General features: G+C 36.8%; 5 protein-coding genes and 3 pseudogenes across 5 annotated transcripts in view; 7 read left to right on the forward strand and 1 right to left on the reverse strand.

Annotated features, from left to right (window-relative positions):
* Nucleotides 810–3012, forward strand: LOC100153240 (olfactory receptor 10X1-like). The gene is made up of 2 exons (XM_001927244.1): nt 810–822; nt 2039–3012. Exons 1-2 carry the CDS (start codon nt 810–812, stop codon nt 3010–3012), a joined length of 987 nt encoding a protein of 328 aa, XP_001927279.1.
* On the forward strand, nt 9365–10351 carry LOC100626045 (annotated as a pseudogene).
* Nucleotides 16720–17706, forward strand: LOC110260464 (annotated as a pseudogene).
* Nucleotides 24073–25059, forward strand: LOC100625880 (annotated as a pseudogene).
* Nucleotides 33483–34442, forward strand: LOC100625789 (olfactory receptor 10X1-like). The gene has a single exon (XM_003355119.2). The coding sequence runs from the start codon at nt 33510–33512 to the stop codon at nt 34440–34442; it is 933 nt and encodes a 310-aa protein (XP_003355167.2). The 5' UTR covers nt 33483–33509.
* LOC100625691 (olfactory receptor 6P1) lies at nt 49389–50433 on the forward strand. Its single transcript, XM_003355118.2, has one exon. It carries the CDS (start codon nt 49389–49391, stop codon nt 50340–50342), a length of 954 nt encoding a protein of 317 aa, XP_003355166.1. The 3' UTR covers nt 50343–50433.
* LOC100625595 (olfactory receptor 6Y1) lies at nt 63255–64313 on the forward strand. Its single transcript, XM_021090814.1, has one exon. The coding sequence runs from the start codon at nt 63255–63257 to the stop codon at nt 64311–64313; it is 1059 nt and encodes a 352-aa protein (XP_020946473.1).
* LOC100625484 (olfactory receptor 10R2-like) overlaps nt 71083–72089 on the reverse strand; it is a 7961-nt gene continuing 6954 nt past the window's right edge. The window contains 1 exon segment of the mRNA XM_013996907.1: nt 71083–71114. Within this exon segment, the coding sequence (XP_013852361.1) occupies nt 71083–71114 (32 nt within the window).

A 72089-nucleotide genomic window follows, 5' to 3' on the forward strand; every position in this document is an offset into this window, starting at 1 on the left:
CGTGAATTTGCATCCTGAGGAAACTCACACAAAAGGTAGATACTAAGGATGCTTACCCAAAGGCATCATCAAGAAGGCCAGGATCATTTAGACACTGCTCCTCATAATATATCCTTAGGCAGGAAGGCAGAGAAATTCTCTAGTCTACTCCCCAGGAGATAATTCCTCAGAGATAAGAAGTTGTGGATATAGTAGAGAAAAATGGAAAGTTTCACAGGAAAGATTAGGTCATGTGACTCATGTGTCACTATGGAAGAATAAAGGCCTTCTCAGGTCTAAAAGGATAAAAGTATCGGAGTTCCCGTCGTGGCGCAGTGGTTAACGAATCCGACTAGGAACCATGAGGTTGCGGGTTCGGTCCCTGCCCTTGCTCAGTGGGTTAAGAATCCGGCGTTGCCGTGAGCTGTGGTGTAGGTTGCAGACGCGGCTCGGATCCCACGTTGCTGTGGCCCTGGCGTAGGCCGGTGGCTACAGCTCCGATTAGACCCCTAGCCTGGGAACCTCCATATGCCGCGGGAGCGGCCCAAGAAATAGCAACAACAACAACAACAGCAGCAAAAAGACAAAAAAAAAAAAAAAAAAAAAAAAAGGGATAAAAGTATCTATGGGATTTCAGTGGGACCTATAAGGTAGAATCCATAGGTTGTGCAATTTCTAGAACTATTTATAATTTAGATGCTTTTCTTGCTGCCTCTTCTGACTCTCAGTGACCCGCAAGATTCTACACTGAGAATGCTTAATTTTAGTGTGAACTAAATTTGAGGACAGTAAAATGTGTGTCCATTACCATGCCCAAAATCACATGCTATATGTTGCTGAATAGTAACACAGAACAGAGATTGCTTATAGATTTAGCATTTTTTGAATTATCCAACCCATTGAAGGTTTATTGGAAATGATCTTTTAAATACTCCACCTTGAGAGCCACAGACTTATATGACTCATAATCTCTTTCCTCAAAGAGAAAGCATTGAGAAATGGAAAGAATATACCATTCAATTAAAGCAGCTTGATTCCTGTTACAAATATAATGCTTCATAGATACTGTAATCTTATTTCTAAAATAAGTTAAATAATCACAGCTTCCCTACACATTTCATGATTTTCCTATGCATTTCATCTATATGGTGAGAAGAGTAAACACAGTAAACATATGAACAAATCTGGCAAAATATAGGCTTTATAAATGGGTTCTTATGTATGTTGACATATAGTTAAGGAAAAAATATAGTTCAATATCCTACAAAGTTGAGGGAATATTTTGAATATGAGGGGAAAATATGTGCAATTTCAAGGAAGGTAAGATAAAATCAGATAATAGAATTATCAAGGAATATATAGAATCATTAGCATTTATCTTTTTTTGTATCTTTAGCTTGACATTAATGAAATGGGCAAAATGTCTCATCATCTGAACCACTACATATACATTCAAATTAATTATGATTTAGCATAATTGTCCTTGAGTGTTTTATCTTCCCTCCCTCTCTTCTGTATAGTGGGAAGGAAGGTTTTTCTTTAATATTTCTGGACCTAACTCTCTTCTCCAAGAAGAGAAAATAACTTTGGGCTTCTCTTATTATTGTAAATCATTGTCTAAATATGGTCCCCACATTCCTAAAAAGTCAAATACCAAACTTCACTCATTAGTTATTTAAAGACAATGTCATAAGTAGAAGTTGCAAAGTCAGACCCTGACTTTGTCAATGAACAACTTCATGTAACTTCAGGGTTCAGAATCTGATCCAAATCTGAATCATTTTATGCACTTTTATTCCCTTCATCTGTGCATGAATTAGAGTGTTTCCTGTTCTTTTTGTATTACCAGCCAATAATACTTAAATAAAAAAGGGGGCAGAAAAAAACATACTAAGTAATTAGTAACTGGTTGCTTAATAAAAATGGCAAATGAATGAAAATTAGGAAAATACATCTTCTCCATTCACATTGTTCTTTCCCAAATTTTATAGTTGTAACTGTCACTTTGATCATTTGTTTTATTCACACTAAAATTTTCAAGGAATGATGGAGACTTGAGTATTTATTTCTTGTTTTTTTCCAATTCCAGATATTCAAATAATGAAGACCAACCAGACAATCCTGAAAGAATTCGTCCTTGTTGGCTTCTCTGTTTACCCACATGCACAGACATTCCTCTTTGTGGTTTTCTTCTGCCTCTACCTTCTCACCCTCACAGGGAACCTGGCCATCATGTATCTAACATGGGTAGACAGATGTCTCCACACTCCTATGTACCTCTTCCTTAGTGCACTCTCTTTCTCTGAGACCTGCTACACATTGACCATTATCCCCAAGATGCTCGCAGATCTCCTGGCCAAGAACAGAAGCATTACAATCATAGGATGTGGCTTGCAAATGTGTTTCTTCTTGGGGCTTGGTGGCACTAATTGTGTCATTCTCACTTTGATGGGTTTTGATCGCTTCCTTGCCATCTGCAACCCTCTCAGATATCCACTGCTTATGACCAACATGGTATGTGGACAACTTGTGGCCTCTGCTTGTGCTACTGGTTTCTTCCTCTCTGTAATAGAGACTGCACTGATATTCAGGGGCTCTTTCTGTGGCCCCAACCTTGTCAAACACTTCTGCTGTCACATGCGGGCAGTGGTGAGGCTGTCCTGTTTAGACAGTGAACTCACAGAATTCATTGTAATGGTGATCTCAGCAACAGCCTTGATGGGCACCTTCCTGCTCATCATCCTCACTTATGTTTTCATTCTCTCCACTGTCCTCAGGATCCCTTCAGCTGAGGGCAAGCAGAAGGCGTTTTCTACCTGTGCCTCCCACCTCACTGTGGTCATCATCCACTTTGGGTTTGCATCTATTCCTTATCTGAAGCCAGGAGCGTCAGGGGGAGATGACACAGTCATAGCAGTCCCTTACACTGTCGTTACTCCTTTCCTCAGCCCTCTCATTTTCAGCCTCAGGAATAAGGACATGAAGAATGCTTTCAGAAAGGTGCTTGGAAGGACAAGTTCCTTGAATAAATAATCTTGGCTTATTGCTACATGATTGAGTGCCCACAAATATCAGTGAGGTATTTACTCTGTGACATCTGGGAGAGCCTATGCCACTTTCTTTTTTCCAGAGGGTATCATATGTGGGTCAAGTGACTGAGTCTTGGACCTAAGCCATAACAAGCATTTACTTAGCTTACTGAGGAAGTTGCCCAACTACTCTATCTGTCCATCCAGACTCTAGGTTATTGTCAATCAACCATTACATGACCTACGTATTTGAAGAAGTGGAAACTCAAGAACGTGGAAGGAAAAAAAAAATACCTCTGACCACTATACTAAGAGATGTTTTAAAATATCTAGAGATGTTTTAAAATATCACTGAAGAAATTTTCTCCACATCGTTGTGAGGTACTAAATTGTGTCTCCCATGAGACAAGCCATTTCTGATAAGAGATATACTGTGGAGTAATCATCAACTGTGTATTTGTGTATATATTAATAGATACCTGTATTTTTAAGTTCCAAGATGCTCTATTGAATGTTTTAATAACTCTCTTCATGATGCTGTTCTTCAATGACTGTCAGATGCTAACTTCTGAATATACAGGATATTTTGGAACATTGATTTGAATAAACAAACGGGATAGTAGAGCTTACATGTTCCATGACTGGGGAAATCTGTGAGGAGGGCTAGAAATAATATCCATTTTCTATAAGATGAAGATATTAAACAGCAAATGTTTTAAAACAAATACTGTCATGATATTGATGGATGTGACAATTGTTTTTTTATTTTGACAGAAATACAATGTGCAATGAAGTAAAACAGACAAATGCAAAATCGATTATTTGTATTACCTAAAGAAAATAAGAAATACTTTGGATTTTTATATCTCAAATATATAGCAATTGTCTGTGAATTCCAACACATAAGCCTAGGGATTTTCCCAAATCCTTTTCTCAGTTCTGATGCTAACATGTCCTTTCTTGAAGGACACAACTACTCTACTGATACTTGTTCATAGAAGCAATAGTTGTGATAGACCAGAGATAAGAAATATTCAAATATTCAATAATAGTAGCATAGATAGATACTTGTTAATATGCTTATACAGAGGATTGGCATGTAGCAATAAAAGTGAATAACTATAGTTACATACTTCGATATATATGTGAAACACCCCTTTTCACTTTTAGACTATGTGTTACTTCAACAACATAAGAGCTAGGTTAAATTAAAAGAGTTTGGCTCTGGAACAATTTCTATTAGATTTTTTTTTAAATTTTCTTACCAGAAAAGTCCCTTAGTTTGAAGCAGTTAGGTATTTACTCAAATCAATAAGATATTAAAATAAGGGATAAATGAAGGTATAAAATAGGAGATAAGTGACTTCCGTTTTCCACTTAAGTGTAAAAAGAGTCCATTTATTTACATATGGCATTAACTCTGCCCAAGAAACTGCACTACCATAGTGAAAACAAAAACACAAGAAACTCACATTCTTCTTGGGAAGAAACGTAATTATAACCTACATTAAGGTTGTCACTTATTTATGGGAGTGATCAAAAGACAACAGACACATAAAAAGTCGCTAAAGGGTTCAGTCATATCGTTGGTCAATGTCCCCAGATAAGGATGCTCTACCTCAACGTATGAGACTCATCTAAGAAGCTCCCTAGATAGAAGAAAGACACAGCCAGGAAGAGGGCTGCCTGGGTCATAACAAATCTTAAACACTGATATCAGGAACTATTTTCCCAAAGAGGGCAGAATTTTGCTTTATTATTCTATGGAACAATTTATATTATAGGGTAGAGTTGAAAAATATAGAGCAATTAGGAGATTTGTAAGGGGATATGGTTAGAAAAGGGGCATTTAAACTGAGTCTTATCAAAACCATTGTCATTCTAGGATGATTGTGAGCATAACAAGCTGTTCCTGTGAGGCGCAATATCAGGGATCTATTACTGTAAGAGGATGGTGAAGAATAGAATTTGCTAATCAAGCCAGTCTCTAAACAAACGTGAACGCAAATAACAAGAAGAACAAAACGAACATGTGGGTGTTTGAAGGGGGAGGACCAAGAACCAGGGTTTCTTTAATATATTATCTAAAGCATTTAATTTTCACAACCAACAAAAAATATGAGACATGTAAATAAACATGATATTACCCAATACCAGAAAAAATATCAGACAGAAGGAACTGCCCGTTAGTATAACTACATTTAAATAACAAAAACGTCAAAGTAGCTATTGTATATTCAAATAACTAAAAAAAAATGATTAAACTAGTAAAATATCATGACAATTTTGATCAAATATAGAATATCAATAAAGAAATAGGAATAACAAAAAAGAACCCAACAGAAACAATGGACTTGGAATTACAATAACTGAAAAAAATTTTTTAAAAAGTCATTTAGATATTCTTGACAGCAGAACTGCTTGGAGAAAGAATAAGTGAACATAAAATTAGATTCATAGATGGAGTTTCCTTTGCGGCACAGCAGAAACGCATCCAACTAGTAACCATGAGGTTGCCGGTTCAAACCCTGGCCTCACTCAGTGGGTTAAGGATCCGGCATTGCTGTGAGCTGTGGTGTAGGTCACAGACATGGCTCAGATCTGGTATTGCTGTGGCTGTGGTGTAGGCTGGCAGCTACAGCTCTGATTCCACCCCTAGCAGGGAATTTCCATATGCCATGGGCATGGCTCTAAAGAGACAAAATATATAGACAGATGATAGATGATAGATAGATAGATAGATAGATAGATAGATAGATACCTAGAACAGAGTAGTGGTTACCTGAGGTTAATCACTTAAGGAGCCAGGTATGACTTAGAATACCAACCCTCGCTATTTTAGAAGTCTTCCCAAAACTTCTCCTCCATGGCACCTTCTCTGACCACTGGTCCATTTTCTCTTATTTTGTCGGATCTCTATTTGACTCCATAGCACCCTACAGCATAATTCACTTAAATGGCCACTATATTTAAAAAAAAAAAAAAAGGCTAAAGCAAAGTTTCTCTGCCAAGTTTATGGTTACCTCTCAATCCATAACTTTATTATCTTTCTTGTCCTGCACACGTTCATCCTCAAGATTGAAGAATATCAAAGTGACAATGCAGGACCCTATGTGGCCTTCCCCTCAATTACTCTGCCTATCTCTTGTTTGCAGAAAAGCTTTAGTCTCCCAGACCACCCTTGAGTCACAAGGGGCTGAATCTAGTGTTAATGATGGGAAGACTATGAATATGTAGTAACAAAAATACCAGTTGGGCCAGGAGAACTGGTGACAATTTAAACAATAGTTCAGCTACATAGCAGAGTTAGAGAATCTTTGGTTACTCCCTGAAAGACATAGATAACAGTGCCTGACATACATTCCTGAGTTGTTTTGCAGATATTAAGACTTAGAAGGAGCTAATTGCATGACGACCATGAGCATGTAGCTCCCAGAATGACTGGCACCTGAGGATTGATGACACTAATCCCTGTGACATCAGCCACCCACCATCAAAAAAATCAGAGAATGGTTCATGAGCTAGTCACACACCCTATGACTCTCTCCTCACCTTGCCTTTAAATATTCTTTCCTAAAATCCATTGAGGAATTCAGGTTTTTTGAGCAACTAGCCACCCTTACTCCTTGCCTGGCTTTGCAATACATGTTCCACTTTCCTTCATCATACCCAGTCAGCACATTGACTTTATTGAGAGTGATCTAGCAGACCATAGTTTGGGGCCATAATATGTCTTCCACCAAGATATAAATCCCTGTAAGAAGATACTATTCCTTACACTTTTCTGGGTTTTCCTGTAGTAAAGTCTTTAAACAGTGCAATCCCTTTGACAATACCCAGGGAAAAAGTCAGTGATTAACAGAAAGTGCTTTATGGTGAGTGGAATTGTGAATTGAATGAGCATTAGGGATGAAATTCACTCCCCTCCCTGCCAAAACAAAACTTACAAAGCAGCAGAAAGCCTTGGTTTGGGGCAGAATATGAACTCCCCAGAGATTTCCAGTAGAGTTTTACAAGTCACATGTTACACAAAACTCTGGAACTAATGAGAGCAAATTACAAAGTAGAGCGAGAAAGTTCTCTTGCTCCTTCTGATGAAAGAAGAGAGAAATCCCTGAGAGTCTCTTAACCAGAAGAAAACCGCTGGAGCTGAGGAACCTCAAGCCCTGATGATAATCAGACCATGTCTCTAAAGGGTTAGAAGGAAAGACTCTATAAACAGTTGCAATTTAGTGAGTATGGGGAACTAATCATAGTGCTTTGGGCTAGCCTCACAACTCATAGCAGAAAACCTCAAAGCCATGGAAAGCTGAAGTGCACAAAATCAGGGCCTCTCCTTCTTTCCCAGCTGGGGGAAACTTCTACCCAGAAATTACAATGTCACAAAACTAGTAGTAATAAAGTTAAGAATGCAGACTCTCTGACCAATGACTTTCATACTAAGTCAGTCAATCTTTGTCTCTTTTTTTGTGAAGAACAAAGCATGCTTCCAACAATTTGAAGACTATCTTGGATGAATATAACTGTAATCCTGAATTAGCTCTAGAGTGCTGATAAAATACACAAGGTAGGAAACTGTTCTTGATGATTTGACTCTCTTTTCATTATAATTAATTGTCACTACATTTTCACCAAATTATCATTTCTCTTTGACTTTAGAAAGGGTGTGTATTCCTTTTGTCAGTAGATCCATATTTCAAATTATATTTGAGATGAATTGATGTAGCAACGCTTTCAGAGACAACTGAGGGTAGGATGGATATACATAACATAATATAAGAAGAAATATACTTATGTTTATATGTAATAAGTATAACGTATATTATTTATGTATTTTTTTCCACTTTGGATTACTTAGTAAATCTTTCAGTGCCACAATCCATGTAATTGCATTCTTATAGATTTACTGTGACGAGTTATAGGAATTTAAGAATTTTAATGTATAAGTTGCTCTACTGATAGAATTTTTCCACAGTGGCTTAGGATAAACAGAGGAGCATATTGGGATCTAATATTTCCTGACAGAGGGATAAAATCTTTTGGAGCAGTCCAGAATACTTCAGAAAGCTGTCTATAGGGAAAAGTGAAACAATAATCTACAGGTGTAGATTTGGATACCAAAGAGACACGACTAAGTTTTGATACTAGGGGGCTCACATAAAAGGTCTTATTGACGAAGCCCAGAATCAATTCCATGGTGTCCAATACAATATATGCTTAGGAGAAAAGTCAGAGAAATACTCTTCTCTTTGGGAGATAATTACTCATAGATAAGAAGGTGTAGGTATAGGGAGAAAAAAAAACAGGAAAGGAAAAAGATAAATAGAGGAAACTTCATAGAAAAGATCACTAAGTAGTGATCAGGGTTCAGATTCTCATCCAAATCTGACGTCAGTTACAGTATTTTCCATTCCTTTGAAAAAACTACCGGCCAATAAATTCTTTTCATAAATAGGCCAGAAAACGTCATAATAAGTTATCAGTAATTAGTTGCTCTATAAAAAGGAACAAATGAATGAAAAGTTAGAAAAAGCCATCATCTCCATACAAATGGTGATCTGCTAGGCTAAATACAGAAGAATCAATTGGTGTAGCTACTGTGGAGAACAGTTTGGATGTTCCTTAAAAAACTAAAAACACAATTACCATATGAGCTAGTGATTCTACTCCTGGGCATACATCTGGAAAAGAAGAAATTTATAATTTAAAAAGATACATGCACTCCAATGTTTATAGCAGCACTATTTACAATAGCCAAGACATAGAAGACATCTAAATGTTCATTGACATGTAGAATAAATAAAGAAAACGTGGTACATATATACCATGGAATATATTCCATTTTTAAGCCATATAAAGGAATTAATTAATGCCATTTGCAGCAACAAGGATGGATCTATCATATTAAGTGAAGTAAGTCAGATTAATACAAACGTCATTATATATCACTGATAGGTGGAATTGAAAAAAAAATCATGCAAATGTACTAAGTTACAAGATAGGAATAGACTCACAGACACAGAAAACAAATTTATGGCTACCAAAAGGGATAGTGGGAATGAGAGGAGAGATAAATTAAGAGCTTGAATTAACATATATGCACTCCTATATAAAAATAGGTAAGTAACTGGACCTACTGTATAACCCAGGGAACTATGCTCAATAACTTAAGTAACCTATAATAGAAAAGAGTGTGTGTGTGTGTGTGTGTGTGTGTGTGTGTGTAAGTAACTGAATCACTTTACTGTACCCTTGAAACTAATAAAACATGGCAAATTAACTACAATTTTAAAAGAGTCAATGGGCAATTGCAACATGGTTATTTTTCACATTCACACCAACATTTTCAAGAGATAATGAAAAATTCAATATTTATTTGTTACTTCTTTTAGATTTCAGGCATTCAAAGAATGAAGATCAACCGGACAATCCTGAAAGAATTCGTCCTTGTTGGCTTCTCTGTTTACCCATATGCACATACATTCCTCTCTGTGGTTTTCTTCTGCCTCTACCTTCTCACCCTCACAGGGAACCTGGCCATCATGTATCTAACATGGGTAGACAGATGTCTCCACACTCCTATGTACCTCTTCCTTAGTGCACTCTCTTTCTCTGAGACCTGCTACACATTGACCATTACCCCCAAGATGCTCGCAGATCTCCTGGCCAAGAACAGAAGCATTACAATCATAGGATGTGGCTTGCAGATGTGTTTCTTCTTGGGGCTTGGTGGCACTAATTGTGTCATTCTCACTTTGATGGGTTTTGATCGCTTCCTTGCCATCTGCAACCCTCTCAGATATCCACTGCTTATGACCAACGTGGTATGTGGGCAACTTGTGGTCTCTGCTTGGGTTGCTGGCTTCATTATCTCTGTTACTGAGACTACACTAATATTCAGGGGCTCTTTCTGTGGCCCCAACCTTGTCAAACACTTCTTCTGTCATATGCGGGCAGTGGTGAGGCTGTCCTGTCTAGACAGTGAACTCACTGAACTCATTGTAACAGCAATCTCAGTGTCGGGCTTGATGGGCACCTTCCTGCTCATCATCCTCACTTATGTTTTCATTCTCTCCACTGTCCTCAGGATCCCTTCAGCTGAGGGCAAGCAGAAGGCATTTTCTACCTGTGCCTCCCACCTCACGGTGGTCATCATCCACTTTGGGTTTGCATCTATTGTCTATCTGAAGCCAGGAGCATCAGGGGGAGATGACACAGTCATAGCAGTCCCTTACACTGTCATTACTCCTTTCCTCAGCCCTCTCATTTTCAGCCTCAGGAATAAGGACATGAAGAATGCTTTCAGAAAGGTGCTTGGAAAGACAAGTTCCTTGAATAAATAATCTTGGTTTATTGCTACATGATTGAGTGCCCACAAATATCGGTGAGATATTTACTCTGTGACATCTGGGAGAGCCTATGCCACTTTCTTTTTTCCAGAGGGTGTCATATGTGGGTCAAGTGACTGAGTCTTGGACCTAAGCCATAACAAGCATTTTCTTAGCTTACTGAGGAAGTTGCCCAACTACTTCTATCTGTCCATCCAGATTCTAGGCTATTGTCAATCAACCATTACATGACCTACGTATTTGAAGAAGTGGAAACTCAAGAACGTGGAAGGAAAAAAAAATACCTCTGACCACTATACTAAGAGATGTTTTAAAATATCTAGAGATGTTTTAAAATATCTAAGAGATGTTTTAAAATATCATTGAAGAAATTTTCTCCACATCGTTGTGAGGTACTAAATTGTGTCTCCCATGAGACAAGCCATTTCTGATAAGAGATATACTGTGGAGTAATCATCAACTGTGTATTTGTGTATATATTAATAGATACCTGTATTTTTAAGTTCCAAGATGCTCTATTGAATGTTTTAATAACTCTCTTCATGATGCCGTTCTTCAATGACTGTCAGATGCTAACTTCTGAATATACAGGATATTTTGGAACATTGATTTGAATAAACAAACGGGATAGTAGAGCTTACATGTTCCATGACTGGGGAAATCTGTGAGGAGGGCTAGAAATAATATCCATTTTCTATAAGATGAAGATATTAAACAGCAAATGTTTTAAAACAAATACTGTCATGATATTGATGGATGTGACAATTGTTTTTTTATTTTGACAGAAATACAATGTGCAATGAAGTAAAACAGACAAATGCAAAATCGATTATTTGTATTACCTAAAGAAAATAAGAAATACTTTGGATTTTTATATCTCAAATATATAGCAATTGTCTGTGAATTCCAACACATAAGCCTAGGGATTTTCCCAAATCCTTTTCTCAGTTCTGATGCTAACATGTCCTTTCTTGAAGGACACAACTACTCTACTGATACTTGTTCATAGAAGCAATAGTTGTGATAGACCAGAGATAAGAAATATTCAAGTATTCAATAATAGTAGCATAGATAGATACTTGTTAATATGCTTATACAGAGGATTGGCATGTAGCAATAAAAGTGAATAACTATAGTTACATACTTCGATATACATGTGAAACACCCCTTTTCACTTTTAGACTATGTGTTACTTCAACAACATAAGAGCTAGGTTAAATTAAAAGAGTTTGGCTCTGGAACAATTTCTATTAGATTTTTTTTTAAATTTTCTTACCAGAAAAGTCCCTTAGTTTGAAGCAGTTGGGTATTTACTCAAATCAATAAGATATTAAAATAAGGGATAAATGAAGGTATAAAATAGGAGATAAGTGACTTCCGTTTTCCACTTAAGTGTAAAAAGAGTCCATTTATTTACATATGGCATTAACTCTGCCCAAGAAACTGCACTACCATAGTGAAAACAAAAACACAAGAAACTCACATTCTTCTTGGGAAGAAACGTAATTATAACCTACATTAAGGTTGTCACTTATTTATGGGAGTGATCAAAAGACAACAGACACATAAAAAGTCGCTAAAGGGTTCAGTCATATCGTTGGTCAATGTCCCCAGATAAGGATGCTCTACCTCAACGTATGAGACTCATCTAAGAAGCTCCCTAGATAGAAGAAAGACACAGCCAGGAAGAGGGCTGCCTGGGTCATAACAAATCTTAAACACTGATATCAGGAACTATTTTCCCAAAGAGGGCAGAATTTTGCTTTATTATTCTATGGAACAATTTATATTATAGGGTAGAGTTGAAAAATATAGAGCAATTAGGAGATTTGTAAGGGGATATGGTTAGAAAAGGGGCATTTAAACTGAGTCTTATCAAAACCATTGTCATTCTAGGATGATTGTGAGCATAACAAGCTGTTCCTGTGAGGCGCAATATCAGGGATCTATTACTGTAAGAGGATGGTGAAGAATAGAATTTGCTAATCAAGCCAGTCTCTAAACAAACGTGAACGCAAATAACAAGAAGAACAAAACGAACATGTGGGTGTTTGAAGGGGGAGGACCAAGAACCAGGGTTTCTTTAATATATTATCTAAAGCATTTAATTTTCACAACCAACAAAAAATATGAGACATGTAAATAAACATGATATTACCCAATACCAGAAAAAATATCAGACAGAAGGAACTGCCCGTTAGTATAACTACATTTAAATAACAAAAACGTCAAAGTAGCTATTGTATATTCAAATAACTAAAAAAAAATGATTAAACTAGTAAAATATCATGACAATTTTGATCAAATATAGAATATCAATAAAGAAATAGGAATAACAAAAAAGAACCCAACAGAAACAATGGACTTGGAATTACAATAACTGAAAAAAATTTTTTAAAAAGTCATTTAGATATTCTTGACAGCAGAACTGCTTGGAGAAAGAATAAGTGAACATAAAATTAGATTCATAGATGGAGTTTCCTTTGCGGCACAGCAGAAACGCATCCAACTAGTAACCATGAGGTTGCCGGTTCAAACCCTGGCCTCACTCAGTGGGTTAAGGATCCGGCATTGCTGTGAGCTGTGGTGTAGGTCACAGACATGGCTCAGATCTGGTATTGCTGTGGCTGTGGTGTAGGCTGGCAGCTACAGCTCTGATTCCACCCCTAGCAGGGAATTTCCATATGCCATGGGCATGGCTCTAAAGAGACAAAATATATAGACAGATGATAGATGATAGATAGATAGATAGATAGATAGATAGATAGATACCTAGAACAGAGTAGTGGTTACCTGAGGTTAATCACTTAAGGAGCCAGGTATGACTTAGAATACCAACCCTCGCTATTTTAGAAGTCTTCCCAAAACTTCTCCTCCATGGCACCTTCTCTGACCACTGGTCCATTTTCTCTTATTTTGTCGGATCTCTATTTGACTCCATAGCACCCTACAGCATAATTCACTTAAATGGCCACTATATTTAAAAAAAAAAAAAAAGGCTAAAGCAAAGTTTCTCTGCCAAGTTTATGGTTACCTCTCAATCCATAACTTTATTATCTTTCTTGTCCTGCACACGTTCATCCTCAAGATTGAAGAATATCAAAGTGACAATGCAGGACCCTATGTGGCCTTCCCCTCAATTACTCTGCCTATCTCTTGTTTGCAGAAAAGCTTTAGTCTCCCAGACCACCCTTGAGTCACAAGGGGCTGAATCTAGTGTTAATGATGGGAAGACTATGAATATGTAGTAACAAAAATACCAGTTGGGCCAGGAGAACTGGTGACAATTTAAACAATAGTTCAGCTACATAGCAGAGTTAGAGAATCTTTGGTTACTCCCTGAAAGACATAGATAACAGTGCCTGACATACATTCCTGAGTTGTTTTGCAGATATTAAGACTTAGAAGGAGCTAATTGCATGACGACCATGAGCATGTAGCTCCCAGAATGACTGGCACCTGAGGATTGATGACACTAATCCCTGTGACATCAGCCACCCACCATCAAAAAAATCAGAGAATGGTTCATGAGCTAGTCACACACCCTATGACTCTCTCCTCACCTTGCCTTTAAATATTCTTTCCTAAAATCCATTGAGGAATTCAGGTTTTTTGAGCAACTAGCCACCCTTACTCCTTGCCTGGCTTTGCAATACATGTTCCACTTTCCTTCATCATACCCAGTCAGCACATTGACTTTATTGAGAGTGATCTAGCAGACCATAGTTTGGGGCCATAATATGTCTTCCACCAAGATATAAATCCCTGTAAGAAGATACTATTCCTTACACTTTTCTGGGTTTTCCTGTAGTAAAGTCTTTAAACAGTGCAATCCCTTTGACAATACCCAGGGAAAAAGTCAGTGATTAACAGAAAGTGCTTTATGGTGAGTGGAATTGTGAATTGAATGAGCATTAGGGATGAAATTCACTCCCCTCCCTGCCAAAACAAAACTTACAAAGCAGCAGAAAGCCTTGGTTTGGGGCAGAATATGAACTCCCCAGAGATTTCCAGTAGAGTTTTACAAGTCACATGTTACACAAAACTCTGGAACTAATGAGAGCAAATTACAAAGTAGAGCGAGAAAGTTCTCTTGCTCCTTCTGATGAAAGAAGAGAGAAATCCCTGAGAGTCTCTTAACCAGAAGAAAACCGCTGGAGCTGAGGAACCTCAAGCCCTGATGATAATCAGACCATGTCTCTAAAGGGTTAGAAGGAAAGACTCTATAAACAGTTGCAATTTAGTGAGTATGGGGAACTAATCATAGTGCTTTGGGCTAGCCTCACAACTCATAGCAGAAAACCTCAAAGCCATGGAAAGCTGAAGTGCACAAAATCAGGGCCTCTCCTTCTTTCCCAGCTGGGGGAAACTTCTACCCAGAAATTACAATGTCACAAAACTAGTAGTAATAAAGTTAAGAATGCAGACTCTCTGACCAATGACTTTCATACTAAGTCAGTCAATCTTTGTCTCTTTTTTTGTGAAGAACAAAGCATGCTTCCAACAATTTGAAGACTATCTTGGATGAATATAACTGTAATCCTGAATTAGCTCTAGAGTGCTGATAAAATACACAAGGTAGGAAACTGTTCTTGATGATTTGACTCTCTTTTCATTATAATTAATTGTCACTACATTTTCACCAAATTATCATTTCTCTTTGACTTTAGAAAGGGTGTGTATTCCTTTTGTCAGTAGATCCATATTTCAAATTATATTTGAGATGAATTGATGTAGCAACGCTTTCAGAGACAACTGAGGGTAGGATGGATATACATAACATAATATAAGAAGAAATATACTTATGTTTATATGTAATAAGTATAACGTATATTATTTATGTATTTTTTTCCACTTTGGATTACTTAGTAAATCTTTCAGTGCCACAATCCATGTAATTGCATTCTTATAGATTTACTGTGACGAGTTATAGGAATTTAAGAATTTTAATGTATAAGTTGCTCTACTGATAGAATTTTTCCACAGTGGCTTAGGATAAACAGAGGAGCATATTGGGATCTAATATTTCCTGACAGAGGGATAAAATCTTTTGGAGCAGTCCAGAATACTTCAGAAAGCTGTCTATAGGGAAAAGTGAAACAATAATCTACAGGTGTAGATTTGGATACCAAAGAGACACGACTAAGTTTTGATACTAGGGGGCTCACATAAAAGGTCTTATTGACGAAGCCCAGAATCAATTCCATGGTGTCCAATACAATATATGCTTAGGAGAAAAGTCAGAGAAATACTCTTCTCTTTGGGAGATAATTACTCATAGATAAGAAGGTGTAGGTATAGGGAGAAAAAAAAACAGGAAAGGAAAAAGATAAATAGAGGAAACTTCATAGAAAAGATCACTAAGTAGTGATCAGGGTTCAGATTCTCATCCAAATCTGACGTCAGTTACAGTATTTTCCATTCCTTTGAAAAAACTACCGGCCAATAAATTCTTTTCATAAATAGGCCAGAAAACGTCATAATAAGTTATCAGTAATTAGTTGCTCTATAAAAAGGAACAAATGAATGAAAAGTTAGAAAAAGCCATCATCTCCATACAAATGGTGATCTGCTAGGCTAAATACAGAAGAATCAATTGGTGTAGCTACTGTGGAGAACAGTTTGGATGTTCCTTAAAAAACTAAAAACACAATTACCATATGAGCTAGTGATTCTACTCCTGGGCATACATCTGGAAAAGAAGAAATTTATAATTTAAAAAGATACATGCACTCCAATGTTTATAGCAGCACTATTTACAATAGCCAAGACATAGAAGACATCTAAATGTTCATTGACATGTAGAATAAATAAAGAAAACGTGGTACATATATACCACGGAATATATTCCATTTTTAAGCCATATAAAGGAATTAATTAATGCCATTTGCAGCAACAAGGATGGATCTATCATATTAAGTGAAGTAAGTCAGATTAATACAAACATCATTATATATCACTGATAGGTGGAATTGAAAAAAAATCATGCAAATGTACTAAGTTACAAGATAGGAATAGACTCACAGACACAGAAAACAAATTTATGGCTACCAAAAGGGATAGTGGGAATGAGAGGAGAGATAAATTAAGAGCTTGAATTAACATATATGCACTCCTATATAAAAATAGGTAAGTAACTGGACCTACTGTATAACCCAGGGAACTATGCTCAATAACTTAAGTAACCTATAATAGAAAAGAGAGTGTGTGTGTGTGTGTGTGTGTGTGTGTAAGTAACTGAATCACTTTACTGTACCCTTGAAACTAATAAAACATGGCAAATTAACTACAATTTTAAAAGAGTCAATGGGCAATTGCAACATGGTTATTTTTCACATTCACACCAACATTTTCAAGAGATAATGAAAAATTCAATATTTATTTGTTACTTCTTTTAGATTTCAGGCATTCAAAGAATGAAGATCAACCGGACAATCCTGAAAGAATTCGTCCTTGTTGGCTTCTCTGTTTACCCATATGCACATACATTCCTCTCTGTGGTTTTCTTCTGCCTCTACCTTCTCACCCTCACAGGGAACCTGGCCATCATGTATCTAACATGGGTAGACAGATGTCTCCACACTCCTATGTACCTCTTCCTTAGTGCACTCTCTTTCTCTGAGACCTGCTACACATTGACCATTACCCCCAAGATGCTCGCAGATCTCCTGGCCAAGAACAGAAGCATTACAATCATAGGATGTGGCTTGCAGATGTGTTTCTTCTTGGGGCTTGGTGGCACTAATTGTGTCATTCTCACTTTGATGGGTTTTGATCGCTTCCTTGCCATCTGCAACCCTCTCAGATATCCACTGCTTATGACCAACGTGGTATGTGGGCAACTTGTGGTCTCTGCTTGGGTTGCTGGCTTCATTATCTCTGTTACTGAGACTACACTAATATTCAGGGGCTCTTTCTGTGGCCCCAACCTTGTCAAACACTTCTTCTGTCATATGCGGGCAGTGGTGAGGCTGTCCTGTTTAGACAGTGAACTCACTGAACTCATTGTAACAGCAATCTCAGTGTCGGGCTTGATGGGCACCTTCCTGCTCATCATCCTCACTTATGTTTTCATTCTCTCCACTGTCCTCAGGATCCCTTCAGCTGAGGGCAAGCAGAAGGCATTTTCTACCTGTGCCTCCCACCTCACGGTGGTCATCATCCACTTTGGGTTTGCATCTATTGTCTATCTGAAGCCAGGAGCATCAGGGGGAGATGACACAGTCATAGCAGTCCCTTACACTGTCATTACTCCTTTCCTCAGCCCTCTCATTTTCAGCCTCAGGAATAAGGACATGAAGGATGCTTTCAGAAAGGTGCTTGGAAAGACAAGTTCCTTGAATAAATAATCTTGGTTTATTGCTACATGATTGAGTGCCCACAAATATCGGTGAGATATTTACTCTGTGACATCTGGGAGAGCCTATGCCACTTTCTTTTTTCCAGAGGGTGTCATATGTGGGTCAAGTGACTGAGTCTTGGACCTAAGCCATAACAAGCATTTTCTTAGCTTACTGAGGAAGTTGCCCAACTACTTCTATCTGTCCATCCAGATTCTAGGCTATTGTCAATCAACCATTACATGACCTACGTATTTGAAGAAGTGGAAACTCAAGAACGTGGAAGGAAAAAAAAATACCTCTGACCACTATACTAAGAGATGTTTTAAAATATCTAGAGATGTTTTAAAATATCTAAGAGATGTTTTAAAATATCATTGAAGAAATTTTCTCCACATCGTTGTGAGGTACTAAATTGTGTCTCCCATGAGACAAGCCATTTCTGATAAGAGATATACTGTGGAGTAATCATCAACTGTGTATTTGTGTATATATTAATAGATACCTGTATTTTTAAGTTCCAAGATGCTCTATTGAATGTTTTAATAACTCTCTTCATGATGCCGTTCTTCAATGACTGTCAGATGCTAACTTCTGAATATACAGGATATTTTGGAACATTGATTTGAATAAACAAACGGGATAGTAGAGCTTACATGTTCCATGACTGGGGAAATCTGTGAGGAGGGCTAGAAATAATATCCATTTTCTATAAGATGAAGATATTAAACAGCAAATGTTTTAAAACAAATACTGTCATGATATTGATGGATGTGACAATTGTTTTTTTATTTTGACAGAAATACAATGTGCAATGAAGTAAAACAGACAAATGCAAAATCGATTATTTGTATTACCTAAAGAAAATAAGAAATACTTTGGATTTTTATATCTCAAATATATAGCAATTGTCTGTGAATTCCAACACATAAGCCTAGGGATTTTCCCAAATCCTTTTCTCAGTTCTGATGCTAACATGTCCTTTCTTGAAGGACACAACTACTCTACTGATACTTGTTCATAGAAGCAATAGTTGTGATAGACCAGAGATAAGAAATATTCAAGTATTCAATAATAGTAGCATAGATAGATACTTGTTAATATGCTTATACAGAGGATTGGCATGTAGCAATAAAAGTGAATAACTATAGTTACATACTTCGATATACATGTGAAACACCCCTTTTCACTTTTAGACTATGTGTTACTTCAACAACATAAGAGCTAGGTTAAATTAAAAGAGTTTGGCTCTGGAACAATTTCTATTAGATTTTTTTTTAAATTTTCTTACCAGAAAAGTCCCTTAGTTTGAAGCAGTTGGGTATTTACTCAAATCAATAAGATATTAAAATAAGGGATAAATGAAGGTATAAAATAGGAGATAAGTGACTTCCGTTTTCCACTTAAGTGTAAAAAGAGTCCATTTATTTACATATGGCATTAACTCTGCCCAAGAAACTGCACTACCATAGTGAAAACAAAAACACAAGAAACTCACATTCTTCTTGGGAAGAAACGTAATTATAACCTACATTAAGGTTGTCACTTATTTATGGGAGTGATCAAAAGACAACAGACACATAAAAAGTCGCTAAAGGGTTCAGTCATATCGTTGGTCAATGTCCCCAGATAAGGATGCTCTACCTCAACGTATGAGACTCATCTAAGAAGCTCCCTAGATAGAAGAAAGACACAGCCAGGAAGAGGGCTGCCTGGGTCATAACAAATCTTAAACACTGATATCAGGAACTATTTTCCCAAAGAGGGCAGAATTTTGCTTTATTATTCTATGGAACAATTTATATTATAGGGTAGAGTTGAAAAATATAGAGCAATTAGGAGATTTGTAAGGGGATATGGTTAGAAAAGGGGCATTTAAACTGAGTCTTATCAAAACCATTGTCATTCTAGGATGATTGTGAGCATAACAAGCTGTTCCTGTGAGGCGCAATATCAGGGATCTATTACTGTAAGAGGATGGTGAAGAATAGAATTTGCTAATCAAGCCAGTCTCTAAACAAACGTGAACGCAAATAACAAGAAGAACAAAACGAACATGTGGGTGTTTGAAGGGGGAGGACCAAGAACCAGGGTTTCTTTAATATATTATCTAAAGCATTTAATTTTCACAACCAACAAAAAATATGAGACATGTAAATAAACATGATATTACCCAATACCAGAAAAAATATCAGACAGAAGGAACTGCCCGTTAGTATAACTACATTTAAATAACAAAAACGTCAAAGTAGCTATTGTATATTCAAATAACTAAAAAAAAATGATTAAACTAGTAAAATATCATGACAATTTTGATCAAATATAGAATATCAATAAAGAAATAGGAATAACAAAAAAGAACCCAACAGAAACAATGGACTTGGAATTACAATAACTGAAAAAAATTTTTTAAAAAGTCATTTAGATATTCTTGACAGCAGAACTGCTTGGAGAAAGAATAAGTGAACATAAAATTAGATTCATAGATGGAGTTTCCTTTGCGGCACAGCAGAAACGCATCCAACTAGTAACCATGAGGTTGCCGGTTCAAACCCTGGCCTCACTCAGTGGGTTAAGGATCCGGCATTGCTGTGAGCTGTGGTGTAGGTCACAGACATGGCTCAGATCTGGTATTGCTGTGGCTGTGGTGTAGGCTGGCAGCTACAGCTCTGATTCCACCCCTAGCAGGGAATTTCCATATGCCATGGGCATGGCTCTAAAGAGACAAAATATATAGACAGATGATAGATGATAGATAGATAGATAGATAGATAGATAGATAGATACCTAGAACAGAGTAGTGGTTACCTGAGGTTAATCACTTAAGGAGCCAGGTATGACTTAGAATACCAACCCTCGCTATTTTAGAAGTCTTCCCAAAACTTCTCCTCCATGGCACCTTCTCTGACCACTGGTCCATTTTCTCTTATTTTGTCGGATCTCTATTTGACTCCATAGCACCCTACAGCATAATTCACTTAAATGGCCACTATATTTAAAAAAAAAAAAAAAGGCTAAAGCAAAGTTTCTCTGCCAAGTTTATGGTTACCTCTCAATCCATAACTTTATTATCTTTCTTGTCCTGCACACGTTCATCCTCAAGATTGAAGAATATCAAAGTGACAATGCAGGACCCTATGTGGCCTTCCCCTCAATTACTCTGCCTATCTCTTGTTTGCAGAAAAGCTTTAGTCTCCCAGACCACCCTTGAGTCACAAGGGGCTGAATCTAGTGTTAATGATGGGAAGACTATGAATATGTAGTAACAAAAATACCAGTTGGGCCAGGAGAACTGGTGACAATTTAAACAATAGTTCAGCTACATAGCAGAGTTAGAGAATCTTTGGTTACTCCCTGAAAGACATAGATAACAGTGCCTGACATACATTCCTGAGTTGTTTTGCAGATATTAAGACTTAGAAGGAGCTAATTGCATGACGACCATGAGCATGTAGCTCCCAGAATGACTGGCACCTGAGGATTGATGACACTAATCCCTGTGACATCAGCCACCCACCATCAAAAAAATCAGAGAATGGTTCATGAGCTAGTCACACACCCTATGACTCTCTCCTCACCTTGCCTTTAAATATTCTTTCCTAAAATCCATTGAGGAATTCAGGTTTTTTGAGCAACTAGCCACCCTTACTCCTTGCCTGGCTTTGCAATACATGTTCCACTTTCCTTCATCATACCCAGTCAGCACATTGACTTTATTGAGAGTGATCTAGCAGACCATAGTTTGGGGCCATAATATGTCTTCCACCAAGATATAAATCCCTGTAAGAAGATACTATTCCTTACACTTTTCTGGGTTTTCCTGTAGTAAAGTCTTTAAACAGTGCAATCCCTTTGACAATACCCAGGGAAAAAGTCAGTGATTAACAGAAAGTGCTTTATGGTGAGTGGAATTGTGAATTGAATGAGCATTAGGGATGAAATTCACTCCCCTCCCTGCCAAAACAAAACTTACAAAGCAGCAGAAAGCCTTGGTTTGGGGCAGAATATGAACTCCCCAGAGATTTCCAGTAGAGTTTTACAAGTCACATGTTACACAAAACTCTGGAACTAATGAGAGCAAATTACAAAGTAGAGCGAGAAAGTTCTCTTGCTCCTTCTGATGAAAGAAGAGAGAAATCCCTGAGAGTCTCTTAACCAGAAGAAAACCGCTGGAGCTGAGGAACCTCAAGCCCTGATGATAATCAGACCATGTCTCTAAAGGGTTAGAAGGAAAGACTCTATAAACAGTTGCAATTTAGTGAGTATGGGGAACTAATCATAGTGCTTTGGGCTAGCCTCACAACTCATAGCAGAAAACCTCAAAGCCATGGAAAGCTGAAGTGCACAAAATCAGGGCCTCTCCTTCTTTCCCAGCTGGGGGAAACTTCTACCCAGAAATTACAATGTCACAAAACTAGTAGTAATAAAGTTAAGAATGCAGACTCTCTGACCAATGACTTTCATACTAAGTCAGTCAATCTTTGTCTCTTTTTTTGTGAAGAACAAAGCATGCTTCCAACAATTTGAAGACTATCTTGGATGAATATAACTGTAATCCTGAATTAGCTCTAGAGTGCTGATAAAATACACAAGGTAGGAAACTGTTCTTGATGATTTGACTCTCTTTTCATTATAATTAATTGTCACTACATTTTCACCAAATTATCATTTCTCTTTGACTTTAGAAAGGGTGTGTATTCCTTTTGTCAGTAGATCCATATTTCAAATTATATTTGAGATGAATTGATGTAGCAACGCTTTCAGAGACAACTGAGGGTAGGATGGATATACATAACATAATATAAGAAGAAATATACTTATGTTTATATGTAATAAGTATAACGTATATTATTTATGTATTTTTTTCCACTTTGGATTACTTAGTAAATCTTTCAGTGCCACAATCCATGTAATTGCATTCTTATAGATTTACTGTGACGAGTTATAGGAATTTAAGAATTTTAATGTATAAGTTGCTCTACTGATAGAATTTTTCCACAGTGGCTTAGGATAAACAGAGGAGCATATTGGGATCTAATATTTCCTGACAGAGGGATAAAATCTTTTGGAGCAGTCCAGAATACTTCAGAAAGCTGTCTATAGGGAAAAGTGAAACAATAATCTACAGGTGTAGATTTGGATACCAAAGAGACACGACTAAGTTTTGATACTAGGGGGCTCACATAAAAGGTCTTATTGACGAAGCCCAGAATCAATTCCATGGTGTCCAATACAATATATGCTTAGGAGAAAAGTCAGAGAAATACTCTTCTCTTTGGGAGATAATTACTCATAGATAAGAAGGTGTAGGTATAGGGAGAAAAAAAAACAGGAAAGGAAAAAGATAAATAGAGGAAACTTCATAGAAAAGATCACTAAGTAGTGATCAGGGTTCAGATTCTCATCCAAATCTGACGTCAGTTACAGTATTTTCCATTCCTTTGAAAAAACTACCGGCCAATAAATTCTTTTCATAAATAGGCCAGAAAACGTCATAATAAGTTATCAGTAATTAGTTGCTCTATAAAAAGGAACAAATGAATGAAAAGTTAGAAAAAGCCATCATCTCCATACAAATGGTGATCTGCTAGGCTAAATACAGAAGAATCAATTGGTGTAGCTACTGTGGAGAACAGTTTGGATGTTCCTTAAAAAACTAAAAACACAATTACCATATGAGCTAGTGATTCTACTCCTGGGCATACATCTGGAAAAGAAGAAATTTATAATTTAAAAAGATACATGCACTCCAATGTTTATAGCAGCACTATTTACAATAGCCAAGACATAGAAGACATCTAAATGTTCATTGACATGTAGAATAAATAAAGAAAACGTGGTACATATATACCACGGAATATATTCCATTTTTAAGCCATATAAAGGAATTAATTAATGCCATTTGCAGCAACAAGGATGGATCTATCATATTAAGTGAAGTAAGTCAGATTAATACAAACATCATTATATATCACTGATAGGTGGAATTGAAAAAAAATCATGCAAATGTACTAAGTTACAAGATAGGAATAGACTCACAGACACAGAAAACAAATTTATGGCTACCAAAAGGGATAGTGGGAATGAGAGGAGAGATAAATTAAGAGCTTGAATTAACATATATGCACTCCTATATAAAAATAGGTAAGTAACTGGACCTACTGTATAACCCAGGGAACTATGCTCAATAACTTAAGTAACCTATAATAGAAAAGAGAGTGTGTGTGTGTGTGTGTGTGTGTGTAAGTAACTGAATCACTTTACTGTACCCTTGAAACTAATAAAACATGGCAAATTAACTACAATTTTAAAAGAGTCAATGGGCAATTGCAACATGGTTATTTTTCACATTCACACCAACATTTTCAAGAGATAATGAAAAATTCAGTATTTATTTGTTGCTTCTTTTAGATTTCAGGCCTATAAAGAATGAAGACCAACCAGACAATCCTGAAAGAATTCGTCCTTGTTGGCTTCTCTGTTTACCCATATGCACATACATTCCTCTCTGTGGTTTTCTTCTGCCTCTACCTTCTCACCCTCACAGGGAACCTGGCCATCATGTATCTAACATGGGTAGACAGATGTCTCCACACTCCTATGTACCTCTTCCTTAGTGCACTCTCTTTCTCTGAGACCTGCTACACATTGACCATTACCCCCAAGATGCTCGCAGATCTCCTGGCCAAGAACAGAAGCATTACAATCATAGGATGTGGCTTGCAGATGTGTTTCTTCTTGGGGCTTGGTGGCACTAATTGTGTCATTCTCACTTTGATGGGTTTTGATCGCTTCCTTGCCATCTGCAACCCTCTCAGATATCCACTGCTTATGACCAACGTGGTATGTGGGCAACTTGTGGTCTCTGCTTGGGTTGCTGGCTTCATTATCTCTGTTACTGAGACTGCACTGATATTCAGAGGCTCTTTCTGTGGCCCCAACCTTGTCAAACACTTCTGCTGTCATATGCGGGCAGTGGTGAGGCTGTCCTGTCTAGACAGTGAACTCACTGAACTCATTGTAACAGCAATCTCAGTGTCAGCCTTGATGGGCACCTTCCTGCTCATCATCCTCACTTATGTTTTCATTCTCTCCACTGTCCTCAGGATCCCTTCAGCTGAGGGCAAGCAGAAGGCATTTTCTACCTGTGCCTCCCACCTCACGGTGGTCATCATCCACTTTGGGTTTGCATCTATTGTCTATCTGAAGCCAGGAGCATCAGGGGGAGATGACACAGTCATAGCAGTCCCTTACACTGTCATTACGCCTTTCCTCAGCCCTCTCATTTTCAGCCTCAGGAATAAGGACATGAAGAATGCTTTCAGAAAGGTGCTTGGAAAGACAAGTTCCTTGAATAAATAATCTTGGCTTATTGCTCCATGATTGAATGTCCTCTGAAATCATTGAGGCATTTGCTCTGTTACAGCTGGAAAACAATGTACCATTTGCCTTTTTCCAGAGTTTGGCATATGACGATCAAGTCACTTATTCTGGGACCCAAACCATGACAGTCATTTACTTAGCTTGTTAAGGAATTTATCCATCTCTTCGAATTCTACCTCTACATGTACTACTATCAAACTCTACCTACTAGTACTGCCAGTTCTCCAGATACTTCTACTTTTATCTCCTTCTCTCCAGATATTAGGCTTCCACAAATCAGCCTCTGGGTTTCCTGCATCTTTGTTGAAGTAGGATAAATATTGTGGAAGAAAAAAACAACTGTGACTACTATACTAAGAAATGTTTTAAAATATCTAAAGATGTGAAGGTTTATTTATCTAGGCAAAGATGTGAGACACTTGTTTGTGTCTCCCAAGAGATGAACCGTTTTAACAGGAGCTTCATGATGCAGTAATCATCATCTCTCTATTTGTGAACATTTGGATTGATATGAGTTTTTTAAATCCCATGTCATACTGATTATTAAAGATTTTTAGTATCATTTTTCATGATGGTGTTCTTCAATGACTGCCAGATGCTAGCTTCTGAATAAACAGGATATTTTGGGACATTGATTCAAATAGGTCAACAGGACAGTAAAGCCTACAATTTCCATGACAGAGGGAATCCATGATGATAGCTGGAAATAACCTATTTTCTATAAGATGAAGGTATTAAACAACACATTTTTAAAAAGTCATGGTGTTAGGGTTTCCCTTGCCACACAGTGGGTGAAAGATCTGGCATTATTCCTGCAGTGGCTCAGGTCATAGCTATGGCTTGGGTTTGATCTCTGGCCCGGGGACTCCCACATGCCAAAAAAAAAAAAAGTCATGGTATTGATGGGTATAATAAATAAAAGTTGTTTTGGAATAATTTTAGCAGACATACAATATGTAATAAAGGAAACTAGGTAAACACTATATCAAATCTTCATATTACCCAAAAGAAAAAAAAAGAAATACTGTGGTGCCTATAGCTTATATATCACAGATAAATAGCAAGTGATCTTACTGCAAATTCCAACACACAAGCCTAGGAACTTTTTTGAATCATTTTTCAGTCCTGCTGCTAAGCAAATCCATGCCGTCTCATGTAGGACATAAATATTGTACTTGAGGTTTGTGTATATAAAATGTATGAGAAGTGCTGGAGAAAAATTCTGAACTTTGTTAATTATGGGGATATTATAAAGATAAGATAATGGATCAAATTTTTATGTACTTATACTGATTAAATTTACCTCTTGTCATGACTCTGTCATATTTCCTGGGGCCATTTTTGTGGCACATGTGCAGGCAGAATATTTACCCTCTACATCTGTTATCACTGCCTCAGTGACAAGAGTGTTTCTTCTATTTGTTTCCACCCCTCAGAATGTTTCATTTAAGCTATCTATGAAAGCTATAAAATATTGGATACTTGCTCATGGTGAGTGTAGAAGAAGTGATGTTAAGTCTAGGCTCAAATTCCTAAACTTGAATATGAGCTAATTCACTTTCATGTGTCTGATATGGTAACTGTGGCAGGGATTGTTGTTGCCACTGTTAAGCTAGAAATAAATATCTGGGAATATATGGGAGCTGGAAATACCTATATGTTTAGAAGTCAAGAAACATACTTCTGAATAAACAATGGATGAAATAAGAAACCCATGGATGGGAGAAAAATTACTTAAATTTGAGGAATTGTAAATACTACTGTTTGAAATTTTTGATACAGCTTTTCAGTATTTGGCTGGAAATATAGTCTTCAAAATAATTATTAGAAAATTCATATGCTGCAAGTTTATAAGCATTCATATCAAGAATTTAGTAAAGGAATAACTGAACATGTAAAGATTGTGAAGAAGGAAATTAAAATATAAAAAACATAAAATATGAGAACATAAATTAATGGAATAGTAGTAGAGTGGTTCAAAGAAGTCAAAGGTTGGAATATTGAAAATATTAATATTCATGACATCAATGAAGGAATAAAGACAGATGACAAAAATAAACAATCATAGAATGGAAATCTGGATGTTTTTAGGTCACACAGACATTAAAGATGAGAGAATGCTGTGACCGACTTCATGAACATAAATGTGAGAATTTACAAAAAGTGATAAATTTGAGATACATACCTAAACTGACATAAAGGAGAAACATTTAATTCTCAGGACAGAATTTTAATTAATATATGTCACATCCTAAAATTATTGATCTTTATGTCTCACTAGCACAATCTACTAAACTCTTAAAGATTAGGAATCATTCCATATCTGTATGAAATCTTCCATGGAATAGAAATGAGTAAACACCAAATCTTTTTCTTTTTCTTTTTTTGGCTAGTATAAACCAGATATTAAGTTTGAAATCTCTCCCAGGAACATAGATGTAAAACTCTCAAGTAAAATATCACCAAACTACATATCACCAAAGTACATATTCACAAGTTTGATTTAATTTGGAAAAGCAAGGTGGCACATTCGGACTTCAGAGTAATGATTATAAAGATGATTCAAGATTTTGGAAATAAACTGGAGGCAAAGATGGATAAATTAAAAAAAATTGAATAAGAATAAAAGATTTAAATATTAAGCAAGCAAAGATGAAAAGCAGAGAGGGCTCACATCAATACAATTAGAAATGAAAAAGGAGACGTTATAACCAACATCACAGGTCCCCACTGATCATCCATCCCGCATTGCCATTTGCCAATCTCAAACTCCCAATCCATCCCTCCCCCTCCACTCTGCCCCCCATCACTCTTTGATGACTTTAAGTTTGTTTTCAAAGTCTGTGAGACAATTTCTGTTTTGTAAATGAACTCGCCATTTCATTCAGGCAAAGCTTTTCATTAAATTTTTAATTTTCACACTTTATTGAATTTTCTATTTTTACATAAAATATAGAAAAGTATGTATAAAATCAACCTATAAACATTTTATTGCAGAGTATATGATAAAAGGATTAATCAAAGACATAAGTAAATACCTATGAATATAAAATATATCTAAAAAGTTCATAGAGAAAAAAGATATTTTAAATGTTAATATGTAAGATAGCAAATTACTTTCACATTTAATTTCCATTAAGTATTTTAAAATGAGCTATAGGAGGAGTTCCCATCATGGCTCAGCGGTGATGAACCTGACTAGTATCCATGAGGATGCAGGTTCAGTCCCAGTGGGTTAAGGATCCAGAGTTGCCATGAGCTGTGGTGTAGGTCAGGTTGCAGATGTGGCTTGGATCCAGCATTGCTCTGGCTGTATTTGAGCAGCTGCAGCTGATTCTACCCCTAGCTGGGGAACTTCCATATGCCAAGGGTGTGGCCCTAAAAAGATAGGTTAATTAATTAATTAATTTAAAAAATGAACTGTAGGAATATGTTAAAAACGTCAATATATGCAACATATGGGAATATTATATGTGGAGAGATTGTTTACCTCCCCATATAAACAATGGTCAGCTCCCAATATAAAGGGTACTTCCCAAGAAGATCTGAAATGACTTGAGACAGTAGGAACAATACACTGACTTGATAAATAGGAGGATGGATACAGGGTGAGATTTCTATGCAGAAGCTTCCGAGCTGGGAGAACCAGGTTTTTGTTTGTTTGTTTGTCTGTTTGTTTGTTTTAATCAGCTTGCCCGGAGGTGTGGCAGAAGGGAGGATGGATTTAAACATTTAAAAACTGTCAGAAAACAAAACATCAATTAAGATTTTTTATAAATTCTGCCAGTATGGCACTCTTTTGATTAATGCAGTTATATAATGTCTTCGTATTGAATGGAGTAATTGCTTTTATTTTATTCTTCTTTGTCAAGATTGTTGCAGTTACTCAAGGGCTTTTGACTATACATGTAAATTATAGAATAAGTTTGTCTCTCTAAAGACAAAGTGTTTCTGGGATTTTGAAATGTATTTGATTAAATCAATAAATCTAATTGATTTGAAGAATAATTTTGCTTTCTTTCTCCAGTTTCTTTCTTTATTTACTTTTTGTCTTTTTGCCTTTTCTAGGGCTGCACCTGCGGCATATGGAGGTTCCCAGGCTGGGGGTCCAATCGGAGCTGCAGCTGCCAGCCTGAGCCAGAGCCACAGCAATGCAGGATCCGAGCCGTGTCTGCGACCTGCCCACCACAGCTCACAGCAATGCCAGATCCTTAACCCACTGAGCAAGGCCAGGAATCAAACCCGCAACCTCATGGTTCTTTAGTCAGATTCGTTAACAACTGTGCCACAACGGGAACTCCATCTTTCTCCAGTTTCCTGAGATAGGAACTTAGATTATTTATCTGAGACCATTCCTCTTCATTAATGTAAGCATATAATACTATAGTTTCCCTTTTAGTACTGCTTTAGCTGCATCCCACTCGTTTTGATAAGTTGAAACTTCATTTACATTCAGTTATATCTATTAATTTTATTTTCTTTGAGACCTCCTCTATGACTTATGGATTGTCTAGAAATTGTTTAATTTCCATATGTGAAGTTAGACACCCAATTTCATAGGTTGAAGAATCATAAATAACCTCTGTATAATTATCATCCCTTTAAATTTCTCAAGGTTTGTCTTGTGGTGCAGGATATGGTTTGTCTTGGTATTAGGTATATGATGGGGGGGTTACCCCCTAGGTTCTGCTCACAGTGATACTGCTGGCTGGCAAAAATGAGAGGCTGGTATGAGGTAGAGACTGAATTAGAATGTCAAGTCTGCCGACACTTCAGCTGTGGGCAACTTGGATCCTCACTACCACTAGCTAAGGGTCTCCCTATTCAGTCCCTGCTGGTTTCTTGGTCTTTTGCCAAAGAGAGCAGACTTTACTTCTGCTTTTCAATTTACTTTTATTTTCTTTTGTTGTTTTTGCTCATGCTCATTGACAGTTTCAGGATGAAGTTTGCTGGGCTCTCTAAATCCCAGTCTGGGTATTCAAGAGCTAAAATAAAATATTTGGGGACTCACTGTGTTAACATTCTGCAAGTCCTAAGGTCCCTATCCAGTCCATCTTATCCTTTTCACTATTCAGAATCTTTTTATGATTGTTGGGTTAGCTATTTCTATGTTATTTAGTTTTATTTAAAGTGAAGAAGAGAGAGATTTGAATATATAAAATTTTGTCTAGAAATTGAATAGATTAAACTTTTGAAGAATTGGCAAACTGTTTACCCAAATGTGAATACACTTTATAATTTTCATATCCTTACAACTGTGTAGAGGTTATGGTTTTTTCCAAATCTTCCCCAACACTAATAAAACCATTTTTTTATACATTCTATTACCTGTGTTACTAAAGTCACATTGTGTTTTCTATTTGAATTTCCTATTGACCGATAATTTTTAGCAATGTTTTAGGTGCTTATTACCCACCTGTATACATTATTTAAGCATTTTTAAAATGTTATTCTCATTCTATTTATCTGTGACACTTTTGGATATTTTAATTTAATCAAACTATGTAGTCATTACATCAGTTGAAGTGCTGTACTACAACAAGGTATTTTTTGCTCCAGGAACTGGAATACCAACCTTTCTTATTTTGCGTGTTTCCCACATCTCTGCCTCCATAGCACTTTCTCTGATCACTCTATTCCTGTTCTTCTATCTTATTTATTCAATATTTGGGTCCTCAGCACATTACAGTATAATTCACTCGTCATAAGCACCATCTTCTCTTCCCCACCAAAATATAAATCCCTGCCTGTAAGAAGATACTGTTCCTCATACTTTTATGATTTTGCCCATAGTACAGTCTTTAAACACTGTAAGCCCTTTTTAAATGCCCAGTGTTGACTTAAAAATATGCACAACCTAATAGCTGACAGTTGCGTTTTATTCGATGGCCTTTCTAAGGACAATAGCCTAGGATACAGCTTTTCAGATAGTTCTGAGATACTGATCTGAGGAGGTAGGGGAGAAGCAGCTATATATAGAAGTTTTTGCTGGAAAAAAACATATATTTGAACATCAAAAGATTATTCCTAAGCATACACAAAAAAACCCTCAGACATCTCAAATCAATGATTTTAGTACATTTCTATGTATGAGAAGAGTCTGGAATCATTGAAATTATTCCTTTGGTATTCATGTTAACTATTTGGGGCCGGTATCATGTTGTTCCTTGTTTGCCTCAAGGGGCATCCCTTTCAGGGTGGGGTTTGTGGCTGATGGCTTGATGGTTTGAAGGTTAGATACATTGCTTATTTAATGGAACAGCAGGAAAAATTCTTTGTTTATGAAATGGAAGGCACTAATAGTTTTTGTCCACACCCGGAAAGGACTCTGACTTGAGGGAAAGAATGTGTTTAGGTGAAGGGAAGAGCAAATGGAATGAGAATTAAGGATACAGTTTACAATCCTTCTACCAAAAGAAAAATAATGAGGTAGCAGGAAGCCTTGGTTATGGGCAGAATATGAACTCTGCAAGTTTGAAATCCCTAGAAATTCCCAGAAGAGTTTTGTACAAGTCACAAGTTACACAACGCCCCACAACTAATGAGACCAAATTACAAAGTTGAGTGAGAAAGTTCTCTTCCTACCTTTGATGAAGTAGAGAGAAATCCCTAAGGGTCTCTTAACCAGAACCAAACCTCTAGAGCTGAGGAACCTCAACCCCTGATGATAATCAGACAATATCTCTAAAGTGGTAGAAGGAAAGGCTCTAAACCATTGTAATTTAGTGACTGTTGGGAACTGATCATAGTGCATTGGGCTAGCCTCACATCTCACGTTAAAAAAAAACAAAAACAAAAAAACACTCTAGAGCCATAGAAAGCTGAAGTGCAGAAAAGCACGAGCTCTTTCAACACTTCTCAGCTGAGGAAACTGACCCAGAAGGTTACAGGGACTTTCCCAAGGTCGCTGAACTAGCAGTGACCAGTGATTTTCATGCTAAGTTGGTCTTTGACACTTTTGAGTGAACAAAGCATGCTTACAACAATGTGAAGACTGACTTGGAAGAATATAATTCTAACACTGAATTGGCTTTGGTGCTTTGATAAGATACACAAGGTAGGAAAATATTCTTGATGGTTTGACTTTCTTTTCTTCGTGATTAATTGTCACTAAATTTTCTTTGAATTATCCACTTATCTTTGACATTAGAGTGTGTTTCTTTATCAGTGGATCTATATGCTAACTTAAAATTGAGACAAGGTGATTTAGCAACAGTTTCAGAGGGCTGAGGGTAGGGAAGGGTATGGTACCCTCATTCCCTCCACAGACACACATATTCAGAATATGCCAAAAGTAGAGGATTCTGACATTCATATTCTACTGCTGATGATTCACTGAGTAGGTATTTGGCACACCAGTTAGTAAGAACAAGAAAAGGAAAGATCTACTCTGGAGTTTGTATTACTTATTCTTTGATTTTCAAAATGCGTCTAAATTTATCTATGGCTGTGAAAACAAATTTTCTAGTCTATCAGGGCCAGGGAGTGGGGGGCGGCCCATAATACAACAGATAGAACCTATTGTGTGAAATCAGGCTGTTCTGAAAATAGAATGTTCGAAAGAGCTTGGGTTTTGCACCAAGGAGCTACTAAAACAACTTCTTATTTTGTCAATATATTATCGTTCTCTTTTGGGGAACTTAGTAAATCTTTTAGTTATGCAATCCATATAATTGTCTTTCTTATAGAGTTACTGTGAAGAGTCATGAGAATTAAAATTTAGTGTGTGAATATTTCTATTGGAGAAAGGAATTTTTCACACTATCTTAGGGACAAATGGAGGGCAATGTTCTTTTCTTTAATATTTCAGATCCTAGACAATTTCTCCAAGAGAAAATGACATTGGGCTTCTCATAATTATAAGCCATTGTCAAAATATGGTCTGCAAATTCTTAAGAAGTCAACCATTAATTTTCACTCTTTAGCTATTTACAGACAATATTATATGTAGAAGTTGCTCTGTCATATACAAACTGTATGTATTAACTACTTTGTAGTTTTTCCAAGGTTCAGAATCTGATCCAAATCTGAATTACATAATTCACCTAAATTCTTTCATCTGAAAATGAATTAGAGTATTTTCTGTCTTTTTTTTTTTGTATTACCAGCTAACAAACTCTTTTTATTTATTTAATTTATTTTTCCACTGTACAGCATGGGAACCAAGTTATACATACATGCTTACATAAATTTTCCTCCCATTGTCATGTTGTGATGTAAGTACCTAGACATAGTTCTCAGTACTACACAGCAGGATCTCATTGTAAATCCATTCCAAGAGCAACAGTTTGCATTATTACCTACATACACAGAGTGTTTTGCCAAACTAAATAAAAAATCTGTTGACAATTATAAGTTTGACCAAATTGCAAATAATGGAGAATTTAATATTTATTTGTTGTTTCTTTCCGATTTCAGGCATTCAAAGAATGAAGATCAATCACACAATTCTGAAAGAATTCATTCTTGTTGGCTTCTCTGTTTACCCACATGCACAGACACTCCTCTTTGTGGTTTTCTTCTGCCTCTACCTTCTCACCCTCACAGGGAACCTGGCCATCATGTATCTAACATGGGTAGACAGATGTCTCCACACTCCTATGTACCTCTTCCTTAGTGCACTCTCTTTCTCTGAGACCTGCTACACATTGACCATTACCCCCAAGATGCTCTCGGATCTCCTGACCAAGAACAGGGGCATTTCAGTCATAGGATGTGGCTTGCAGATGTATTTCTTCTTGGGACTTGGTGGCACTCACAGTATCATTCTCACTTTGATGGGTTTTGATCGCTTCCTTGCCATCTGCAACCCTCTCAGATATCCACTGCTTATGACCAACGTGGTATGTGGGCAACTTGTGGCCTCTGCTTGGGTTGCTGGCTTCATTATCTCTATTACTGAGACTGCACTGATATTCAGGGGCTCCTTCTGTGGCCCCAACCTTGTCAAACACTTCTTCTGTCATATGCGGGCAGTGGTGAGGCTGTCCTGTCTAGACAGTGAACTCACTGAACTCATTGTAACAGCAATCTCAGTGTCAGCCTTGATGGGCACCTTCCTGCTCATCATCCTCACTTATGTTTTCATTCTCTCCACTGTCCTCAGGATCCCTTCAGCTGAGGGCAAGCAGAAAGCATTTTCTACCTGTGCTTCCCACCTCACTGTGGTTTTCATCCACTTTGGGTTTGCATCTATTGTCTATCTGAAGCCAGGAGCATCAGGGGGAGATGACACAGTCATAGCAGTCCCTTACACTGTCATTACTCCTTTCCTCAGCCCTCTCATTTTCAGCCTCAGGAATAAGGACATGAAGAATGCTTTCAGAAAGGTGCTTGGAAAGACAAGTTCCTTGAATAAATAATCTTGGCTTATTGCTCCATGATTGAATGTATATATAATTCAACAAGGCAGAGGCATTTACAGAGTAACCATTCTCTTTTCCGAGAGTTTGGCATGTGGGGAATCAAGTAACCTAGTCTTGGACCTATGACATAACAAGAATTTGCTTAGCATGTTGAGGAAGTTGTCCAAGTCCCTCTACTTCTATATCTGTCCCTGCAGATTCCAGGCTGCAGCCAATAGGTCACTGGATGTCCTGCACTTATGAAGAAGTGTGAAAAGCAAGTTTGTGGGGAAAAAAACAACAAATGTGAAACTACACTAAGAGATTATTTTAAATACATAAAGGTTGAAGAGTTTATCTAGGTAATTTTGCGAGGCACTGTGTGTGTCACCAAAGTGATAAATCATTTCTAAGAGGAGATACAGTATGTAGAAATTATCAACAGTATATTTGTCTATTTGTATATACTTTATATACATATATATATGTGTGTGTGTATATATATATATATTTGTTAAACACTATGTCATGCTGACTATAAAAGGTTTTTGATAACACTCATGATGGTGTCCTGTCAGATGCTAGATTCAGAATATACAGGATACTTTGCAACCTTGATTGAAATAAGAAAATTTTACAGTAGAGCCTATTTGTTTTATGAACAGGGGAATTCACAGATGAAGGGTAAATTAACTTCTATTTTCTTTAGATGAAGGAATTAAACAGCTAATGTAGTAAAATGCCACAGTATTTAGTCGTTTGACACTAAATGTGTTTTGTAGTAATTTTTCAGACATATGATGTGTAATGAAGGAAACCAGGTAAACACAGATTCAAATATTTATGTCACTAAGAAGAAAATAAACATAAACATTGTGGAGGTTATATATCACAGCTAAATAGCAAGTGGTCTTTCTGTGAATCCCAACATACAAGCCTAGGGACTTCTCTGAATCCTTTTCTCAGTTCTTATGCTAACATGTCCTCTCATGAAAGACACAACTACCGTACTGAGGATTGGTGTATACAAAATATAGGAAAAATTTTGGAGTAACATCTTAACTCCATTATTAATGGGTATGTTATAAAGATTAAGTTAAAGGATGAAAATTATTATGTTCTTACACTGATTAGCTTTATCTCTTGTTATGACTCTATTTTTTTCCTGGGACCATTTTTGTGGCACATGTGCAGACAGAATATTTGCCCTCTACCTCTGTTATGACTGCGTTGGTGACAAGGGTGTTTATTCTACTTTTTTCCACCCCTCAGACCTGTTTATTCATTCTAGGGAAGCTATGATGTCTTGGGCATAAAAACTAACATTTACTTGCTCATGGGGAATGTAGAAGATGTGATATTAAGTCTAAAGTCAAGGTCCTGAACTTGAATTTGGGCCAATTAACTTCCATGTGTCTGATATGGCGACTGCCACAGGGATTATTGTTGCTATTGTTAAGCAAGAGATAAGCATCCGTGAGTACATGGGAGCTGGAAATACCTATATGTTTAGAAGTCAAGAGACATACTTCTAAATAAACCATGCATCAAATAAGAATTCCTGTGGACAGTAGAAAAATGGTATGAACTGGAGGAAATGAAAATAGTATAAGTCAAACTTGTGAATGCAGCTTTTCAGTGTTTGGATGGAAATTCACAGCCTTCAAAATACATATTGGAGGAGCTGGTCTCACAAAAAAAAAAAAAAATCGCTAAGCTATGCATTTGCTTGGCTGACTTTCTATATCTTATTTTATAATATAAAGCCTAAACAAGGAAATCCACAGACTGAGAGAAAATATATGCTATGTCTGTTATTGGTATAATGTTCTTACATAGTACATATAAAACTTCTACCAAAAATTAAAAAAAAAATACAGACTTAAATGTTGAAGAGAGGAGTTCCTGCTATGGTTCAGTGGTTTACAATCCAGCTAGCATCCATGCAGATGTAGGTTCGATCCTTGGCCTCACCCAGTGGGTTAAGGATCCAGCATTATAGTGAGATGTGGTATATGTTGCAGATGTGGCTCCAATCCCATGTTGCTGTTGTTGTTTGCATAGGCTGACAGCTGCAGTTCCAATTTGACCCCTACCCTGGAAACTTCCATTATGCCACAGGTGAGGCCCTAAAAAAAAATTGTTGATGAGTTATGACGAATTGTGAACAGACCCTTCATAAAAGAAAACATCCAAATGTTCAATAAACATATGAAAAGGTGCTTAATTTCTTTAGCAAGCATGATAATAAACATTAAAATCCCAATTAAGTACCACAAAATAGACTTAAAGGATTAAAATTAAAAGAATGGATTAACAAGCTATGAAGCTTTGGAATAATAAGAACCCTTGTGTTCTCCTGGTGACAGTGTATATTGGCTCAACCACTTTAGAAAGCACTTTAGTATTATAGATTTATTTTTAGAGATATTCATACCCCAATGTCTAGCTTTTCTCCTGTTAGGTATATACCCTAGATGATTGTATGCACATAGGTACCATGAGGCTTATACAATAATGTTCATGGAAGGAGCATTTGCAATACCAAAACTAAGACTTACCCAAATATACCAATAGTAGAATAGATAGATGAATTGTAGTATACCTGCACAGTGTATTAGCATGCAACTATAAAAGTGAATAGCTAGGAGTTTCCATTGCGGTGCAGCAGGTTAAGGATTCAACGTTGTCTCTATGGCAGCACAAGTTTGATCCCCTGTCTGGTGCTTTGGGTTTAAGGACCCAGCATTGCCACAACTGTGGCATAGGCCACAGCTGCAGCTCAGATTTAATCCCTGGCCCAGAGACATCCATATGTTGCAGGTGTGGCAAAAATAAAAGTGAATAGCTATAACTACATACATCATTACACATATGAAACATTTTTCCCCTTTAGATCATATGTTTCTTCAACCATGAGGCATGTTACAATTCAAGAACTTTACCTCTGAACCAATTTCTAATTAGATTTTTCAAAATTTTCTCACCAGGAGTTCCCATTGTGGCGCAGTGGTTAATGAATCTGACTAGAAACCATGAGGTTGCGGGTTCAATCCCTGCCCTTGCTCAGTGGGTTAACGATCCGGCGTTGCCGTGAGCTGTGGTGTAGGTCGCAGACGTGGCTCGGATCCTGCGTTGCTGTGGCTCTGGCGTAGGCTGGCAGCTACAGCTCCAATTAGACCCCTAGCCTGGGAACCTCCATATGCTGCGGGAGCGGCCCAAGAAATGGCAAAAAAAAAAAGACAAAAAAAAATAATAATAAAAAAATAAAAATAAATAAATAAAAAATAAATAAAAGGACAAAAGACGAAATAAATAAATAAACAAATGAGTAAATAAAATAAAATTAAAAAAAATTTTCTCACCAAGAAAATCCTTTAATGAGAAGCAGTTGAATATTTTCTCCTGTCAATAAGAAATATGATCAGGCATCAATGAAGAAATAAAATTGGGTGTCAGTGGCTTTTGTTCTTCACCTAAATGTGAAAAGAGTCTTATATACGTAGAATTTATTCTGTCCAAGAAACTGCACTATCATTGTGAAAACGAAAACAAAATATATAGTTATATTCTCAAGAAATTCATTCTTCTTGTGAAAAGAAAATTATGATACACCATATATTAAGGTTTTCACCAAAAGCTATAGCAGCACTCAGATGATGAAGGTTCAGTCATATTGTTGGTCGATGTCCTCAGACAAGATGTCTTTACATCAATGTCTCAGCCACATCTAAGGAGCTCTCTATAGAGGGGAGGATACATCCAGGAGGAGTCCTCTCTGGAACAAAACAAATCTCAAACACTGATCTCAGGAACTATTCCTTCAAAAGGAATATAAATTTTGTTTTATTCTTCTGTGAAGCAATGTATGTTCTAGGGTAGAGTTAAAAACTATAGAGGTATAAAGAAGCTAAAAAGTGGAAATGGTCAAGAAAAATATCCTCAACAGTAGTTTCATCAAAACCACTGTCATCCCAGGGTGAAAGAGGGCTTGACCAAGATATGTCCCTGAGGTGAAACATCAGAGACCTACAAGAGGGGAAGAAGAATAGAGTTCACTAAAATAATCAAGCCAATCACTAAGCAAATATAAAATCAAATAAGAAGAAAACAAGGGTAATGATCTGAGTGTTAAGGGGAAGGAATAGTAACCAGAAGTTTCTAAAATATATTATCTAAAATATGAAATCTTCATCAACAAGGAATATGAGGCATGCAAATAAATAGGAAGATACTACCCATGACTAGAAAAAAAAATGTCAGGCATCAGAAATGGCCTGTTAGTATGACTGGATGCCACACTTAAAAGAAAAAAACTACAAAGTTGACATTAATAATATATTCAAATAACTAAAAATTAATTAGTAAATAAATATATGGAGTTCCCTAGTGGCTCAATGGATTAAGGACATGGCATTGCAACTACTGTGGCTTGGTTCATTTCTGTGGTGTGGGTTTGATCCCTGGCTCAGGAACTTCCACATGCTGAAGGTGCAACAAAAACAAGAAAGAAAGAAAGTTATCATGACAACGTTGATCAAATACAGAATACCAATAAAAAATATAAATACCAAAACAGAACCAAATGGAAATGTGGGGTTTGAAAAGCACAATAACTGAAATTAAAAAAAATATATGTTCAATGTTAGATTTTAATTTGTTGAAGAAAGAATTAGTGAACCTAAAGTTAGATTGATAGAGATTATGCAATCCAAAGTTTAGAGAGATAAAATAATAAAGAAATATGTAGAGATTCTCAGAGAAATGTAGGACAATGTTAAACACACCAAAATAGGAATAATGGGAAAGAGAAAAGAGAGAGAAAGGAAATTAAAAAAAAATACTTAAAATAAAAATAGATGAAAACTGCCTAAATTTGTTGTAAAACAAACCTACACATCCAGGAACCACAACAAACTCAAATAGGGTAAATGTAAAAACATCTACAAACAGACACACCCAACAGCATCAGAGTAGACATTTTTGTCAAGTGCACATGGAACACTCTTGAAGATTGACCATAAAATAGGTCATAAAACAAGCCTCAATAAAATTAAAAGGATAAAAATCCTATAAAGAATTTATACTTACAATAGAATAAAATTAGAAATCAATGACAGAAGGAAATAGGGAAATCCAGGAGTATGAGAGAATTAAATAATTCATTCCTAAATGACCAATGGGTCTAAAAATTCATAGGAGAAATTAGAAAACATTTTGAGAGGAGTTAAAACAAGAACACAACATGCTAGTACTTATAGAATTCAGCTAACAGTGTTTAGAAAGGAATTTATATTTTAAAAATGTCTACATTTGAAGAAAGATCTCAATTAAATAATCTAACCTTCTACCATAAGACCATGTGTGAAAAACTGCAAACTAAATTTAAATTTAAAAAAAGTAGGAAAGAATAAAGATTAGAGGGATATTTTAAAAACAAAAATGGCTAAGAGAAAGAACAGTAGAGAAAATCAATGTAATCAAAATATTGTTCTTTGCAAATATAAAAAAATGATCAATCTTTAGCTCAACTGACCAAGACCAAAAGAGAGACAAATTATTAGACTCAGAAATAAAAGAGATAGCATTGCTACTGACTTTCCAGAAATAAAAAGGATTACAAATGAATTGGTATAAACAATTGCATACCGGGAAATTAGGTATCTTAGGTGACATAGGAATTCTTCCTAAAAAAGACAAAAACTTCCAAAACTACCTCAAAAAGTAATGGTCATTCTGAATAAACCAATAGCAAGTAAAGTGTTTGAGAAAAACTATTCTTTCAATATTTTTGGTAACAAAATCCTCCAGACTTATAGCGGGGTACATAGGTGGCCAATTATAACTCAGTATATTTCTTAGCCGTCTTTGTATCTGGGGTTGGCTGAGTTCCTAAGTTCTTACCAGTAAGATGTATACCAACACAATTGATGTAGATTCTACATCTCTCCCTTAAGAACAATCTCTCTGATTTCCAGATGGCTGGGAATGAAGAACCAGTTCTTTGGACTCTGCAATGAAAGAGTTATCTTGAGGATGGCAGAACCATCCAATCACCCATGGCTCATACAATTTTGTTAATTTAAGCTGTCTTGCCAGCCCTGCCTATCATGGACTGCTTATCATTGTAGTATCATATGAGAGAGAATTAATCTCTGTCTCATTTAAGTCACTTTATTTTATTTTTATTATTGCTTTTTAGGGCTGCACCTGTGGCATACAGAAGTTCCTGAGATAGGGGTTGAACTGAAGCTGAAGCTTCCAGCCTATGCCACAGCCACAGGAACATGGGATCCAAGCTGTGTCTGTGACCACAGCTGGATCCTTAATCCACTGAGCAAGGCCAGGGACCAAACCTGCATCTTCATGGATAGTAGTTGGGTCCATTACCCAACTGAGACACTATGGGAACTCCCTAAGCCACTTTAATTTTGGGGTCTTGATAGTTGAGATGGCAGCTACATTGTATTGTTAAGATAATTAAGAATTTATAAAATTATTTACACAGTGTCCACTATATAAGTGCTCAATAAATGGCAATTGTGTACATAAACATTTCTTCTGCATCTGTAGGAAAAATTATAAAAGCATCTTCTTCTGACTCATTTCATTACCAAAGTATTTTCTCTTATTTCTCCTCACCTTCTCCTTTCTGAAAATATCTAGTGCCTTCTCCTCCAGAAAACTGTACTTTTGCGATTCTTTTCCTGGTCAATTTTTGATTTTTTCCCTTCGTGGCTCATCAGTGGTTATTTCTTTTCTTTTTTCTTTTTTTTTTTTTTGTCTTTTTGCCTTTTATAGGGCCACTCCCGCGGCATATGGAGGTTCCCAGGCTAGGGGTATAGCCACCGGTCTACGCCAGAGCCACAGAAACACGGGATCCGAACCACGTCTGCAACCTACACCACAGCTCACGGCAACGCCAGATCCTTAACCCACTGAGCAAGGCCAGGGATCGAACCTGCAACCTCATGGTTCCTAGTCGGATTTGTTAACCACTGCGCCACAACGGGAACTCCTCAGTGGTTATTTCTAAAGCTCTTGTTCAACTAGTCTTTTTTTTTATATATATATATATATATTTAGACTCTGTTCCTCTGATTAAATCTATCAAATCTGCTCCTTTTATATTTACTAATTTTTTACTACCTCAAAGTTATTGTCTAAAAACTGGCAGAAAATTCAGGCCAACATTTCAAACTTATAGATGCTTGTCTCAGACTCTTATTTGAGCTCAGTATGTCAAGATTCAACTCATCACTGTTTTTCTCATACTATTCCACTTCCAGGGTTTTCCAAGAGAAAGCCTCCTCAGGCTGAAAAAAAACTCAGAGATAACTGATATTCTCCTACTCCTTATAGCATCATCTAACATATTCTGAAGACCATTTATTGAGTCTAACACTATTAGGTTGCAATAACAACAAATTTTATTACAAAGAGGATTGAAAATACTATTATTGCAGTATGCTCCCTTCCCAATATTGTATCCTAAACAGGATATCTTGGGCCTCTGCTTGAACAATTTCAGTGATAAGGAGATTAACACATACTCCAGGAGATAATCTACTCCATTTGTGACAATTCTAGTAGACTAAGAAACAAAGGGGTTAACGGTACATGAATAACAATGCAGCCAGGACACCGGTTTTATGAGAGAAGCAAAAAAAAAAAAAAAAAACCACATTGTTTTAAAAAACAGATTCAGGTTTGCACCAGGAATCAGGAATCTTAAATTACTCTTTGCTTGTCCTCATCCAGTTATCCTGAGGTCTTCCCTGCATGCGCTCCGAGTCCAGATCTAGTCACAAAAAGATGTAAAGGGAGGCAAACAAGAAAGAATGCTTCCTCACTGAAGCCTGTACCAGTACAGATAGGATATAAAGAATCTCTTCCTCACACAGACAGGCAAGTGATATAAATGCAAAGGTGGAGAGAGTTTGACAAGTAATATTTTTCTCAACAACATTTAATAGTCTAAAGAGCCTGCCAGAATGAATTTGTCCATAATTCTCTTGCTTTATTTTTTATTTCCTTAACAGAATCTTAGACTCGAATTATCTTTATATCTATCTAATGTGCAGACAAATAGTCTCCTTAGCACCTCTGAAAATGAGATCTGCAGAAGACTCCAACAATGAACTCAGGGAATTTCTTCTTCTTTCCTCTAAGACTATGTCCCTCCAGACTTTGTTCTTTCATTGTATCATGTATGCCCTAGAATAAATGATCCCTGAGGTGACTTGGACACAGTCTTGGAGAGAGGTAGGTCACCATGACAATGTGTCCTAAGGGGCTATGTCCTAATGATGAGGTGATAAGGGCTGGCTAACACTGTTCCTGCTTACTTAAGGGTCCCACCTGCTAAACCTCTTTCCTGTCATGCCATGGATTACTCAGAAAACAGCAAGAAACATCAGCGTTTTTGAGGAGTGGCTGGGACTCACCACACCGTCCCAGAAGAAACAGGTAACTAGTTTATTGATAATCATCCAAAGACAGGATATTTGAGTAAATGCAGAGGACTGGCAAGCATAGTGCTAGGTGAATTTCTATGAAAATGTTTTCCTTACTCAGGTTAGATACTTTCAGATGCTTCATTCATTCCCTTTGGTTTCCTGATCCTTCATAACCCTGAAAATCTCTTGAATTTCTTCAGATGTTCAATTAGCTTAAAATCTCAAAAAAATTCATGATCCAAACATCTCATACTGAGATTCTCCTCTTTTACTCATATCCACGTTTATGACAATGGATTTGGTAACTGAGAAATACATTTGAAATATTCACCCATGTAATATTATTTTTAAGCTACATTATGAAGTGCTAGAGATTGTGAACATGATGCAAAAAACAAGAAACTGTGTATGAAAGGGGCATCCAGAGAGCAGAAGTCGATTGTAGGAGGGTCAGCCACCAATCTTGTGTGTGCACACCCAGTAGCACCCCCTAACCCTTAGACCAGACCCAAAGCCATACTTAGCACATTCAGCGCATATCCATACAGCCCAAATTCAAATGATATTTTAATGAACTACTGATCGAATTTGATTGTCATGCACAAATGAGCTAAAATGAAAAAAATTTTTATTTTGCCATGAATGAGTGAGTCCATCTAGCTATACCCATGACCATCTACTTATTTCCATGGAGGATGTATACAGTAATAATTAATTAAGCCTGTTGCCATACCTCTGTGATCAGATCATCTGACTACCCTAGATCCATAATTTCCTAGATATGTCATCTGAAAAAAAAATTGCTCATATTTTTTGGTGTCATTTGTTGAGAAAATGGTGCTTAAACTCACTGGGCTCTTATGAGGATCAAGTAAGCAATTTTATGTCTTCTCTTCATTATTATGTCCATGCAACATGGAAGCAGACTGTGAGAGTCATCGTAATGATTCTAGATAGCCCTCAATTTTTTTTTCATATTTGGTATAATTTATTGATCATCATCAAGTTGCCACGGAAGGGTCCTTCTGCACTTTTCTAGTTCCCCTTCACTCAGTTCACTGCCAGAAGTGTCCCAATTACCAGAATCCTTTCCAGTCTTTTTCTTAGGTGATTTGTGTTTTGATTCTGATCTTTGTCTAGTTCTGTCTTTTTCACTTTCCTTGTCTTTTTCTTTTTTATCCTTCTCTCATTCAGCATTTGATTCTGGAGAGTCAGATTTATGCCTTCTCTTCTTGCTTTTCTTCTTTTTTTTTTTAATTTTTTATAACTTCTCTCAGATTCAGCACTAGAAGAATGTTCTGAAGCAGAGCTAGACTCTGATCTCTGTCTTTTTTTCTTTGAATATCTGTCATCATCATCTGAATCTGACCCTGATCGAGAGCAGGAACGTTTCCTGTGATGTTTTTTAGATTTCTTAGAATGTTTCTTGTTCTTTGAATGATGATGTCGACATTCATGCTCGAGCACATACATAAAATCTTTAAATAGTCATTTTCTTTCAGATTCTAAAGTTATATCCTCGAACGCTGGCTCTTTTACAAATGCCCTCAATTTTGACTCACCAAATTCTCTGCTAAGGGAACTATGAATATTCAATTTGTGGTGATCAAATGTAGACTTCACGGAAAACAAAGCAAATTGAATTTCCTCTGAAAATGGGATGTGCCTAGGTATAGGGCACTTCCCAGACAGAGGTGTGTGTGGCTTCTTGAAGATGGACATTGGAAGTCAGGCAATATACTGTTCAGCTTAATTTGTGTAATATCTGGGAGGTAGAAGTTGGACAGAAATCAAGGCAATTACGCTGACATGAATAAACATTTGATCTGATCCAAGTCTTCCCATCCAGTTGGGGAGAGGTGTGGGTTTCAGTCTATAGACCAATGTGTTTTAAAATATTAAGGCTTTTTCACACTCTGGGCAAATCATTCTCACCTAAATAGTCTCGGTGTCACAAAGCCTAATGAAGTAGGAAGGACAGATATTATCACCACAAGCAGCAGCATCCAAATTTGATACATTTTAAATAGAGGTTCAGCCTTCTACTCCTGAAGTGAAGGACTCCTAACTCCCCCAAATCCTGAATCATTACTTTATATATATATATTTTTAACTCATTTGATAAATATTTATTGGTAACCTATTATGTGCAAAGCAGCTAAGTTAATAAGGACAGAGAAATGAGTGAGTTTTTATCTCTCCTATGGAGGAGGAACATTCCAGGTAAATACATAATTACTCCCATAGAATTGTTAATAGAGTCTTAGTCACAACAGCAGATGTGAGGGATCTAAAGAACATAAGCTTCACAGAAGAATTAATATTTATTATGTTTATCATGTGCAAAAGACTAGAGTTAGAAAACAGAGTGGTGTCTTAAAGAACTCTGATGTGACTAGAGGGTTAAAAAAAAGGGTGATGGATGATAGATGTGGAAGAAAGAGTAACAGTGAAAAGGAGCATTTGAAAGCAAGTAAAAGACGAATTTTATAATACCATCAATATAATTTAGTTCTGAGAAGATCTATAGTTAAAAAGCTGATCTTGGTTCCAAAGGGAAGTTACAAGGGGAGAAATCCTCCAGATCTTCCTCATTAGTTGTTTTTTGGAACTTAAGCTATCAAATGAAAAAGGTGTGTTTAAAGAGCTTATCTCTGGGTGAATGTTGAAACTTCAGGCTCATCCGCTCTGTGCTGCTCTGATGGTAGAACACTACCCTGGTAGCATAAAAATCTTGAAATGCTGGTAGAAGAGGACTGTTGCTCTAGGACTGACAAGGAAGAAAAGACATAGCCCAGGAGTTAGAGTACACAGGGAGAAAAAAGGAGCAAATAATACAAGAGTTAAATGCACAGAGTAGACCGATATATTCAGAACTATCTGAGGGATCTGAGTAGTGTAAGGAAGGAAGGTAAATGGAGCAGGGTGTAGAAAATGGGGAGAGACAGCATCTTGCAGGGATTAGGAGCCAGAGTTGCTCTGACTGGGGAGGAAAGTCCTTGACAATGGCACTCCAGCCTGAATAGCAAACAGTATTCTCTTTTCAATAACTGAGCTCAAAAGCTAAGAACATGATGATATAAAGTAATAACAAAGAGTGGGCAGGAGTTAGGGTCATGAGTAAGTCTGGGACAAGGGACCTTCTTATAGGCTTGTGTTTGAATCAGCATACTGTTGGAGCCACTGTAGGCTGCAGAGCAAGATAGGGTTCAAAAAAATTTGCAAACCAAACAGTGAGTTCCGCAGGGTGCTTACCGCTCTCGTATGTTTTGACATCTTCTCTCCCCTTTCCCTCCTAGACTTGATCCTGGGCCAAGCTGGCCTTTCAACCAAATTTCATGCAGTGCTGGAACTAGAAAGAACTCTAGTCTGTATTCAGTCTGTGTAATTTACAAAATATGTATGTGTGTTAAGTAAATTATTCAAGATTATACAAATCAAGACAGACTCATTCCACTAATATTTTCTGAGTGTTTACTCTGTTCCAGACACTGCTCTGTACATGGAGACTAGCAAGATAAAGATAGGTCCCTCTCTAGACTTTGCCATTGCACAGTCTACCTCAGTGTCCAAATTCCCTTATCATGGCTCTTGGGAGTTTCTAGCCACCATTTTTGAATTTTTCTCATACTGTATTATTACCTAGCCTCAAGAGGCGCGGTGCTTCCTTCCTATCCTGCCCACAACTTTACTGCCCATACCTCCTCTTCAAACCCCTCTTGAAAATGTATCTGACATATTAAGTCAGTTTTCTAAACTGAGGTCATGGTGCACTGGAAGGTGCAAAAGGCTTTCCAAGAGCCAGGTATTAATAGTTCCAAAAGAATCATTCCTTGTTCTTCAACTCCTTTATCAACTCTTTTTAAAATTGATCTTCTTGAGAAAGTATTTTTTCTCCTTTCCCACTACCCTTCTCAAAACTTTTTTTCCCCTGCAAGGAAAGGCATAACTGAGTTTCACTGTATAGAAGCAACACAGAGTATAAGTTAGTGCCACTGCCAGGGTCAGTGCTGAGAAAGTGAATGACTAATAACTGGGTACAAATCCTTTTGCAAGTCACTGGTTTCCAATTGGTTTCTTTCAACACAATTGAAATGGAAACTAATTGAGTTGTCAGCTAATAGATCAATAAAAATAATTTTGATGATAGATCACTATGTAATTTCTGGCACATAACTAATAGAAAGTTCAAGTGATTTAGTGTTATTACTAGAACAAAACAAATTCCATTCCCCAAGATATGGCATATCAATGTCATTTATTTATGTGAACTAGTTTCCTCAGTGTTTATATCTCCAAAATGAAAAGAATGGAATTGATGCTGAAATTCTCGTCATGGTAATAAGTAGTCATTATGAATGAACACAAGAATTGCAAAAAAGGTATAATCTACATTATTTTAAAATAGCATTCCAATAAATTGTTAATGTTTTCTAATGTAATTTTAATATTTATTATATATTTTTATTGCTTTGGTGAAATGTATGTTAATTATATAATAATTTCTAGAAGAAAATATTTTTTATAGCTTCAAGTGTACAGGAAACAAAAAATGTAAGGAAGTAGATAACAGAGGGATCAATAAAAGGCTTTCAATTGTAAAAATATATTACAGTACCATGAATTATGAGTTCAATAAGAAAAATAATGTAAATTTTTTGTTTTTAAAGACACATGTGGAGTTCCCGTCATGGCACAGTGGTTAATGAATCCGACTAGGAACCGTGAGGTTGCAGGTTTGATCCCTGGCCTTGCTCAGTGGGTTAAGGATCCAGCGTTGCTGTGAGCTGTGGTGTAGATTGCAGACACAGCTCAGATCCCGCGTTGCTGTGGCTCTGGCCTAGGCCGGTGGCTATAGCTCTGATTAGACCCCTAGCCTGGGAACCTCCATATGCAAGGGTAAGACCCTAAAAATCAAAAAAATAAAATAAAATTAAAAAAAACAAAGACACATGTATCAAGTAATTTTTATAATAGGCATTAATGGGTATCAGAGCACCAATATTTAGATTTCACCGAACATATAAAGGAGTGACATAATAGTTTCATTCAAGATATCAATACTTACAGTGCAGTGGAAATTAGATGCCTTGCAACTACTTAAATGTATGATAAAATAGATGCCAAGTTTAAAATATGCAAGCTGGATGTGATTTTTAAGTTGCTGAAAGGAAAAAAAGTATGAAGACAAGTGTTTAAGTTCCACCAAAAATGAAAATTCTTGATGATCTCTAACATGTGATCCAATCTCAGGTGAAATTTATAATCTTTATGGATGCCCTCTGGAGATGCCAGGCCACTGTCAATATTGGTAGAAGTCTGGAAATGCACAAAGGGAAGATTGCCTCTTCTACTTTAATGCCTAACCAGTGACATCAGTTTTCTGTGAATGATGTAACAGATTACTATAAATTTTCTGACTTGAAACAGGAGAGATTTATTCTCTTATAGCTCTGGAGGTCAGAAGTCTGAAGTCAATATCAAAGTATTGACAAGGCCACATTTCCCCCAGAGGCACTAAGGGAGAAAAATTTTCTGCTCCCTTTAGCCTCTAGTGACTGCTGGCATCCTTTGGTTTATGGTCACATCAATCCAGTCTCCATCTGGTATCTTCAAAGCTCTCTTTGTTCCATCTTCACATTGCCTTTTCCTCTATGTGCCTATTTCAAATTTCCCTCTGCTTCTGTTATAAGGACCCTTGAAATTGCATTTGCTGTCCACCTGTATAATCCAGGATCGTCTCCCATCTCAATATCCTTACAGGTAATTCCATCTATAAAGACTTTGTCATAGATGTGCTATTTACAAGTTCCAGGAATTAGGACATGGACAGCTTTTTGTGGTCCATTTTTCAACCTGCCCCACCAGCCCTGGAAATGAGACAATCTAATCTAGCATAGAAATGTACTCAAAAAGTACTTGTAAAATGAATGAAAAATTTACTTCTTTTTGGAGAATTCTGAATCCTTTATCCAGCTGTGAATAAATGCTTCCCAAGTCAAACTCCTCTTCCTACACTGCCTTGCACTATAGCTCAAGTAATGTCTTTGAACTACTAACTCCTTTTAGTTCAAATTCCCTTGAAGATGAGGCCTCAGGATCCAGCTTGTTAGCACTCCTTTTATCCATTTATTCAACAAATACTGAGTAAAGATTCTATAAAGGTTAGGAGTTTGTGAAAAGTGAGAGAAAAACATGTCATAGATAGGAAAACAGAAAATTGAAATATTGACGTGTTTTGAAACCACCCAGCAAATATTTATCAAATACCCACTAGTTATAATTGCTAAGTTACTGAATATAATGCTCAAGTCTGAGAGCTTTTCCTTTGAAGTGGGAGATGACACAGCAAAGGGAGGGAAGAAATGATGTAATAATAGTTGATAAGGTACCACTGAGCATCTTCAGAAGGTTGTGATCTGGGGATGTCAGCAATTTGGTCCATTTGTTTTTCAACATCTTGCCCTTCTTGTTACTTTTTCAGGTTATCAAGTGGACAGATATCATGAGGAATTTCAGTGGAGACCACGTAGAAGGGTTTGTTTTGGTGGGCTTCGCTGCCTCTCCACCCCTTCAGCTGCTCCTCTTTACCCTCTTCCTTGCAATGTACTTGTTGACATTGCTGGAGAATGCATTCATTGTTTCTACCATCTGGCTCACTGCAAGCCTTCATCGCCCAATGTACTTTTTCCTTGGCCACCTCTCTTTTTTGGAGCTGTGGTATATCAATGTCACGGTTCCTCGACTCTTAGGAGCATTTCTTTCCCAGAACCGTAGAGTCTCCTATGTAGGTTGCATGACCCAACTTTATTTCTTCATTGCCTTAGCCTGTACTGAATGTGTCCTGTTAGCAGTCATGGCCTATGACCGCTACTTGGCCATCTGTGAACCTCTCCGTTATCCTAGTCTCATGCCTTCCAGCATGGCCACTCGCCTTGCTGCTTCCTCTTGGGGCAGTGGCTTTTTCAGCTCCATGATGAAGCTTCTTTTCATTTCCAGACTGTCTTACTGTGGACCCAACATCATCAACCACTTTTTCTGTGATATCTCTCCACTACTTAATCTCACTTGTTCTGACAAGGAACAAGCAGAACTAGTAGACTTCCTCTTGGCCCTGGTGATGATTCTACTCCCCCTATTGGTTGTGGTTTCATCATATGTGGCCATAATTGCAGCCATCCTAAGGATTCCTACTGCCCAAGGACGCCACAAAGCCTTCTCCACTTGTGCCTCTCATCTGGTAGTGGTTGTTATCTACTACTCCTCCACTCTCTTTACCTATGCACGACCCCGGGCCATGTACACCTTCAACCACAACAAGATCATCTCTGTCCTCTATACTGTCATTGTACCATTCTTCAATCCAGCCATCTACTGCCTAAGAAACAAGGAGGTAAAGGATGCCTTCAGGAAGACTGTGCTTGGAAAATGCCACTATCCCAGGGATGTCCCAGACTGATGTACAATACAGCCTGGCAGGAAAGATGAAACATCATCTTAAGAGTGACATATCAAAGAATTAATAACATAGACTTAATGGAAACAAAATATCAGCTAGTACACAGTTTCTCTAAATAGTGTCTGGGAACCTCCCGATACAAACAAAAATTTACTAATCATTGATCTTATACAGGGGTTTCTAAACTAAGGTCAAGCTATAAGTATCTCCTGGGCATTTGTTGAAATGCCTATTCCCAGGAAAATCTGCAGAAAATCTGATAGAGTATGCCTAGTTTGCAACCCTGCCATGAATAATTTTCAACTTCTTAAGAACACTTCTTTCACAGCCAGTTTGAGATTCTCTACTCTAGACCAAGCTTATTATTTTACAAGTAAGACAATAAAAGAAAAGGGACGTGCTGGTGCATTTGTCAAAATAAAGTGATTTAGGCTTTGTTCATACCTTAAAGTATCTTAATTCTCAAATTCTAATTCTATGAGAATCTCAAAAGTGCAACTATATCCCAAAGAACTAAAACTCATGTCGCTGAACCCATACTCCTTACCTCTACAAGTCTTATACCTACTGCAAATCAAAGCACAGGGAAAATGCAGCACTGGTATTCAGCCATGTGTTCATCATTTAATATGGCTAAATAGTCATCTGCATCTCCCTTATTTGACTCCAAGAGGGATACACAGCTCATTGACCTAATGTGTGTTGATTAGATAATATATCAAATGCATTAGAACACTTTTACGTAGATTGGCCTCAGAGTCTTCTCCAGCACTATGTCAACTTTTGTTTTAACTACTTGCTGCCTGAATCATACCAGCTGCCAAATATTTTCAATTTTGCACCTGGGGCAAATGACCACAGGAACAGAAATGCTTTAATAAGAGACAAGATTGAGGGAATGAGAAGTGGGATGCAGCTATCTCTGCAGTGAGTGGGATGCCTCAAATTCAAAGCCTGAATTATAGGCAGACATTTTTCCAAGTTCTCTTTATATAGGAAACTTGCTTGAACTGCTTAAGGAGATTTCACATCCTGATTCCAAGCTAATTTCTGCACATTAGAACTGAATTCAATGTTCCTTTAGACATGGGATATTTGAAAGAACAAAATATACTATTGAACTGATACTCATAAACAAAATGTCAATGTGAGAAAAGAATATATATTTGCATTTTTTTACTATTTAATATATATATTTTATACAAATATATATATGACAGTGTCACTTTGCTGTACAGCAGAAATTGATAGACTATTGTAAATCAGCTATAATAGAAAAAATAAAAATAATAAAAAACTTTAGAACATTCCTCTCCTCCTCATTTTGACCTTAGATCTTGGACCAATACTCATCTTCTACATATTTGCCTACATAATTTAAAGAGGAAGAGCTAGATAATGTCAACCGATAAAATCCTCTTTGTAGGACTCTTGTCATGTCACATTCTTCCCCAGTGTCAGATGATAGCCCTCCTGATTTGTTTTTCCCGTTGTGTGAGAAATTCCCACAGTGCAATGATTGGTGTAGATGGTTTATTTTTCTTTGCTATTGTTGCTGAACCCCAGCCTCTGTACACTGGCACTGAATTGAATCTTGGAGACAGAGTTTTGGGTGAAGTAGAAAATAGCCTTCTTGCTTTGCCTGTGGAGGGGGCCACAGAGGGCTAGTGCCCTCAAGACTGTGTGTTCTACCTGGAGAGGGTAGTGAAGAATCTTATAGTCAAAGAAGCAGGGTGTGATCAGCTCATGGGCATTCTTCTGATTGGTAGGCGGTGAGGTAAATGGGAGTTAGTATCATCAACTTTCTGGTTCCAGTCAATCTAAGGTCTATGTCCTTGTAGTCAGCAGTTTTTACCAAGTGGGTCTCTTCCTATTAATACCGCATAGGAATATGTGTTAGACTTCATCTATATCTTTCAGGGAACTATGAGGTTTGTGCTTCTGCTATGTGTCAGATTCATGATCTAAATTGTTACAGTTCCCCAGCCCCACAGCTATTTTTTGCTTCTACATCTTCACATCTCCTAATCATGAACTTTGTGTATGTGTCTTATTTTTAGGGCCACATCCACAGCATATGGAAGTTCCCAGGTTAGGGGTCGAATCAGAGCTGCAGCTGCCGGCCACAGCCACAGCCACAGCCACAGCAATGCAGGATCGTTAACCCACTAAGTGGGGCCAGGGATCAAACCCACATCCTCGTGAATGCTAGTCGGGTTCATTACCGCTGAGCCATGACAGGATCTCCCTAATCATTAACTTGTGAGTCAGTCTTTTAAGACTGAAAGGAAGCCTGGGAGGCTAAGGAAAAGGCTTTTACTTCAAAAAATGAGGACACAGGGGCTTGTACATGGTTTCACTGTGATGATTTTTTTTCCCCAAGCTGAAAATAATCTGAACCCAAGCAATAAGTCTGCACCTCTTTGCCAGGAGTTGTTTATCAGATTTCTTGTAGCTTGGAATAGTCATTTATCTCACTCTCCAATAAACTGTAGGTAGAATTTTGCTAAAGAGGCTTTTATTTTAAGAGAAAATATAGCTGGCACTGGTGCTTCCTCTTTCCTTTTGTTGAACTTGCATATGATGTCTAGAGCATTATCAGCTATCTGTGAAGTGACAAATGTGAGGAAGGAAGAAAGGTCAGCATACTGAGGCTATAGTACAGAAATAATCAAAAATTATGGGTGTTTGATAGTATGAAAATTTCAGCCAACACGAGCAAATACCTACATTCATTTTTAAATTAAGTAATAAAAATTAACTTCCGTTTGTTAAAGTTACCGTGATTTGTTCTTTTTAAAAAAAATTCAGCCTAATATATTTGATATATTTATCTAAATTTTCTTTGCATTGTTTTGGAATTTTTCAAATGATTTTTCGTTTCAGGTTTTCAGATCTTTTCAAGTGAAATTTTTATGAAACTTATTTTTCTATGTTTCCAGAGAAAGAGCATCACTCTTCTTACAAAATCCCATATTTTGCCATTCTATCAAATGGAATAAGTACTACCTATTTTAAGTTGTAATTTGTAGATTAGCCAGAAGAAGGGTGGTTATTTCCCAGATATTACATATGTGATTACAATGGCTACCACCTAGTCAGTTTTATTTTATTTCGCTGTATTTTGTTTTGTTTTGTTTTATTTAAGTTATAAATGTGTAGTCAATATAGCCAACTTTTCATCAGAGAGAGGTAACAGAGGAGAACAAGGAAGAAGCAGTCAAGTAAACTATGGCTTTTTAAATAAAATCATTAATCTCTTTTAAAATGGCAGTGCTGTTCATCACAATTGACTGAGCATGTTCCTGTTATTTATTTATTTTTTTGTCTTTTTGCCATTTCTTGGGCCGCTCCCGCGGCATATGGGAGGTTCCCAGGCTAGGGGTCTAATTGGAGCTGTAGCTGCCAGCCTATGCCAGAGCCACAGCAAGATGGGATCCGAGCCGTGTCTGCTACCTACACCACAGCTCAGGGCAACGCCGGATCGTTAACCCATTGAGCAAGGGCAGGGATCAAACCCGCAACCTCATGGTTCTTAGTGGGATTCATTAACCACTGCACCACGACGGGAACTCCCCTGTTTTTTAAAATAATACATAAATTATGTGATTTTTATTGGTAAAATGTTGCATAGAAAGCACAAAATCTTGCATCTGCCTCAAATTTTTATAACTTAAAAGAGGAAATAGAAAATATACAATTTTCTGTAGTTCCTATCATGGCTCAGCGGTAACAAAACTGACTAGTATCATAAGGACACAGGTTTGATCCCTGGTCTCGCTCAGTAGGTTAAGGATCCAGTGTTGCCATGAGCTGTGGTGTAGGTCACATACGCAACTGCTGTGGCATAAGCCAGAAGATGCGGCTCTGATTCCACCACAAGGTGGGAACTTCCACATGCTGTGGGTGTGGCCCTAAAAAGACAAAAAGAAAATATATAATTTTCAGAAATTATTGTAAAATATTAGGAAAAATATGTTTCCCCAGTAAACTTTAATTTGTTTATTTAAAAGTTACTCTATTTCTTTTTACCAAAGCTTAATATATGTTCATCCTGAATATTTCTCCAGTCAGACACATTACACGATATGAGCTCTGTATTTTTTTTCACTCATTTTGAAGCTGTAGTTTCTACCTATTTTTTTCAATATCATTTCTTAACTTTTCTCTTGCAACATGAAACAATAAAAAGCAAATTTAAAATTCCATTTTTGCTTTAGGCATTCAGCATTCTAACCACATTTTTTTTTTTTTGGTACCAAGGAATGACTAAAAACAATTATAACAAAAGATATATTTTTCTTTTATCACTTCAAAATAATGGTAGCTACAAAGATTTTTTTTTAATTCTGAGAGTAGTTGTAGTTTTATCCATAAATCTTGCCATGATAGTATTTAATCAATCAGGTCCTTGTCCTGTTTCTCTATTTCTTCTATGTTAACATTATGCATTTATTATGTCCTATAAGTAAAATGGAACTCTGCTCAATTCATTCATTCCCTAACCTATTTTTAGGCAGCTACTCAGTGCCAGACATATACTAGGAAAAAATGGGGTTGAAGAGAACCTCTGCCTTTGCAAACTCTTAGGACATGGATTTGTTAAATCTTTTTTTAAGATACTAAAGCTTTCCATCTTCCACTAAATTTTGCTTAAATGAACAGAACTTTTACTTAAGAAATAGCATACAGTGGGCTCCACTGCTAGGTTAAAAATGAAGACTGGAAAGAGGAGACAATCCTTAAAGAAGCCAGTTAGTCTATGATTCACTTAAATAGAAACAGCTTCATTATTTCATTCAAATAACTCAGCAAATGCCCCAAATTCTTATGTTTCCATGCAAACATATTTCAAAGGAAGCAGGAATTAGTTAATTTTTTGAACAGCTTCAGTCTGCTAGGCATGATACAAATATTCACAAACAATAGCATGAAATCATGCCATTCATTATGTGGCAGGTGCTGTTCCCAGTAATTCTAAGAGAGGTTCTATTATTACTCCACTTTACCAATTGAAAACACTGAGACAAATAGTAACTTTCCCAAGGTCATGTGACTAGGACAGGGCAGAGCCAAGTTCCAAACCTAGGCACATTAAACTTCTACTCACTACTAAGTTTTGGTTAGTATCACCTTTTAAAGATGAGGAAGAGAAGTCCGAGAATTTCTTTACATCACAGAATTAACTAACAGCAATAAAAATTCACGGTTTTGGTTTTTTAATTTAATATATTTGACATGATACTATATAAATTTAAGGTGGAAAATGTGTTGCTTTGATACATTTATGTATTGTAATATGATTGCCTTTGTATATATTTATCACATTATGTAATTATAGTTTGATATTATTATCATATATTTATTATACTGTGTATTAGATCATTATGGCTTATTTACTACTCTTTACAAGTTTGTACTCTTAAACAACATCAGTCTTTTCTCCACATCCTCATGCCCTAGTAACCAACATTTTACTCTCTGTTTTTTATGAGTTAACATTTTTGTTTGTTTGCTTTCTTAGTTTACACATATAAATGGTATCATTAATGTTGGTCTTTGTCTGACAAACTTGGTATAATATACTCAAGGTCCATCCAAGTTGTTGCAAATGGCAGGAGATATCCTCCTTTCTCATAGCTGAATAATACATATATATTATATATATATATATATATACACACACACACATAGCTGAATTGTATATATATATTATCATATATATTATACACATATATATACAAGAGAATTCTGTTATTTTAATAAAGAGCTTAGTTATACATTTGGGAAGGTCATTTTATCTTCACTGCCTTCATTTATCTCAACTCCAGAAAAGTACAGGCTCCTCTACTGGTCAACATCCCTCATAGGAAAGGCATATCGAATCCCTATTGTTATGTGTGTTCACTGTCTGTTCTGGTGCTGGGTCTGCTTCTCAGGAGAACCATCCCTAGTGTGCAGGTAATGTAACCCATGTACAGCTTGTACACCTAAAGAGGTAAGTGTCCAATTTCCATCCCACTGTATTTTCTATACCATCTTACTATCTTCTACCTTTTTGAATACCTATATATGTTTCTGATTGTATATTACTTAGAGATAATGAGTAAATTAAATGCAGTTTAATTTCTTTTGGAAAACACAAGTTTGTACGAATGCAGTATTTCTTCATATCTACTGAGTTGCTGATATATGAAGATCTTAGCGTACAGAACAGATATTGTGTCTCTAGTATCTCAGTGTATTTGCAGTTCGTATATGTGTGTGCCCATGTGCTTAAGTCTCCAAGTAAAAAGGGGTGAATACCATTTTTATTTTACGTTGAATGACTTGGTTTTGTAGCATTATATTCCCCCAGAGGATCTTATTATTGGTGAGATTGTTCTCCAGAAAGAGAAGAGGACACACACACACACACACACACACATACATACATACACACATTTCACCTCACATTCCTCTTCCCCAGAGTCTCTTAAAGAGAAGGCCAGGGTGCTTTAAGTCCTCTAAGGTCTCTCTTGGGCCTTGAGATTACACTTAACTAACCAGCTCTTCCTTTAGTGTTCCCAAAGGATTCCCTTGAGCCCTGGAAAGGCCAAATACTTTTCTGAGGACTGTGGCTGCTGGGAGGTCCTCTGTGGGTGGAAGAAAATTGTGTTTTGGGTTTTTTTTTCAGTAGCTTGGAGTCAGGCAGAGGCACAAATAGAGCCATGCTATACCTTCTTCATCTGTGCAGAGACACAGCCAGACTTGTCAGTAACTCTCTAGGCTGAAGGAGGTTGCTTTCCTCTTCCTGGTCTAAATGCTTTCTGCTCGTTTCTCCATGCAAGCTGACCATGCCTGAATGGACCTGAGAAAAGAATTATAAGTTACGTCTCTGAGAAAATAGTGAGTTGAAAAAAGACATCAGATATTTCCAAAAGGCATACTTGGCCAACTTTTAATTATTTATTAATGTAAAGGGAAGCAGGGAATAAATGAAAACCATTTTAATTTAAATCATTGAGTTTTTAGAGCTTTCATTTTATTGATTTTTATGAATAGTTTGTCTTCTTTTAGCCTATAATTAGTAGTGTGCAGCAGTGTGAAGTTGGGGTATAAACTAAATGAATGCATATATAAATTTCAATTCAACAAGGATTTTTGTAGCATCTATGTGTATTAAGCCATATGAAAGATGTTAGGGATTCAGAGGTACTGGGTTATCATACCATTTTAAGACTCTATTGAAGAACCCACTCTAGATGAAAAAAAACTGTTTCTCTAAAATTGCCCAGTGGTTTGCCCTCCTAAAATACACCAATTTAATATATCAGCCCAACTCTATGCCTTGCATAGTGCAGAATCCGTGCCCTGACTCAAGAGACAGAAAGCGAGAAAGTGACAGAGAAAATAAAATTAGTCTATGAGAGTATGCTATTGAATATGCACGTGAGGAGAGGAGGTTATAATATAGGTATGTAAGTACATATGTCTGTTTTTATGTTAAAAACAGGCAGAGGCTGGTAAATGTGACAGTGGGGTGCAGCCTGGATGACTTACAACCCCTTAGAGGATAAAGAAGTTTTCTCTTCTCTTCAGAGTGCTGTAAGAGGGAGAAAGTAAGCTTCCCTTTGCCCTGTGCTGAATGTTCAAAAAATTCATCAGATTATCACATTTGTCCTCAATTTGGGATGCTGAGATAAACTGCAAAGATTAACCAGGTTCAAAGTGAGACCTATCAAACTTAAGCCAATTTTCTGAAATTTCCTAGGTGGAAATAAAATCAGTTCAAAACATAAGCCATGGTTTTGGAGAGTTACAAATGATGCATGGGACCAGGGATATGACATAGATTTTTTTTCTGTCTTCAAAATCAGCTAATTAATAGAGACTAGGAGGTGCAGAAGGAGTTACTCCTTGACAGATAATTACACTGTCCTGCTACAAACTTCGCAACTACAACGCATAGAGACCTGAAGCATATTTGTTCCTAAGAGGTACTGGGAAAAGAGGGTGGACTAGAATCATATCCTTTTAAAAAACTGATTTGAAAGGAGTAAAGATGTGTTTATCCTCTTTAGAAAATGCCTTGCCATTAAGGGTCCAAGACTGGAATGTCTACCTCTAACTAACTATATTTTTTTCTCATCTCCCTACAGGAGTTAGTAGGTTGAGAACAAATAATTATTCTGCCACATCTCTCACCACCTGTGTCCTTCTCTGGAGATTTCTAGGATCCTCAGTTTGGCCAGCCCAACCTCCACGTGCATGTCCGCTGGCATGGCAACTTCTATATTCCTCCATTTCTGGGAGCACTTTGACCATGTAAGTTTTCTCCCCTGCGCCTCACTTCTGGTCTTAGGCATCTATTCTCCACAAACAACAGTGCCTTGGTTCCCTTACCAACCCCATCATAATCACCATGCTGATGAAATCAGAACTAGAGTCTCCCCTCTCATGGAAGGCTCAGTGGGATAACGTTATTCCTACGGACTGTTTTCAGAATGAAAGTAATCCTTAAATCCCATGTGTATTATCCACAGCTTCCTGCCATTGCTCCTCACTAAATATCCCAATTAAGCTGGGATCATACAAGGAGGATGACCACAGACATAAGGGGGAATAACAGCCACATGAGAGAAAAAAAAATTGAATGGTTAATCTAAACAAAGGTATGAAGACATGAGACAGAGGTGATTAGTAGGGTTAGGGTGGTTTGAGATTAATGGAGCTGACATCTTTTTTCAGAGAGTGAAAGCTATTTTTGCACAAAGCAATAAGACTTATTCTTTGAAGCTCCAGAAAACAGGCAGAACCCACAAATGTGGCAGCATTACGTTCCATTGGAGAAAGCCCTGTATCTCCCAATCAGAAGTTTTCTTTTTTAAAAAAATATGTCTATATTGTAGATATTGTTTTCTCTTCCTAGAGAGGTTTAGACAGAGGTTGGGTAAATACTTTATGTGCTGGAAGTTCACAAAATTAGCAAGAATTGAAATCATTTGAACTCTCAGTTTCCTTGCAGCTCTAAGATCCTGTGCTTCTTGAGTTGCACATAACCATTCTACTTCTTTAGTAATGTGTGTGTGTATGTGTAATTAATACAATAGATCATTAATTGTGAAAGTTTATAAAATATAACATTTTGAAAAACATTGCAATTGTAAGACTCATGCTAACTTTTAGAAATCTGTTCAAATCAAGTTAAATTTAAGATGAAGTATCTTTCTAATGCTTAGATTATTGGCCCATAGAAGGAATTAAATCAAATGGAATGTGTAAGATAACCAAATATTAAAGTTTGCCATGGACTGAAATGTTATCACTAAATGGTTACTCTGCCAATATATAGTTGTTTGATATTGGGAAAATCACTTAGGCACTCTAGGATTTACTTCCCCTATGTGAAAAAAAAAAAAAGAAAGAAAGGAAAGAAGGAGGGAAGGAAGGAAGGAAGAGAAAGTTGAATAACATCCCACAGATTTTAAAATACTATTATTCTATACGCAAAGTCCATAATGGAAGCTGAGTGTGGGCTACAAGGAACAGGGCTGCTAGCACTATATTTGAGGTCCAAAGGGCTGAAACTTCACCTGGCTCTTGGTTCTTATACTGATACTTGGAACCTTCACTCCCTAAAATTTATTCCTCAGACAGGGTGCATTTTAAACTGTTTTAAAGGTACAGTTTAAAGCTTCCCCCTTCGTATCTGGCAGTACATCCCTTTCACAAAGTACAGTTTTATGCTCTGAAGAAGGAAGAAAATAAATAACTGACTTCATAGGTCATCCTCTGCCTACTCATACAGAAAAAGCAGTGGGGAGTTTTTCAAATACGCATATTTTATTTCAATTCTGTCATTAAGCAATTGGTTGTGTGGACCTTTGACATTTAATATTTCTGGGTCCAGTGGGCCTTATGACATTTGTCCTAGCTCACTCCCTGATTTTGATGATCAAATGAAATAATGTGCTTTCAGATATATAAAGTGGTATGAAAATGTGAGGTATCATCTGCCTATGAACATGCTGCCGTATACTCAGCATATCCTCCTCAGGAATCCATTTGCTATAGAATTTCTGTGGGAGGAAAGTTAGTTAACTATGTAAGCCTTGCTACCTTCTTCATATATCTGCCAGATTTATTGTGTAAACAGTCTTCACATCTACTAGATGTGACTAAAATGATCTAGTCTTGAAGATTTGTAAACTAGACCCCTTATTATATTTACATTGCATGTGACTTTTGGCAAAACATACTATCTCCTTGTACATTATTTTTCCCATTTATCAATACAACTATCTCTTTAATATTTATGCTCTGTAGAAACATTATGCATATTATAAACAGAGAGAATTTTGAGGATCAAGTGTGATCATTCTCTACTTCTAATTGTTTCCTTCTTTTACTTGACCACTAGAAAGCTCAAAGCTAAGTTCAGTACTTTAGTGATAAAACCGCTCAGTCAGATGTTCTTGATATAATGCTGTTTACACCCTTCTTTTCCTTTTATTTATTTGTACCTTGATCTTGTCCTCACTTAGCTGGTGATGCTGCATTTGGACTTTTATATTTCTGCAGGAAGCAGAGGCGGAATAAAAGAATGTATAGTTTTGGAGTTCCCATGGTGACTCTGTGGATTAAGAACCTGACTAGTATCCATGAGGATGTAGGTTCCATCCCTGGCCTTGCTCAGTGAGTTAAGGATCCAGCATTACCACAAGCTGGAGCATTACCAGCATTACCACAGATGCAGCTCAGATCCTGAATTGCTGTAGCTGTGGTGTAGGCTGGCAGCTGCGGATTCATCCCCTAGCCTGGGAACTTCCATATGCCATGGGTGTGACCCCCCCCCAAAAAAATAAAGCCACAAAAAAAAAGAATTCAAAGTTGCTGTGACAACATCATCTACTTTATTTACTAATCCTTAGTGTTAAAATTAAATGAGCTATTTTTATTTCCAGGTTCAGGTATAATATACCTACTCTGAGAATGACAGTATCTATTGCTAAAGTCCTAAGGATACATTGCACCCCCTTATTTCTAGAACCATTCTTAAAACTGTGTAGTTCATCTAGGATTATTCTAGGGGCACTGGAAAGAGTTCCAGGAAGAAAGGACTTTTGATTATAATTCCCTGCCTATGCATTTCTGGAATATAAAAAACACTTCCAGGGAATGAGCCGAAAGAATTCTGAAGACTGGTATTCTATTACTATGAATCAACAAAGTGCCTTCCAAACAGTAACCCTCAGGGGTTAGAAATGTGTTCATTCATTTGTCCCTTTGAAAGTATGGAGATGTGGTGAGAAAAAGCAAGTATGAAAGTGGGTCTAAACTATTCATAAATAGGGTTCAAATTTGTTGAACTCTTAGACTCAAAGATTAAAAGAAATCAGGCTGAGGGAAAAGCTAGGGGGGATTCATAGACCTTCTCTTGTTTATAAGTTCCACTGTCCCACCACCTAGTAAATCCTAGACTTGTGAGAAAGCCCAAGTTTTGTGTTAATTGTGTTGGGCAGGGGAGGGGAACAGAAGACAAAATTGTTGATTTTGCACTATTTTAAATTGTTTGCCTTCTTGTTATCTGTGTATATTTCCCCCTCCATACATGGATAATTAGAAGTTGACTATTTTGCCTTTCTTTGGTATCCTAGGGCTGAGATCTAAGTAGGAAGAGGGAAAGGGATGGGATAGGCAGTTGTTTTCCAACTCTTTGACTCCATATTTGTTTCCTCAGGAAGAAAACAAAACAAAAACAAAAACAAACAAGCAAAAAAACTAGACTTTTCAATTGTCCCATATATTTGTGCCACAAAAGCAAGATTATTGAGAAATAGAGAATAAGAGTGACTGGCCCAGAAGAAAAGCAGAAGAGAGGAATCAAGGAGTAGGACACAGAGAAAGAATGGAAAAGGTAAGGCATTCAGTATCCAGTCGTTTTTAGAATGAGTCTCAGCTCAGCCTAGAAGGAGACCACAGGTCTTCTGAATTACTGATCAGGAATGCAGAAAGGCCCCTACTGGCAACAGGTATGATGGTATTTTATTTTGTCTGATATTACTTTCAAACAAGTTATTGGTCCTTTAATCTAATATCTTTGAAAAAGTCCCAGAGTCCCCTCCTCCCTTCTCATTAATGGTGGCTCTTATTTCCATCATTTAGATCTTTGTCGATTTTTTGCTAGTCATTGGGAGGATAGTGGTGTATCCTGAAAAGATAACAGCAAATATCCATTGGATCTTAAGCTCTAGAATTCATTAGATGCTCACAAAATGTGATGTAATAAACTTACATAAAAGAACTAAACTTCTGAAAGCTTATGTACTGTATTCATTTAGCTAGAGTGAGACAAAGTTGGCTTTGAACGTACTGTCTTCAAACTTGTAATCAAGCAATCTGTACAATGAATTGAAACATTGCCTTCTGAGTTATTTATTCAATTTTGTTCTCTGGGAAGCTGGTGAATATTCATATTGAATTTGCAGTGAATCCTGAGTGTTCAAATATTGTTTCATTCCAAGCTTTACAACATGTTAAATGGATCAAAAAACAGGATTCTATCAATTTTGTAGATAAGTGTAATCGTGAAACATATGAATTATACCTGGAGAATGAACAACTGAGTCTCCTACTTTCTTTCCATATGCAGTAGATGAAAATGTCTTGATTATAGTGAAAGGGTGGTATGGAGGCCCTCCTCCCATGTCCAAAGGTGATGTTTTGAAAAAGTACAAAACTGAGAGTTAGGAGGTTCCGATTTCTCTTCTGTGTGACTTTGGATGACTTCTTGGCTTAATTTTTTTAAAAAATTAAAACATAATATCCCTAAAGTATATTTTGGCTTAAAAGTTTTGATTCTAATCATAATGTGGAAGGCAGTAAAGATATAAAGGCAGGAGATTTTCTATTGGGATAGGTTTGCTGGGGATGGGCTCTATAAATGTCAATTACCATAAGCTGGTGCTTGGGACATGGAAAGAACTGATTTTGTCTGTGCTCACTCCACAGGTGATCACCAAGGTTCTGGAAGTAGGTAACCGTACAGTGACGACGCATTTCATTCTTTTGGGATTTCCAACCCATCCAGGCTTCCAGATGCTCCTCTTCTTTCTTTTCTTGGCAACCTACCTGCTAACACTTCTAGAGAATTTTTTAATCATCTTAGCTATTCGCAGCGATGGACAATTGCACAAGCCCATGTACTTTTTTCTTAGCAACCTCTCTTTCCTGGAAATGTGGTATGTCACAGTCATCGGTCCCAAAATGCTTGTCGACTTCCTAAGCCATGACAAGACCATTTCCTTCAATGGCTGCATGACTCAACTTTATTTCTTTGTGACCTTTGTCTGCACTGAGTACATCCTTCTTGCTGTTATGGCCTTTGACCGCTATGTAGCCATTTGTTATCCACTAAGGTACACAGTCATCATGACCAACCAGCTTTGTGGTACACTGGCTGCAGGATGCTGGTTCTGTGGACTCATGACTGCCATGATTAAGATGCTCTTCATTGCCCGACTCCACTACTGTGGCACACCTCGTATCAATCACTACTTTTGTGATATTTCTCCACTCCTCAATGTCTCCTGTGAGGACTCCTCACAGGCTGAGCTAGTGGATTTTTTCTTGGCCCTCATGGTTATTGCTGTTCCCCTTTGTGTAGTGGTGGCATCTTATGCCACCATTCTTACCACCATCCTCAGGATCCCTTCTGCTCAGGGACGCCAAAAGGCATTTTCTACCTGTGCCTCTCACCTGACAGTTGTAATTCTGTTCTACTCCACAACTCTTTTCACCTACGCCCGCCCCAAGCTTATGTATGCCTACAATTCCAACAAGGTGGTGTCTGTGCTCTACACTGTCATTGTCCCACTTTTCAATCCTATCATATACTGCCTGAGAAACCGTGAAGTAAAGGCAGCCCTCAAGAAGACTATACTTTGCAAAAGAAGTGGACCCAGGGAAGATGGGGCTGTGATTAATTAAAAATGTGTAGAAGCCCTTTGTGCCTGAATCAGGAGATGATTTTTGCATAGTTCTTCCCACACTCCTGATTTTGATTATCTGTCAAACTCTGGTACCTGAACACTGATTTCCCAAGTGTGTGTGTGTGTGTGTGTGTGTGTGAAGTATACATGTATGCATGCACAAACATGGCTAGAGAACCATATCTTCAAGAAATAGCCTCTATTTCTAGGTCATCAGGAAAATTTTAAATATTTTCTAAAAATTATTTGAAATGAAGACAGATTTTTCTCTCCCTAAGACATAAGCTATGAGAGGAGACATTTCTGTCCCTCTAATTTACTAATGAATCATTCCTACATTCAACTCTGTCTGGCACATAGTAGGTGCATCATAAATATTGGTTTAAAGGATAACTTAATAAATATATGTTTGAAGACAGAGGAGGAAGATGGGGATTGTGAGTACATTTTGATTTTATAGGCCTTCGTTTTCACCCTCCTTCCATTCTGATCGTTTCTGTTCTGCTTTGTCATTTTCACCTGTCTTTGTTTTCTTCCCTTTTAAATCACACACCTTTGTCCCATCTTCCCTTTTATAGATGCCTTTAACACCTCTGTCTTTCTCTGTGTCTCTCTCTGTCCCTCTATCTCTCCTTCTCTCTCCCTCCTCACTATCCCCCTCCTCTATTTTTCCACAGAAGATATTAACATGTTTTCATGTAAGTCAAATCACCATCTCATCTTAATTGACTCATTTGTAGATTTTAAAAAAAGTTCAATACAGATGGCCAGCAAACACATGAGAAAATGCTCAACATCGCTGATTATAAGAGAAATGCAAATCAAAACTACCATGAGATACCACCTCACACCAGTCAGAATGGCCATCATTAATAAATCCACAAATAACAAGTGCTTGGAGGTGTGGAGAAAAGGGAACCCTCTTGCACTGCTGGTGGGAATGTAAACTGGTACAACCACTATGGAGAACAGTTTGGAGATACCTTAGAAATCTATACATAGAACTTCCATATGACCCCGCAATCCCACTCTTGGGCATGTAACCAGACAAAACTCTACTTAAAAGAGACACATGCATGCGCATGTTCATTGCAGCACTATTCACAATAGCCAGGACATGGAAACAACCCAAATGTCCATCAACAGATGATTGGATTCGGAAGAGGTGGTATATATACACAATGGAATACTACTCAGCCATAAAAAAGAATGACATAATGCCATTTGCAGCAACATGGATGGAACTAGAGAATCTCATCCTGAGTGAAATGAGCCCGAAAGACAAAGACAAATACCATATGATATCACTTCTAACTGGAATCTAATATCCAGCACAAATGAACCTTTCCACAGAAAAGAAAATCATGGACTTGGAGAAAAGACTTGTGGCTGCCTGATGGGAGGGGGAGGGAGGGAGAGGGAGTGGGAGGGATTGGGAGCTTGGGCTTATCAGACACAACTTAGAATAGATTTACAAGGAGATCCTGCTGAATAGCATTGAGAACTTTGTCTAGATACTCATGTTGCAACAGAACAAAAGGTGGGGAAAAAAAAAGTAATTGTAATGTACACATGTAAGGATAACTTGATCCCCTTGCTGTACAGTGGGAAAATAAAAAAAAAAAAAGGAAATAGAAAGTAGCTTTACCATATATCACCTTATTTTATGTAAATGACTTTGCCTTCAACATTATCATTTTGATATATGAGAGCCCCTTAGGAAGGTACACTTGGAAAAACAAGAATTTTCACATGTAGTTATGAATAAAAACCAATGTATAACCCCTTAAAAAATAAATTAAAAAAAATAAAATGAAACAACTAATAAGAAAAAAAAAAAAAGTTCAAAGCCAATGATTGGCCCAATCGTTGTAAAAACCCAAGTAACATTTTAGAACTATCATTGCATTTTCAAGATTTTAAGCATTAAAATGACAGCTTTTCTATATTTCTTTACCATAGATTGTATGACTACTAACTTTGCACTTCTATTACAGTTTACTTTTTCAAAATTAGCTTTGTAAGTATGATTCCGTTAATAGATATAACCTTTTTCAAGTGTGTTTTTCAATGAATTTTGGAAAAATATATAATTGTAAAACAACAGTAATCACGATATAGAACATTTTACCATCCTTAAAAGTTTCCTTGTGTCTTTTTTTTTAATTAAATATTTTACCCATATCCCCAGATCTAGCCCCTGACAACTGATATGCTTTTTTTCACTTTAGCTTTGCCTTTTCAAGGAATTCATCTAAATTGAATCACACAATATGTACCCTTTTGTGTCAGGTTACTTTCATTTATCTATATAATATAGATGAAATATGTATATAATTATATACATTTTATATATAATAGTAATTACTTACATAATTACATGGAAGAATATATGTAATAGTAATTACATAATTACATGGAAGAATATTAAAGACATTATGGTATATATATATCATTATATATATATATATACACATATATACCAGTTATATGGAATTGCTGAGAGTTCATTGTATTGATAGAGTGTAATTTACTTTTCTGTAAATATAAACTTTTTAAAATTTTTTAAATTTTTTCTTTTTCTTTCTTTTATTGTTATTTCCCCTACACAATTTTTTTTCCCACTGTACAGCATGGTGATCCAGTTACACATACATGTATACATTCTTTTTTCTCCCATTATCATGCTCCATCATAACTAACTAGACATAGTTCCCAGTGCTACACAGCAGGATGTCATTGCTAATCCATTCCAAAAGCAAAAGTTTGCATCGATTAACCCCAAGCTCCCAATCCATTCCACTCCCTCCCCCTCCCCCTCCCCCTTCCCCTCCCCCTTGGCAACCACAAGTCTATTCTCCAAGTCCACGATTTTCTTTTCTGTGGAAAGGTTCATTTGTGCCATATATTAGATACCAGATATAAGCGATATCATATGGTATTTGTCTTTGTCTTTCTGCCTTACTTCACTCTGTATGAGATTCTCTAGTTCCACCCATGTTGCTGCAAATGGCCTTATTTTGTTCTTTTTTATGGCTGAGTAGTATTCCATTGTGTATATATACCACATCTTCCTATCATCTGTTGATGGACATTTGGGTTGTTTCCATGTCCTGGCTATTGTGAATAGTGCTGCAATGAACATGCGCGTGCATGTGTCTTTTTTAAGCAGAGTTTTGTCTGGTTACATGCCCAAGAGTGGGATTGTGGGGTCATATGGTAGTTCTATGTATAGTTTTCTAAGGTACTTCCATACTGTTCTCCATAGTGGTTGTACCAGCTTACATTCCCACCAGCAGTGCAAGAGGGTTCCCTTTTCTCCACACCTCCAAGCATTTGTTATTTGTGGACTTATTAACGGTGGCTATTCTGACTGGTATGAGGTGGTATCTCATGGTAGTTTTGATTTGCATTTCTCTAATAATTAGGGACATTGAGCATTTTTTCATGTGCTTATTGGCCATCTCTATATCTTCCTTGGAGAAATGTCTATTAAGGTCTTTTGCCCATTTTTCCATTGGGTGATTGGCTTTTTTGCTGTTGAGTTGTATAAGTTGTTTGTATATTTTAAAGATCTATAAATATAAACATTAATTTCTCCTTAGGAGATGAGGGTTGTTACAGTATTGTTACTGGGTGGTATGATAAATTTTTGCTTAAGTTTATGAAAATGCTACCAAATTTTCCAAAGTAGATGAATCATTTTATATTCCTGTAAGAAATGTATGAGACTTTCAGTTGATTTATGACCTCATCCATGGTTAGTAATGTTAGACTTTTGATGTGGTCATTTTTGATATCTCATTGGCTTCAGTTGCATTACCTTAAGCATCTTTTCACTTCCTTTCTTGAAATTGATAAAGCTTCTTTATGGAAGTGTCTAAACAAATATTTCACCCAATTTTTAAATTAGGGTTTTTAATCTTACTATTAAGCTTTTTTAATTTAATTTGATTTAATTTTTATATAATGACTTTTTTTTTCATTATAGCTGTTTTACAATGTTCTTCAGTTTTCTACTGTATAGCATGGTGACCCAGTTACACATACATGTATACGTTCTTTTTTCTCACATTATCATGCTCCATCATAAGTGACAAGAAAGACAAATACCATATGATATCACTTATATCTGGAATCTAATATATGGCACAAATGAAAGAAAATCATGGACTTGGAGAGTAGACTTATTATTAATCTTTAAAAATTCTTTTTATATTCTGTTGCACTTATTTATCAGATATCTTTCACTAATACATTCTCCTACTTGGTGGCTTGCCTTTTATTTTCTTCTGTGAGAGCAATTTATTTTCTCACAGTTTTGTAGGCTAGAAGCCCCAGATCAATTCCTGTGAGGACTCTCTCCCTGGCTTGTAGATAGCCACCTCTACACAGAGCAGACAGAGAGGGCACAGTCACAATGAATCTTAATTATCTGCAGAAAGGCCCTCCAAACTCAGTCATATTGGAGGTTGAAGCGGCAACATATGACTTTTGAGGAGACCACACACATTCAGTCAAAAACAAAGAGAGTAAAGAATTGATATTATTTTTCCCTTAAATATTTGGTAATTTTTGCCAGTGAGTGAACTACTCTGGATCTATTTCTATTGAATACTATTTCTCTTCCTTATGAGTTATATTCCTCCTGCATTTTTGAATGTCTAGTATCTTTTTTATTAGAGGTCAGAAATTGTAGATGTCGGACTTGATAAATGTTTTTTATTAAAGTATAGTTGATTTACAATGTTTCTTCACATTGTGTTGAACAGCAAAGTGACCCAAGTACACACATTTCCCTGCACTGTACAGTAGGGCCCCACTGCCCACCCATCTATCTAAAAAATTTGCGATTTTGCTGCTAAATTTTCTTGCATTATTTTAAGTGTGAATGTATCTTGTTCTGATCTGATGCTGTCTCATTGAAAATCAGTTAAATGCTTTTAAAACTTCTCTTAAGCTTTTTAAGGTGTATCAGAACAGCCTTTAAGCTAGGGGACGATTTATTCCAGCTACTAAGGAGATACCATTCTGATTCTACCTTATGCCCCGTGTTACCAAACCTTTCTACTCTGGCTGCTGGGAATACAAACTTCTTTTGTGAGCTCTAGGACTAGTGTGGTTTGTCGCTTAGAGTGGTTCTCCCCATGTCTTCTCCAAAAGGTAGTTTTTTCTTATAGATGTACGTATGAGTACTCTGCCAAAGCCTTGATGGAATCCCTTGTGTGGATATGTAGAGCTTTTTTCTGTGGGCCAACTCCTTTCTAGTTCTCTGCTTTGTAAAAAGCCCCTTTGTCTTCTCTGACCTCCAGTCTCTCTTTTCCTAACCCAGTAAAATTACTTGACACTCTTTGGCAAAATTGTAATAACTCAGCCTCTAGCTTTAGTACTTAAAATTTTAAAACACATTTTTGTCTCATGACATCGTGATCACAGAACAATAGTCATAGCAATGACTATTATTTGGTTTCTGTGAAATTATTTAACTTTGACTGGTTAATTCCAAGGCATAGCTATTAGAATAATAAACACCTCCAGCTAAATAAGTCCAGTCAGAGAATGCACTTTTCTCTTTTGGCTTCTCCACCACCATCCTTACTTTCAGCATTTTTTAAACTAAAATTAGTTTCCGCCTATGGTCTGTTGTAGGGATCCATAGTCTCTACTCTGTACTCTGGAAACTGCTCATCAGTTATAAAGCGAAGAAATTGGAGTTCCCATCATGGCTCAGTGGAAATGATTCTGACTAGCATCCATAAAGACACAGGTTCGATCCCTGGCCTCACTCAGTGGGTTAAGGATTAGGCATTGCCATGAGCTGTGGTCGCAGACATGGCTAGGATCTGGCGTTACTGTGGCTGTGGTATAGGCCAGCGGCTACAGCTCTGATTTGACCCCTAGCCTGGAAACCTCCATATGCTGCAAGTGCAGCGCCCCCACCCCTTTTTTTCAGTGTCATTTTTTAAGGTAGAGACTCCAGTGCAATTCCTATTAACCCACCTTGGGAAAAGTAGAAATTGTTATTTACCTTATTGTTAAATTATATACATGATATTTTAATTTAAAAATGTATAAGAAAAAGAACTAAAGAAAAAGAAAGGGAGCATCATTTATAATACATATATAAATATAACTATTAGCAGCTTTTATTTAATAAAAAAAGAACCACTAATCTTATGTATGTGAGGAGTTTGTGAAAGTAAGTAGTGGGTTAAGCACTTTAAAGCAGGAACATTGTTTATTTTAAATTTGTATCTTCCATCATATAGCAGTAGGTCAGTAAATAGTTAAAGAAAGAGTAAAATAATTGCCATAATCTGAAAGCTGGATTTAGCAACTTATTAAATTGATATTAGTCACTTGACTCCCCCCATGCACACATTTTCATTTTCCAATATCCATCCCAAAGCTGGTTTTTTCCTACCTAAAAAACTTCACAAACTGTTACTGAATCCATGCACAACAGGCCAATAAAATCTAGAGACAAGTTGTTGGGGCAAGAAATAATGGCTTTCTTCAGAACGCCAGCAGACCAAGAAGATGATAGATTCGAGTGCCAAAGAACCATCTTGGCTGAGTTAGAATTCTCAGGCTTCTTTTATACTAAGACTTCTTTTATGCTCAAAGGGGAGGGAGTAAAGCCAAATATTTCCTGGTTCCCATCAGCCTCCAGAGGGGATATGTTAATTTCTTCCTTCCTGCAGTCATTCACAATGGGCCAGGTCAGAATGTTTCCCTTAACATTCATTACCTGGAAAGCACAATTCTCAGAAATGAACCCTGTTATATAATTTAAGTGTATAGGCAAGATCCCCTTTAGTGCTTAACTTTTAGCAAAAACAATAGAATACACAGAGTCATGTAAAAGGAAGAGATCTACCATGGAGTCACATTCCTTCTTCCTTGTAACAGAACCAAGGGGAAGTAAAATGTCTTTAGCTAGGGACTGAGTTGAACAACTCAAATGATAAGTTCCTTTGAATTGCTCTAGCTATTCTTTAGGTCTATATTTGGGAGGATATGTATGGTCTGGTATAACTAGTCTGAAAGAGTCCAATCTGAAGAAACTTAGATACATTCATATGTTAAGTGTATTCACAAAATTCAATCTTCAATCCCTGTTTTCTAAGATGAAAAAATAATCGAATGCATGGAGAGGGGCTCAGGGAACACTGATAAAGAAATTTTAAAAATTCAGATAACACAAAAAATAAGAAGCATTTGAGAAAGCTAAAAAGCAATTATTTATCCTGTATAGGGATAAAGCAAAATGTTAGAATAATTGTGGAACAAGTATGTTTGTAAATACAGTGGCAAGAAGAGAGGATTTCATTTGATACTTCACATTTTTCTCTAACGTATGATGTAATGTTATCAGGTAACACTGTGTTTGGAGGGAATGACAGAGAGGGCTATGGGAAGGCCATACTTAATTGTTGTTTCAAGTGGAAGTGAACATATGTGTGATACCTAGAGAACAGAAGGTTGATAATTGGTGATGATTGATAAAGAACCATACAACTAAACTAAACTAATCAAAATAGGCTTCATAATGATAGAATTGTAGATATATAATATAAAACTACTTAGTCTAAAAGATATAGAGGTCAAAGAGGAGCACATATGTGATAGGACTTATAAGGAAATAATAGGGAGGAAAAGCTGTGTTAATATAAAATCGACTTCCAGAACAAGGGAGAAGATGATCCTAAGTCACCTGGAGTATTATATTCATTTCTTGGTGACTCTTTTGAAGAATACTGTTAATATATTT

Source organism: Sus scrofa, chromosome 4 (assembly GCF_000003025.6).
Source record: "Sus scrofa isolate TJ Tabasco breed Duroc chromosome 4, Sscrofa11.1, whole genome shotgun sequence".
NCBI classification, from domain to species: Eukaryota; Metazoa; Chordata; class Mammalia; order Artiodactyla; family Suidae; genus Sus; species Sus scrofa.

What these genes read in the sequence shown, in the direction of transcription:
- LOC100625789 (XM_003355119.2), top strand. Translation starts at nt 33,510, where the DNA reads ATGAAGATCAATCACACAATTCTGAAAGAATTCATTCTTGTTGGCTTC.
- LOC100625691 (XM_003355118.2), top strand. Translation starts at nt 49,389, where the DNA reads ATGAGGAATTTCAGTGGAGACCACGTAGAAGGGTTTGTTTTGGTGGGC.
- LOC100625595 (XM_021090814.1), top strand. Translation starts at nt 63,255, where the DNA reads ATGGGCTCTATAAATGTCAATTACCATAAGCTGGTGCTTGGGACATGG.